Source organism: Cucumis sativus, chromosome 5 (genome assembly GCF_000004075.3).
Source record: "Cucumis sativus cultivar 9930 chromosome 5, Cucumber_9930_V3, whole genome shotgun sequence".
In the NCBI taxonomy this organism is placed as follows: domain Eukaryota; kingdom Viridiplantae; phylum Streptophyta; class Magnoliopsida; order Cucurbitales; family Cucurbitaceae; genus Cucumis; species Cucumis sativus.
Window position 1 is genome coordinate 19,131,305 of NC_026659.2, and position 60,948 is coordinate 19,192,252.

At 33.4% G+C, this 60,948-nt stretch overlaps 8 protein-coding genes across 13 annotated transcripts; 4 read left to right on the forward strand and 4 right to left on the reverse strand.

Moving 5' to 3' along the window:
- The first annotated feature begins 1,001 nt into the window (after window positions 1-1,001).
- LOC101207237 (protein TPX2) lies at window positions 1,002-8,427 on the forward strand. Its single transcript, XM_011657916.1, has 4 exons — window positions 1,002-1,085; window positions 4,140-4,199; window positions 4,313-4,407; window positions 8,331-8,427. Exons 1-4 carry the CDS (start codon window positions 1,002-1,004, stop codon window positions 8,425-8,427), a joined length of 336 nt encoding a protein of 111 aa, XP_011656218.1.
- A 2,091-nt stretch (window positions 8,428-10,518) lies between these two features.
- LOC101206997 (WAT1-related protein At3g02690, chloroplastic) lies at window positions 10,519-16,017 on the forward strand. 5 transcript variants are annotated; one of them, XM_004140306.3, is made up of 6 exons: window positions 10,533-11,342; window positions 12,746-12,868; window positions 13,741-13,890; window positions 14,355-14,526; window positions 15,387-15,447; window positions 15,543-16,015. In XM_004140306.3, the coding sequence occupies exons 1-6, from the start codon at window positions 10,677-10,679 to the stop codon at window positions 15,643-15,645; spliced, it is 1,275 nt and encodes a 424-aa protein (XP_004140354.1). In that variant the 5' UTR covers window positions 10,533-10,676; the 3' UTR covers window positions 15,646-16,015. The 5 variants fall into 5 exon arrangements, 4 of the variants coding, with proteins under 4 accessions (XP_031741328.1, XP_031741327.1, XP_031741326.1 ...); XR_004216695.1 differs by lacking the exon at window positions 15,543-16,015 and having other exon boundaries at window positions 10,519-11,342; window positions 14,315-14,526; XM_031885467.1 differs by lacking the exon at window positions 15,387-15,447 and having other exon boundaries at window positions 10,526-11,337; window positions 12,780-12,868; window positions 15,543-16,017.
- A 101-nt stretch (window positions 16,018-16,118) lies between these two features.
- On the reverse strand, window positions 16,119-19,004 carry LOC101206761 (uncharacterized protein At1g65710). The gene is made up of 2 exons (XM_004140305.3): window positions 17,334-19,004; window positions 16,119-17,237 (listed from the first exon to the last, which is right to left on the reverse strand). Exons 1-2 carry the CDS (start codon window positions 18,615-18,617, stop codon window positions 16,293-16,295), a joined length of 2,229 nt encoding a protein of 742 aa, XP_004140353.1. The 5' UTR covers window positions 18,618-19,004; the 3' UTR covers window positions 16,119-16,292.
- Window positions 19,005-29,365: 10,361 nt separating this feature from the next.
- LOC101211337 (beta-catenin-like protein 1) lies at window positions 29,366-39,254 on the reverse strand. Of its 2 annotated transcripts, XM_004140244.3 has the most exons (8): window positions 38,042-39,250; window positions 36,219-36,303; window positions 33,642-33,738; window positions 33,458-33,521; window positions 33,323-33,379; window positions 31,717-31,754; window positions 31,399-31,480; window positions 29,366-29,794 (listed from the first exon to the last, which is right to left on the reverse strand). In XM_004140244.3, the coding sequence occupies exons 1-8, from the start codon at window positions 39,107-39,109 to the stop codon at window positions 29,705-29,707; spliced, it is 1,581 nt and encodes a 526-aa protein (XP_004140292.1). In that variant the 5' UTR covers window positions 39,110-39,250; the 3' UTR covers window positions 29,366-29,704. The 2 variants fall into 2 exon arrangements, with proteins under 2 accessions (XP_004140292.1, XP_031742015.1); XM_031886155.1 differs by lacking the exons at window positions 29,366-29,794; window positions 31,399-31,480; window positions 31,717-31,754 and adding an exon at window positions 31,839-32,242 and having other exon boundaries at window positions 38,042-39,254.
- A 313-nt stretch (window positions 39,255-39,567) lies between these two features.
- LOC116403931 lies at window positions 39,568-43,498 on the forward strand (the record flags this gene model as incomplete). The annotated part of the gene is made up of 4 exons (XM_031885876.1): window positions 39,568-39,823; window positions 42,326-43,044; window positions 43,132-43,278; window positions 43,364-43,498. Coding segments are annotated over 4 exons (1,242 nt in total), but the record flags the coding sequence as incomplete, so codon positions are not given.
- Window positions 43,499-43,517: 19 nt separating this feature from the next.
- LOC116404011 (ubiquitin-like-specific protease ESD4) lies at window positions 43,518-44,601 on the forward strand. Its single transcript, XM_031886156.1, has 3 exons — window positions 43,518-43,648; window positions 43,759-43,854; window positions 43,954-44,601. The coding sequence occupies exons 1-3, from the start codon at window positions 43,622-43,624 to the stop codon at window positions 44,497-44,499; spliced, it is 669 nt and encodes a 222-aa protein (XP_031742016.1). The 5' UTR covers window positions 43,518-43,621; the 3' UTR covers window positions 44,500-44,601.
- A 931-nt stretch (window positions 44,602-45,532) lies between these two features.
- Window positions 45,533-49,146, reverse strand: LOC116404009. Its single transcript, XM_031886154.1, has 3 exons — window positions 48,831-49,146; window positions 45,918-48,377; window positions 45,533-45,828 (listed from the first exon to the last, which is right to left on the reverse strand). Exon 2 carries the CDS (start codon window positions 48,347-48,349, stop codon window positions 45,929-45,931), a length of 2,421 nt encoding a protein of 806 aa, XP_031742014.1. The 5' UTR covers window positions 48,350-48,377; window positions 48,831-49,146; the 3' UTR covers window positions 45,533-45,828; window positions 45,918-45,928.
- An 8,342-nt stretch (window positions 49,147-57,488) lies between these two features.
- On the reverse strand, window positions 57,489-60,746 carry LOC101206516 (probable inactive receptor kinase At3g02880). Its single transcript, XM_004140304.3, has 2 exons — window positions 59,128-60,746; window positions 57,489-58,462 (listed from the first exon to the last, which is right to left on the reverse strand). The coding sequence occupies exons 1-2, from the start codon at window positions 60,359-60,361 to the stop codon at window positions 57,786-57,788; spliced, it is 1,911 nt and encodes a 636-aa protein (XP_004140352.1). The 5' UTR covers window positions 60,362-60,746; the 3' UTR covers window positions 57,489-57,785.
- Between the last annotated feature and the right edge of the window lie 202 nt (window positions 60,747-60,948).

Here is a 60,948-nt window from a genome sequence, read left to right on the forward strand (position 1 = left end):
TGGATCAGATGCCTCAAGTGAAAGTAGTTCCTATTATAAAGGTTCAGTAATTTGCTTCTGTGTTCTTCCCATCAATCTTGTAGTTCTATAATTTTGTATCACAATTGTATCGTGAGAGATCTTTAGGACAAAGACGGTGTCAATTACTATTGAACTAAATTCATGTTGATTTCTCTCACAATTAAATGTAGTGATTTTTTAATATTTCTATATATAGTAATGATTTTTTTTTTATTCTAGTTACTTAAGTGAGCGTTGATGGTCTAGAAGAGCTTTTCTTTATCTCTTTGGCATAATCGTTTTTTTTTCCCATAAATATGTAGAAGTGAAGAATTTATAAATAATTTTTAAAGCTTCATACACAATGTAAATAGAAATTGTATGAAAAGAATTGTATTAGAAGTTTTCGGATATACAAGGTTTATAGATGACTTAAACCTATCTTTTTGGTTGAGTTTGGTTGATATGTGTGTTGAACATTTTGTTAAAGAAAGAAAGGATTTAAATCTTGAAGTAGTTTCTAATTATGAGTAGTTTTTAATTATTTTGATCCTATTAGACTGCTGATATCAAAGAGAGGTTTTGCAACAAACCCAAGGTAAGATATCTGTCACTGGAACAAATATCAGATAGTATGAACAGAGATTCAAGCTTTCTTGATCTAGCTTTGAACACCATCTTTCTCTTTTGATAATCATTGTATCTTTGTTTTTGGTTTTCAAAATTAAAGTTATTTCCTTCAACTATTCACATCTTTTTTTAATTAAAACAGTTAATTTTTTAGTCCAAATTTCAAAGAAAAACAAGTTTTGTTTTGGTAAAAGGTAACTAACAAAAAACTTGAGATGAAATAAATGTTTGTAAATAAAAACTAAAAATAAAACACAAAATTGGTTACCAAACGGGACATTTCATGAACATTTTAATATTTATGTATGTCTCCGAGATTCGGAGTTGACTATTTTATAACCTTGGTGAGATTTCATATATGAATAAAGGTTATGATCAAAGAAAATACAAGGCCACATGATTTCAAATTGCACACAGAACAAAGGGCCATCAAACGTGCAATGTTCAACTATTCGGTAACTATATTACTTGATGTTATCTTCGAGCCAACTATTATGGGAACCTTTATCAGGCCCTTACCTTATTTAAAGTTGAATTGATTCAAACTCGGTATAACAAATTTCTAATGGATGTACAATAATACAACTAAGGGACTGTGTTTGGATTTTAAGTCGGTTATGGTATAAATCATTTTAACTTGAATTAAAAATAATAAATAATATAATAAAGAGAGAAAGATAGAATGAGTATAAAATAATAAACACAGTTACAAAAAGATATTTAAAATAGTAATAATAAGGAGAATTTTTAAAAATAGTAGATTTTACAAAATATTTACAACCTATAGCAAATTCTATCACTGATAATCATTGATATGATATAGTGATTGAATTCAAAATTTTGCTTTTAGGTTGTAAATGTTTTAGTTTATTTTACTATTTTTAAAACTGCTCCTAAAAACAATGTATTTAATTGTAAGTTATATAATAATTAGAATTAAACGCCAAGTGCTATAATTAGAGTCCAATATGAAATAAGTAGTGGACTGCCATTTGAATGAGTTGGAGGTTTAAACGTCTCTAAATTAATTGTGAACTAGTGATTAAAAAAAAAAAAAAAGTCAAAATCCACCTTTTTTTTATTTATGAATTTTTATGAAAGTAACAATTTAACCATTGAGGGTTAGTTTATAGGAAAATTTTAAAAAATTGTAGATCTTACAAAATATTTACAACTAATAGCAAATTTTATCAGTGATAGTCATTGATATGCTACAGTGATAGAATCCAAAATTTTACTATTTTTAAAAATGTCTCCAATTTATAATGGTTTAATATCTTAATATACTTTTAATTTTGTAAAATTATCTAGCACATTTTAGTCTCTATGATATAATGTCTATAGTGAACAATTTTGTTGGTAAGATTTAATATGATTCTTTTATTCAAATAGATCGACAAACTTATTAGCTAGGATAAACTCTAGGGGCATTTTTAAATATTAAAATAGAAAAATCTATTAAATTCTGTCGAGTGCATTTAAGTCTCTCTTTTTCCATATTTATAAATAGTTTCAATTTTTTTTTCTACGAATAAGAATTCTCCTAAATTAAAATGTTTTTATAAACTATAAAAATATATATTACCACATTAGAAAGATTAAGAGTTAGGTTTGATGAAGATTTTTGGGACTAATTAAACCGCTATAGATGTTAAAGGCCCGTTTGATAATGTTTGCGTTTCTCATTTCCAAATTTTAATGAAGGTTTCTCGAAAAGTTTTTCCTCGTTCTTTTCCCACTTTATGTGATCAAATTTTCTTTATTTCTATGATTCCATGTTTGCTTATTGGTATTGAGTCATGTTTAAAATCATTTTTGTTGGTGGAAGTCTTCGGTTCAACTCCCAAGATGACTTTGTATTCTTTTTTTTCTTCTTATTTTATTACTTTTTCATATATGTTTAATATTTTTTTTCCTTTTTTCCTTTTTTTTTCATATCTATATGTTTAATTTAATTTTAAATTTTAATTTTTTTAATATTTAAATTGATGTATTATTTTATTTTCAAATTTCATATTTAATTTTAAATTTTAAATTTTCTTTTCTATTTAGCTAACTTTTCTATTTTTTTTTACATATTTAGTTTAATTTTGAATTTTAAACTCTTCAATATTTAAATTTATATATTATTTTAATCTTTCAAATTTAAATATTTCTTAAATTTTAGATTTTCAATTTTTGCAATAGGCAGGTTTATATGCTATTTTAATTTTAAATTTAAAATCAAATTTACTAATATATATATGATTAATAAAATTTACTAATATATGATTAATAAAATCTATTGTAGTTTGTTATTAATATTGCAATGGGATATATGTATATTTCATCATGTTAATGTTTTATACCTTCATGAATTCTATATACATTTTTATCTTTTACCTAATTAAATTATATTTAAACTAAAGGAAAATGTTATGAAAAATAACATAAGAAATGACTATCAAACAAGTTTATGTTTCTGTTTCAAGTTTTCAAGAAACAAAAAAATGAGAATAGTTATAAACATAGTCCCGTTTCTTGTTATCAAAAAAGAAGAAACAAGGAACAGATAACAGAAAATAGAAACATTATCAACAAACTCTAAAAGTGCAAATTTTGAAATATTTGAACTAAATTATTACAAACCAAATGTCGAGGGACTATATCTTTCCATTAATAAAATAATTTTTTTCTTTAATCATCATTTGATGGTACAAATTGTTATCACTTTAGCTACAAACAATCATAATATTTTATTTGTCACCTTTACAAATGCTTCTTCTCAATTTTCTCAAAATTAAGCTTTTATTGATAGTAACCATTAGCAATAGCAATTGATAGTTGCTATAAGTTACCATCATTGGTAGATGATAATAGTTTTTAATTTGAGAAATGTGCTATCAGCTGTCACCATCTATGAATGATAGTAACTTGTATTTTAAAATTTTTTACCAATTGCTTGATCAACATTGGCTACTTTTGCAAATATCTTATCATTCTACGTACTACACTTTAAATTTATTTTCTAAATTGTGTTATTTCCTATAACTTTTCTATTTTTATATTAAAAGAAAAATGGTTATAAAAAATGTCAAAAATGTTTCTTACGAATAATAGAAAAGAATTATAATCGTAATAAATAACAATTTAAGAACCAATACTTAAGTTTATAACAACATTTTAAAAGAATGAAAAATATAGAAAATATATCACCGATAGAATCTTATTACAATTGATTCTATCACTAGCCTATTATGAATCTAAATTTTGACATATCTACAAATTTTGTTACATTTTGTTTTATATATTGATATTTTAAATTTTGTCATAAACATTTTCTTTTATTGGATTCTTTAGGAATGTGAGAAATTCAAAGTTAATATACATCCCAAACAAAAAAAAAGCTTGCTAATTTAACTGCTGAGCTAGTAAATGATAAAATTGTATGTTTCTTAAATTAAAAAAAAAATGAAGGAAAATATAATTGTGTTGTTAATTAAATAATTGGCACATTGGGAACTTTTCAGGTAGCAACAAAATTATTTGTGATAGAACAGCAGAAGAAACAAGAAGAACAATTGCATAAGGTTTTTTTATTATTATTATTTTCCTGGAATAAAGATATTTTCAGAGCTTTTTAGAAAAAAGGAAATAAATAATTTGAAGGGCATTAAAGAGATTTTGGGTGAAAATGAAGCAGATTATAGAAGAGGAAGAGATTCGTTTGCTAAGAAAAGAAATGATTCCCAAAGCTCAGTTAATGCCTTTTTTTGACAAACCCTTTTATCCTCAAAGGTAACCCAACCAACCCTCCTTCAATTCTTCTTCTTCTTTCTTTTTTTTTTTTTTTGTCCATTCTACCCTTTAAATTTTTAATGTTATTTCATAATCTAAAATAGATATTTCAAAGTTATAATCACAGTTTAACAAACTTGAAATATTTAAGAATAATATCAAAATTGGATCAAACTTACATTTTATGCTAAAACAATAGATTCTCTCTAATTTTTTCCCTTCCAATTATTCTCTCCAAATTTATTTTGTTAATTTAAGTTTACATATACATATATATACATATATATAATCTTTTTTCAAAACTGTTATGTTGTTTAAGATCGTCTACCAAATATAAACGATCATGTATCAAATCTAAATGATCATGTACCAATTTTTTTAAAATATTAACGATCTTGTACAAAATTTAAACGATCATGTACCAAAAAGTTTTGAAAAAAAAATCGTTTAGATTTGTTTACCAAAATTTAAACGATTAAATATAAACAATCGTGTACCAAATAGTGTCAAATCTAAAAGATCATATACAAAAAAATCTTGAAAACAAATCGTTTAAACTCAAATCTAATCGATCATGTAGATTTTGACTTTAATTTTTCAAATTTTTTAGAGTTTAAACTCAAATAGTGCCAAAGCTAAACGATAATTTTTCAAATCATATTTAAGTATACAGCCGGTCAAAGTATGATTTCTAAAAGTCAAAAATCAACATTTTGACTTTTCACATCTTCGACCACTTTCATCAATTCCGAGCTTCTGAATATGATTTTGTATTTATATTTTTAATATTTAAATTACATTTAAACATAAAGATCTATCTTTAACTTATAACTGACATCTACATATATCTGTCGGTTTCTCTCTCTTTACCTAATTTGAATAATTTGAATTATTCCATCATAATGTTTTAAGTTGATTCCTATTGAGCTAGTGGGAGAACCTAATGGGCTTCAACGATTCGAGATTAACTGTCTAAACTCTTTAGACCGTAACATCAACCTTCTTAACTAACAGGTCATTCCATTAAAGTTCTATAGTTGCACTCCCCTCACTATAGATATATTTGTGTCCGTGTGATATAACCATAATAAGTAAGTTAATCCTTTTCAGGTTGTTCATAACATCGGTTGGGTCAAAGTATCGTTTTACCCCTAAGACTATATCATGCTCCTTAAATCCCACTAGTCAACTATTGAACAATTGGTTTAAGGTCCAACCTCTAAATTGAATTCCTCTGGGGCCAATGAGAGGGTGGAACCCCTTGTTCAAGACTTGGATTCAATCATTAAGGGAACAACCTATCTACTAACTTTAAATCAAGTAGGAGTGAATTTCGTCTTGCGCCTTATGTCCCCAGTTATCCACCCGATCTTATCCTTAAACTAAGAGCCTTATTGGGTCAATGCTAATGAGCTACCCTCACCTATGCAGATCTAAGGATAATCTCGTATGAATAGGAGTTCATAGTTAGCTCAAGATTAAGATTAAGTTATAAAAGATATTTATATACGAAATAGTCTTTTTATAAAGGTAACAGTGTTATAACTTAAAAGTGACTATTTTATGGTTCAAGTCTTATGTAAACTCTTTACATAGGATGTTCTCACTTTCATGTCTCTACATGAACTGTTTAAGATCACATCGTTTATACTAACTATAAATCGAGCTGCATCTATAGTGTTCCTAGAATAAGGTGTCCAACCTTTTCATATTCTATGGACTATTAAGATTATATACTTGAACTTGATCCACGTTTATGTTTCTACATAAAGTTCAAGTTTACTCAATAATAGTCTAAGAACCTTAATTTATTTGTTTTGAGATTATAGTATCAATAACGACTTTATTGAATAGAATATAATTACAAACTACGAGTTTTAGCACATACATTCCAACATTTTAGCGCTTTCTTATAATTTTTAAAAGACTCCCTTCAAAATATACTTATAGGTTTAAAGTATTTTATCTTTTTTATTTAAATGGTTGGTAAAAAAGAATTTAAATTATTTTTATTAATTTAAATAATATTTAAATTTCAAAAGTTGATAATTTTTTTACCAACAATTTAAATTAAAAAAATTATTTTAAAGTTGCAGGTATATTTTAAAGTTTTTAAATATTTTAAAATTTATATTTTAATTTACTTTTCAACTAATTCCATATAAGGCACACATCATCAAATATAATTAATGTTTAGTAAGCATTCATTAAATTAAAATTAAAGTTAACACGATAACTATTTAAAAGTATATAGAAAACTTTAGAGATGGAAATGTTTGTTTTGAAACTTTACAGACTAAATAGAAATAAACTTAAAACTTTAAAAAATGTAAAATTATTTTACTATTTTTGGAATAGACCAAATTAGGAAATATTATTAAGTAAATTGAATAGCCAAAATTTGGAAGTATTTTTGCAAAAAAACGTTGGAAGATTTATGCAAATTCAATGTGACAAAATTGTCCGTTATTTGAAATTAATTTTCAATTACATGTACGAAATAAGCCAAATTAGAAAACATTACTTAAAATAATTATTTTATTTAAAAACTATAACAAACTTACAAGTTACAATAAAAAATAATGTGTCATATCCATTAGTTCCGTGGCACAATCGGCACTAATTAGCAACATGTGGGTCAAGGTTAATTTCGTGTAATCATGTCTAACCCCTCCATTTATGCCAAATTTGAGCTTACAATTTCTCAGAGTCCTGTATGAGTTTGATTAACTCCTTTTGTTCTTATTTATTTAAATTACATTTAAAAATAGTAAATCTTACCAAATATTTACAATTTATAGTAAAATATTGTATAAGTGATAGGTCTTGATATGTTATAATGATAGAAAACTATCTCTAATAAAATCTAAAATTCTATTACATTTTAATTTATTTTGCTATTTTGAAAAATGTCAAAAAAAAAAAAAAAAAAACTTCATTATTCATATATGATAGTTTAACTTTTCATTTATTTTTAGATTTAAATATTATTCTCTTAGTTAAGGCATATTTTAGTTTGAATACTTCCAAATATAGAATCATATTGATATCATTTTCATTTTGTGAACAAAAATTGGAAAAATAAAAATTAATATTTCATTTTGTGAACAGAAATTGAAAATTTTAAAACTAATATTTAAAAGTACATGGAATGGAAAGGATGAAATAGAAATAATATTAAAATGAACTGTTTAATTTAGGGATAGTTGCAAATTTAGCAATTAGATTTAAAATAATTAAGTATATAGCAACATTTTAAAAAATTTGTAAATATAGCAAAATTTGTCAAATTCTATCAATGATATAAGTCTATCACCGATAGACCATGTTGCAAATATTGATTTATCACTGATAGAATATACAAAGTTTATCAACGATACGAGTTTATCAGCGATAAATTTGTTATATTTGCAGTTTTTTTTAAAATGTTGCTATATCCTTAATTATTATTCCTAAGATAGTCATCAATTGCAATTTTTCTAAATTTTATAAAAGTTATTAATTAATTTAAATTTTCATTTTTCCTAATTTAAAGTATATCAATAAAAACTTGGCTCAACTAACATCAACCTAAGTTGAGGACCAAAATTCAAGTCCATGAATAGAATCTCCACGTTCATCAACTTGTACTTCAAATGTATGTACAAAAAGATCTTTTCATCTATATCAATACAAGTAAATATCATGAAATTTAAACACCGTTTACGAATTTTGAAGATAAGGTGAATCTCTATTTAATTTACAAAATTTCATCCGAATACACCTAAAATTATTTATAAAATAAAGCAAAATTCATCCTTTTTTTTACTCTTTATATTTTATTTAAAAGATTGGCTATATTTTCTTAAATTGTTTTATTTTTTTTCTACCATTCGTAATAAAGACACTTCTAAAATATTCTATACGTTTTTTATTTTTTTCAGATCAAAAAGACCCTTAACAATTCCTAGAGAGCCAAGTGTCCATCTAATGAGAACCAAATCTTGGAATTGCTTTCCCAACACTGAATTTGAGGCTTAATTGTTGGATGAATCCAATGGAGAATAATAATAGTTTATGTGTGTTTTGTAATTATATTTATGTTATTTCTTTAGTTTATATCATATTTATGAATCAAATAAGAATCTATATTTAATTAGTATGGTTTCATATTTTTGTACTAAAAAAATATACGGTTAAAAAAAATTGAATTAATCATAACATAACTCAATTCATTTATACATGAGTTTATTTGAGTTTATTTGTTAGCGATATTTTATCTATGATGTGACAATTATGATAAAAAGATAGATCCATCGTATGAATGAAATAATATCTCTTGATTGTTTGGAATTAAGAGTGGAATAATAAGCTCTAAAGTTACAAAGTCTTAGGTACCCAAAGTGTAAGTTTTGTTTTTTTGAAAGGTCTTATTAAGTATAGTTTGAGATAGGAATAATCGATAGAATTTGACAAATTTGGTTATATTTGCAAATTTTTTAAAATTTTACTATATACTTAATTATTTTAAATCTAATTGCTAAATTTGCAACTATTTCAACTTTTACTTGCTACTAGATTGTCATTTCTCAATTAATGTTTTACAAAAAGATCATAACTAAGAAGGATAACGTGTAGACAACAAACTTAGAATGAGTTTATAAAGTTATTTTAATTATAAACTCATTAATTTTGAAAAAAAAAAAGACTAATATGATTAGGAAAAACATACAACAAAGAACAAAGAAAGTTCAATAGTTAGAAGTTAAGAATATAATAGGGTTTAGGGATTATGCTTCCAACTTTTGAAAGCCCCCTTAATCAATAGCTTCAAGTATCATTGCCAGATGTTTTATCTCTTCTGTTTAGTATGTTGTATCGTCACTCATTAATTTTCGAAAGTGCATGGAATATTTATCACTTCTTAGAATATATCAACCAACCAAGGCAAAAAGGTGAAGACTTCTTTATCAATCAATTCTCTAAACGAACCAACTTTCAGTAATATAAACAAAAAATAAAGATTCAAAGGGTGAAAGAAATGAAAATATCTTAACAACAAACCAAAAAGTCTCAACCACCATATTTAAATATATAATTAATAAATCAATATAATAAAGATAGTGAGACCACGTCATAACACACGATATATTAGAGATGGTAATTAAAAGAAAAGTTTTCATACACTTGACAATGTGAAGTATTTGATAGATGACTTTTGTTTGTAAAAAATTATGTTGAAATAAGATTTTATCCAGCTTTTCAAAATAATGTTGCTAGATTTTTTTTGTCTTGGTTGCTTCTTCTGATTGATTTTGATTTTTCCCCTCTTGCTCAGTGTGATCTCCACATTGGAGTATTGGAGGTTGGGTTGCATATTACCGTCATCATCATTTACTTGTTAAATTTGATAGTGGAGTTTTATCTCAAGATCAATTGGCGATGAGAGAATTAACCCACCTATGTTAGAGTTCTCTTGATTTTTCTAATGTAAGACTTTCAACTTTTTCAATATTACTAGTTATTACAAATTGTGGTGAGTCACATATACCGGCATAACACCACAATAACAAAAGAAAATCTAAGAGAAAGGGATGGTGACTAAACTTGTGAGATGGAAAGGAGGAAGAAAGGGTTTAGGGTTTATATAGTGAGAGAAATGAGAGGACAAAACAAATATAAATCCTAGAAATTAAAATAGTTATAAATGTTTTGAAAGGAAGGGAAAGAAAAATAGAGAACAATTAGATAGTATACGAGAGGATTCGAAAGTAGATAACATATGTTATTTCTCTATTGTATGGAGTTCCTCAACGCGGAATATAATCCCAAAGTACTCCAAACACCCAAATATAGTCAATCAAGAAGGTGGTCAGACTGAAGCGGAGTTCCCCAACAGCATAGAGCTTGGGAAGCTCAGACCAAGGCATCCTTAATCTTGTCTCTTTCTGACCTAGACCTCCCTAGTCTATGAATTATAAGAAAATCAAACATAAAAAAGGAAAAAGGAAGTTATAAAAATGAACAAGAGGATGAATAGATTATTAACTTACTATGAACATTTAGGCAGCTTATTAGAGTAAAACCATTGATGACTTGAGTTGAGAGCATGGAACTACTAGGGGCAGATCATAGTTCAAAACAACTATGTAAGTGGTAAAGATTTTGGGCCTTATGTGTCCTAAACCGATACGTGGATGTGACAAAACCATAACCGATAGAGGACTATGGCGCCTGATAGCTTGCTTCTTCAACCGAACCAATTCTAGTATAGCCAAAAGACAACAAGAATGGCGGGTTGTTTAGCCACTGCCACTCTTACACCCACTTCTCCATCCAACTCTCCCCCTTTTTTTCATGCACCACCCATTTCCTCCGCCGCTCCAATTCTCCGGCGACGACTCCCTTTTCAATTAGGCTTCAGAACCAGGTACGATGAGAATTCCCGGTTTCGTTTCCACTACGTTGCAATTCCAGTGGCGAATTGCACCAGGAGTGGCGGAGATACGGAATTGGACTTCACAGAGTCCATCGATTGCGTGGGGACTGCACAGGATGTGGAGTGTGTGGTTTCCCCGAACGATGAAGATCCTTCATCTTCAATTGGGGTTCCATTGAAATTAGGGATTTCTTCCGATTATAGTGGTGATGGGTCTGTGGCAGTCTTGGAGAAAGCCTGGGAGTTTGCAGTGTTGGTTTCGCCGTTTTTCTTTTGGGGTACGGCTATGGTGGCCATGAAAGAGGTGCTTCCAAGGTCTGGTCCTTTTTTTGTTTCCGCCTTTCGTCTTATTCCTGCCGGTTTCCTCTTGATTGCGTTTGCTGCTTTCCGTGGTCGTCCCTTTCCTTCTGGTTTTTCTGCCTGGATTTCCATCATTCTCTTTGCTCTAGTCGACGCTACATTCTTTCAGGGCTTTCTTGCTCAAGGCTTGCAGAGGACATCCGCAGGGTTGGGTAGTGTATGTTTTATTTTCTTCCATCTTTTGCTTCGTTACTTAGTTGTCTTTTTGCTTCATTGCTGATTTATGAAAGTGCTGTGTGCCTTGTTTGATTAGAGGATCCTTTAATATTGTAGCCCTTTTGATCTTTGAAGAAGATACAGAGATTCACATGGATATACAGTTACATAGAATTCATGTAACTTATAAATTAACCTCTGCGTAGCTTAAAGTGAATGATCCATAATATTAGAAACGTATCAAATAATTTCCTACCATCTGAGTTCAATTGTTGACGAGGCCGCCACATGTTATTTCTTTGATGTCCATGAAGTTTCACTGAAATCAGTGTAATATTTATTTATTATTATTTGACACTAAAATCAATGTTAAACAAAAATACTTTAGTAATAATCAACATGTCCTTTTCGTCCCAGCTATCGCCCTTAAAAACCTGTTATGAAGTAAAGTGGGTCGGTATGGTTGAAAAATAGAAATGAAGATTCAGCTCTTTTCCTCTATATTTTGATTGAAAGGAAGAGGAATATTTGATTTCAGAATTGACATAGGATGAAGGTTGAATTTGAATATTGAGATGGAAATGGACAGGATGAAATAGTCTGTTTCTTTCTGAATTTAACTCTAGAGATCAGGGTAGTAGGTTCTTACTTAAGGGTGTGGACTGGCAACCAATTTTGGGGGAGGAGAGACACCATTTGAAGAAGCTTGAGGTATTTGGTACTTTTTTTTCCTATATCTGTGTGTGTTCGGTTCAGCTACGTGTACCTTGACTAATCTCACGGGACAACCCGCCTGACCCTACAAAATTTGGGTGTCAAGGAAACTTGTAGAAAATTAATTCCTAGGTAGATGGACACCGTGGATTGAACACATGATCTTTAGTTATCGGGACAGTCTCCCATTTTACCACTAGACCAACCAATTGTGATTAGCTTGAGGTATTTGATACTATCTTATAGCTTAAGGTATTTGTTACTATAAAAGATTTGGATAGATTGACAACACTAGAGCTGCATGGATTGACAGAAAATTTCCTAGAATTTTAGAACATTCTCAAGATAGACTCACATATCCCCCAAGTTGTTATTTCGTTTTATGTCTGATTTCCCATCGGAAGTGTGACAAAGTTGGGAAATGTGAACAAACTGATGGAGGTTGCTTTCCATCGATATTTATAGGTGCCAGTGCCAAATAGCATCCCACCCATATTTCTCTGCATGGAGTTTTCATGATCAGAACTTTGGTTTAGCTTTTGTAGGCATTATAAATTATCTTGATTTTCAAAACACACACACACACACACATTTGGCACTTTTCTTTCTACATTTCTGCACTTATTCAAACATCATGTGGAAATTATATCTACATCATTTACATTTTCTATATCTACACCTTGATTACAGGTAATAATTGATTCTCAACCATTAACTGTGGCAGTGCTTGCAGCCTTCTTGTTTGGTGAGTCCCTTGGTTTAGTTGGAGCCGCTGGACTTGTACTTGGTGTTTTAGGACTTTTACTTCTCGAGGTATTCCTTTTTCCCCTCCCCGGTATAATTGGTGGGGCCTTTGTGTTTGTGTTAGTGACTGACAGATGCATTATATAACTGAATGATATACAGATGTGCACAACTAATGAGACTAACAAAGTGTAACTGTCAATAAACATGACTTATGTAACTTGTAGTGCGTTTAGGTAGCTTTTGGGAGGATGAGACCCAATTGTTTTTTGAAATGAAAACCTTAATTTTATAATACTCTGCTCTCATAATGCAGAGAGGTTCTGCATATAAAATTTGTACTGAATTTCAAGAAGTACTGCATACACTTCTGCATCTTTAGAACTGAGATCTGATGAAATCTTTTAGTACTTTTATTGAAAAAGAGGAAGAAGTGGAAGCACAAGTTATACGTGGAAAACCCTAGTATAGGGAGAAAGAACTACAATAGAAGCCTTTCTTTTTATTTTTTAATAATCAAAAGAGTACACGAGTGAAAAATATATATAGGCTATGATAAGCCCTAACAAAAAAAAACTAAAGGTACAATAAGTTACATAAATACTCTTGGGGCTGTAAACACTCCACTAGCCACTAATTTCCAACAATTTCAATCACGCTATCCATATTCTTTGTAAACTTTAATCTAACCGTCTTATGAATGCTCCTCTTGGCTTCTTGACCTCTTTTAAATAAAGCACTTTTGTTATCTCTTCCTGGATAGATTAATAGTCTATGTGTGTAGTGTGTATATGTCTTTATATTTTTTTCAACATTATGGTCGTACGATTCTTCAAGTATTATATTATATGAAAAGAGGTTACATTCACGAAATCCCAAGAATAATCTATCTGCATTTTATCAAAGGATAGCTTCTGTTGATATGACGGTCGATTTGACAGGTTCCTTCACTTACTTTTGATGCTAATAGCTTTTCATTGTGGGGAAGTGGAGAGTGGTGGATGTTCCTAGCTGCACAGAGCATGGCAGTAGGCACTGTCATGGTCCGCTGGGTTTCCAAGTATTCTGATCCTATTATGGCAACTGGATGGGTAGGATCAACTGTTATAGTGATCACTTATGAATTTACATCACTGTTCTTTCTTTTGCATTTTATAATACAAATTATGGTTCATCCTTATTAAAAATGTAACGATCGCATGATTGAAGAAATTTAGTTCTTAATCTACTTTCACCACACGTTCATAGTCCTCATGGGAAATTTCTGCTTCCTTCACCCAATTAAACCGTCATGCATGTTATGATTTTGATATATCACAAGATAATTCAGTCGTGTACATGGTGGCTCTGATTTGTTCCTTCCCTAGCTTCTAATTCTAAAGGAGAGTTGTCAGTGTAGCATGCAATCAATTAATTACTGAAACCATCATACTTCAATGGAATTCTTTATTGGAAGTCATGAAACTTGAAGGATGTCTTATGTAAGGCCTTACTCTATTGAATTGAAGGAAATAGAGCAAGGAACGACTTCAATGTCTTTTTCTTATGTTGCCAGCACATGGTGATTGGTGGTCTGCCGCTTTTGATGATCTGTATCCTTAATCATGATCCTGCAGTCAGTGGGAGTCTTAAGGATTTTACAACAAATGATATACTAGCACTCCTTTATGCATCCATTTTTGGAAGTGCTGTTAGCTACGGTTCATTCTTCTATAGTGCTACAAAAGGTTTCACACTTTTCCCTATTAGCGTTCTCTATTTTGTACACCGCTTTGCATTGAAGTTCAAATTTTATCTTGTTGCTTTATTATTACGATTTGTATTGCGATGGAACTCTACTTTGAATCAAGTAAGAACTGCTTTATTACTTCAGTAGGTAGTAAGAAATACAAGAATACGAATTTAGAACTCCTCAATTCGGAAAACCTTCCTCTGCTTTCCTATCTCTCAAGGAATAGCATGAAGTCAAATACAACTTTCTAACTAAATCCCCCTCTCCCTAACAACCTTTTATTTATACTAACAGAAATATGAAATAACAACTAACAATACTAAATACACTTTCCTTGGCGCGTGCGGTTGCTTCCTGCTTCTTCTTCTTTCTACTACTGATGTATAATTGGTGGTCTATCATATTGTTAAACATGACTTCATTCTTTGGTTGATAGCATAGCAATGACAGATGATTGATTCCATGTAGAACATAGTAAAAGACCGTGGAAAGGTACAACCATGGAAAATAAAATAGAAAACAAAGTAATGAACTTTTGGGAAAAATGCCATTTTGAGTAATAAAATACCATTTAGTCCCTAATATACTTACCTGCATGCAATAATAAACCTTCTGACCTATGATCTTTTGAAATCGAGTATAAGTTATGGTACAATTATAATATTTAGAGTTTTGATTATTAGACATTTTGAAGTCCATCTTCATAGTTCACTGATTTTTGATATGCTGTGTGCACCTGATCAAATGTTAATGCCCCTTGATACTTTATAGACATCCATGTTTTGTTACCTAAATCTATCTTTTTCTTTTTTTTTTCTTCTTTCTTCTTGTGCTAATTCGATTTTCTACTAATAGGTAGTTTGACAAAGCTTAGCTCTCTTACCTTTCTCACTCCAATGTTTGCCTCAGTTTTTGGGTAAGGTCTATACGCTGATTTTCAACAAGGGACAGATGCAACGATTGAAAATATCCACTTTACAGACACTTAAATGTTTCCTTTGTTTATGTCAGGTTTCTATATTTGGGAGAGACCTTTTCACCTATCCAACTGGTTGGAGCCGTTGTTACTGTGGTTGCTATATACGTGGTCAACTACGGCAGTGGTTTGGAATGAAAGCACAAAATTTGTTCACGGTTTCAAGATTCAAAACAAAGGTTACCATTCTGTTGTCGGACATGATCCTAAATTTAGAAATTTTCTTGAAAGGATATACAATTATGCCACAATCTGGATAGTGTACACTTGAGCGGCATGCTAATAGACATTAGCAATGACGCAGATAACGAACATCTACTTGTTGGGGTAGAAAAAAAGCCATCAGAAGCTGCCTGTCAGGCTGTCTCACAAGATTCGTCTTAGTTTTGATTTAAAAACTAGGGCAAAGACCCCATTCATATTTGTAGAATTGTAATTATTATAGTACTAATTAAATGTATTCAAATTATGTAATTATGGCATTCGTAATATAATTTTTTTGTAATTCTATCTTTTTCTTGCTGCATAACCTTACTTGACATAAAGTTCATTTATAATATTAACAAGATTGAAGGAGATGCACCATTTTGCTTTGCACAGCTAATAATGAGTGGAAGAATAATGAGTAAAGATAAATATAGGAATAGGAGAAGTGGTTGCAAGTTTGCAACTGAATACAAGTACACAAGTAAAACTCTGCTTTTCACAACATGAAAAGAAGAACGGAGAAAGACAACAAAAAGAAACAGGCAAATGGAAAAGTGGAGAGATCTATACAATTCTGATCAGGTGGAGCCAGTGGCTGCGACAGCAATTGTGTGAACAACTTTACCAGCATTGCCAAGTCTACCACGACCAATGCCAGTTCTTTGGGCATCGGAGTCTCTCCTTCTTTCAGCTGTTCGCCGCCTGTTATCGTCTCTGTCAAGCCCTGGTTTTGATTGCAAATGTGGATGGCCTTCCTCTTTGGTGATCTGTCTTGATGTCCTGGAGTCATTTGAATCAGCAGTGTTGGGTTCCCAAGAGGCAGTTGAAATGCCCCATTGATGCTGCTGCTGAACACTGCCCACATAACTGTTGCTGCCTGAGGATTCTTGATCATCTGTATCTCCCCCTCCAGCAGCAACCACAGGGCCCCCCCTTCTCACTGTCACATACTTATGAAAGCTCGGTTCCAGTATATCGTCATCCATTGCAACTTCTGATTCAACAAAAGGGTCTCTGAGTTCAGCCGTGCCCTTCAGACTGCCACTGTAGGGAACACTATACTCATTTCTACTGGATTGGTATGTTGGTGGATTGCTTCTATTCTCAGAGAAAGCAGAGGAGAAATTTGAACTTGTAGTTGAATTGAGATCAGCAACTGCTTCAACGATGGAACATGCCTTGGTTACACAAGCTGGAAGAGAAACAGGGTTGGTATTGGTACTCTTTTGATGGAAATTCTGAATGTCTTGAAGCAACATCTTAGTGTAAGATGGTGTTTGACTCTGATTTAATAAAGTTTCTGGATTAATATCCAGTTCTCTAGAATGCCTTGCTGATCTGCTCCTTGCCAGTCCCTGGGGTTTCTGGTGCTCTACAACAAGTACCTCTGTGTTCGACAATGGTGTTGTGGAGGTTATAATATTCACGACACCTCTTGTAGCAGTGGCAGTGCTGCTGGGTTTGCTGCCATTCACTTGGGAAACTATTACTTTATTAACACTTTTGGGATCAGCTTTTGGCCTCTGTGACAAAAGATTGTAAGGTATGAATATCAGTATTAAAAGACTTAGCTGTTTTCTAGGGATATAGACACTTGAGCAATGAAAGAAAAGGGTTACCTGGTTTACCCCATTAATGGAGTCTTTAGCAATCACTTCTTCAGTTTCTTTTTTGCTTCTGTTTTGAATCCTGTTGTGTTGTTGTGAATTAGTATCAATCTCACCCAACGGGTTTCTTCGATAAGGAGATTGCTCTGCTTTTCTTGATGAGCTGCGGCTAAGAGATGGCTGCTGCTGATTTTCGTCGGAAGCTTTAACATTTCCGTTGTTCCTTGCAGGAGACTGTGAACGAGGTGATGAAGCAACCCTTGAACCTGTCATGGCCGTGGCCTCGCCAACGTTTCTTTTAACTGATATCCTCTTAACCCCGGTCACAGTCGCTGAATCATTCCCACCACAACCAACATTGGCGGCACTGTTGTTCTTGTCCGTTTCCGCATGAGAGACCGTTGCTGGGACCGAAACCATTTTTGCTGGCCGATTGAGAACACCACCATTATTGGCATTGGCGTTGAGATTGGAAGTATTATTCGAAGCATTTGTTGCAGAGGGCTCCGCCGACCGTCGACCAGGCGACCTGCTGACACGCCTCTCTCTACTGCTGGACCGTTGATTCTGATCTCTCTCCCTACTTGGGGTCCTCCTCCTCCCTTGAGAGGAAGAGTGCCTTGGAGATTGGCGGTGGCGCTGCCTCTGATGGTGACGTTTCTCCACTGGAGTTCCATCATCATAAACCTCAACAGAATTAAGATTCCTCCCATCTTCATCTTCATCACCAAAATTGCCAGAATTAACACCATCCCTATCACATTGGTCAAAATCATAGCTTCTCTTCGAACCAGAGTACTTCCTTCCATTACCCTTAGCAGACGAACTTCGACTCAATCTCCCACACTGAATCAAAATAGCATCAACTTCCTCTTTAGTACAGCTCGAAGTTCTGACCAAACCTACCTTCAAATTTTCCCCCACAGCTCCAGATTCAAAAATTTCACAGGAGGAAGAAGACACAGTAGGAGTAGCAGCAGAGAAAACATGACCATTCCCCACTTGAGATGGAAGAAGAGAACCCCCGTTCTTATCTCTTCCATCATGGCTTTTCCTGTGCTTAATCACAAAAACCTCCTTCTTCACAGGGTACTCACTTCTTTCTTCTTTCCTTTCACCATTTTCCTCCCCTGTTATGTTGCAGGTCTTGAGTGGCACATCAGTGGTAGGAGGCTGAGAAATTGGAATGATGGGTTTGGTGCAGCCATTGGAAGAGGTGGGATCTGGAGGTGAAGGTACAGAGGAGGAAGAAATCGAAGGTAAAGTCTTCTTCTTTTTGCTCAAACAAGCACCCATTAGAGATATTGAGAAGACCCAACAATGGAAATTCTCTAAAGAAGTAGGAAGAGAGAGAGAGTGAGAGAGAGAAGAGATTGGTGGGTTTGAGATTTGAAAGTGAGATTAGTGAAGAGGAGAGAGAGAGATAAAAGAGAAAAGGAGGGTAACGGGTGGCGCACTGTTCAAGAGGCATTTTCAAAATGCTGCAACTTTTCTTATTTTATTTAAAATGAGAGAGAGAGAGAGAAAGAGAAAAAAAATTCGAAATTTGAGTTATGTTTGTAGAGAGGGAAAGGAAGAAAGAGAGCAAAAAATTCTGACAATAAGAGAGCCGTTGGATGAGTTGAATAGAGAGAAGGGTCTGTCCTTTGACTCCAACAACAACAAAAACAACCAAAGTAACAAACCCAACTTTCTCTCTCAATCTCAACTCTATAAATATATATTTTGGCTCCTACCTGTTTCAAATAAGTAAATGAAACTCTTATTTCTTTCTTTCTTTCTTTCTTTCTTTATTAAATATACCCTTTCTTTCTTTCTCTATCATTTTTTTAAAAAAATTTACTTTCCAGTTTCCACCCTCTCTTGCACGTGCTTCTCACTCTCTACTCTTTTATTATTATTCATTAAAATGTTTTAAGATTCTTTTTGTTAAGCAATTAGCATTGGCATTAACATGAATGTGGCCAATTTGTTAAAGTATTATTAATTTCAGTTGGTGGTTCTAATTGGTATTCCACCATCAAAAGAAACTATACTTCAACTCATATTACTATAAAATTTTCTTCATACTTCTGGAACAAACAATGTTTGTTTTCAAGTGATTTTCAGGATATTGATTTTACAAAAAAGAGACTAACAATAACAACCAAATTTATGTTTGGGTATTAAACTCTAAAAAAAAACAAGAAGAAAAATTTATATATTTTGAATCGAATATTTTCAAGTTAATTTAGAGTAATATATTTGTTTAAAATTTTAACTAAATAATTATGGTAAAGGTCTCCTCCTATTTATTTTATTGTTAGATTCTTATATGCATGGTTAAATTTAAAACATATATAATTGTTTGTTTTATTTATAAGTTAATGACTATCATAATGTCCCATTTTTGTTTCAACATTTAAAATTTTAAAAAAATACAAATGTCTAACTTAACAATATTTAACACAAAAACTAAATTAAATAACTATTTTTTGAGTGATCAACTAAGAATCACCAAACAAAAATTGTCTATCAATTTGAAATGATTTTATATTTTTCTAAAATCAATTTTAATTAATGTCAAATAAGAGATTTTAGGAAAAAGATTTTGGCAAGAGAAAAAGTCATTTTTGACCATCTCAAAAACATTCTCAAACACACCCTAATTCTTATATTTATGTTAGTCACATCCTTTAAAGCTAGAGTTACTTGAACTAAAATTAAAGTGAGGTTTGCTAATATTTACTTAAGACTTATTCATTTCAATTGTGATTGAGTTAACCTCAATTTAATATTTATGACATAAACTTCAAGTATTGTATTCATGCAAATACTAAAAAAAATTAATGTAAAGAGTCTCTTTTCTTAAAATTTGTACTATAAAAAAACTCGAAGTTTGAGTTATTGTATTTCATGTTATGTTAAGAAAAGTTTACACTAATAAAAAAAGTTACACCCAAAATTCACATTCAAATATAATAATCGTGTCCTTTAATTTGAAGTAATTTTAATTTATTATTCAAAGTTGTGTTTAGGTCATAAATGAATGTTTTGGTTTTGAAAAAAGATATGGAATATGTCTTTGTTGAGGAGGAATATAATAAATAAGATATGTGATCATGTGTTACCCAAAAATGTGGTAGAGATAGAATAGTGAAAATATATAATTAGGATAAGACAAATATTTGTTTATTAATAAAACTCATACATTTAAATTGGTTAATTTGTGCAAATAAAATGGAGTTAGAGAATGAATGAGAGGGAGAGAGAGAGATTTTAAATTTGGTGATGATGAGAAAGAGAGATCTTAAATTGAGTGTGACAGAATTGAATGTTAAGTATTTAAGAGAGAATATATAATTCATTCTTATTATTTTATTAGTTATCACATTACAATTACTCACTATGATTTTGGTTCTTCAGTTTTATTGTGTTTATTTTTCATTGGAAAATTTAGCTTTTCGTTGGTAAATCTCACCCTTCACTCTCACTCCTTCATTCTTCCAGTAATATCAACACTCCTTTTCAAATACTCAGAACTTCTTTCTTTCTTTCTTTCTTCTTTCTTTTTATTTAATACTTTTTCCCCTTTATTTGAGTCTATTTAATTTCACTTTTCATATATATTATTCTTTTTCTTTGTCATGTTTCTTATGAACAAGAAAGGTACTTTGTGAAAACTTACTCTTCTGTTTCTTTTATAATGGTTTACAATTGAAAATTAATTAATATAAATCAAAATATTTATATCAATACAATAATTTAATGTTTTACATTCATATACAATTTTTTAAAATAATGTAAAAAAAATAGAGTTCACATCAAAAAATAGTATAAAAAATAGTGTTCATAAGTCGTGTACTCGATCCACGAAGTCATGGATCTAGTACACATTTACAATCCAAAATTGCAGACTCAATCCATGACACGGGATTGGAGTCGTGTAGGGGGTAAACAACTTTGCTCACATGTTTGTCTTATGTGGCAATCAATGTCGCCATGTTATATGGCATGCAGGGCATCGTGGACCGAGCACACGACTTCATAGAGAAGTCGCTCTCCCTTCCCACAAGGTATGTTTATGTTTATTTTCTTTCATTGTATTTATGTTTATATAATATGAATACATTTGTATGGTTTTATTGTACTATATTTTTGTTTACATAGTAAGACTTAGGCATGGACCGATACACAATTTCATGAATAATGCCTAAATTGTAATTCTTGAAATTATTTGATTTTAGGTAAGTTATTTCGATTTTATAACACTTAATTTTCTATCAAAACCAAATAAAAAAATTTATTTGAAAATAATTATAACATTTAGAATTGAAATTCACCCCGTAGAAGTTAGTAAAACTTGTGAACGTAAGTTTTGAGAATTAGGGATATTTGGTACTTACAAAAATAGCAAAAATATTTATGATAATAGAGTGTATGTCGATCTTTCTGACTCTTATTAGTAGTAAAGAGAAAAAAACGATAATAGAGTACATGAAATTATATTTTTTAAATGGCAAAGGTTGCAAAATTAAAAGTTGATAATCATTTGAGACAATATGTAAAACAGAGGTGTCATTCACAAATTTTTTTCTAAATTTTTTAAATCTTTTTATTTTAAATATTAATATACATGAGATGTTGGTTTAATAGGGAGGGTTCATGAATAAAGAGAATTACTTTTAGAATTAGTATGTAATGAAATTTATTCTATTTTATGTTTGTAAAATTAGTAAAATTATATTTTATGTGTAATAGTCATTAGTGTGTTATATATGTTGTTTACTTTAATTTTTTTCTAGTGAATTTACACAATGGATTCTAGGCCTGTTAATCCTATTAAATTATATCAACAATCATCACATCGCTTACAATTTGTATGGGATACTTCTTCTATAATCGTATTGTATAGTTAGAGGAGAGAGACAACATCTCAGTGCACTATCCCTTTTGATCATCGTATCACCCATATTAGAGGTTGTTGGATTTCTTAGAGTTTCTCATATATGATTCATGAAATTGGATCGGTACCTAATTACTGCTTTGATGGAGTGTTAGAACATAAAACTCACAGATTTCATATACCTTGTGAGGAATGCACCATCACGTTGCAATTCAGTTAGGGCTACAGTGGATGGAGAGTCTGCTGTGGAATCTCTAATGTATAACTAGAAACAAGTATGTGATGATTTCTTAAGAGTTCTACGACCACCTAACATGAAAGGTCAAAGGTTGAGCCTTCCATGATTTGTCAAACAGTTAGCAGAATTGACACACGATGCCGATACTGGAAGCATCCAGAGATATGCTCGTGTGTATGTTATACAACTCTTTAAAGGGTTTTTTATTCGTGGACAAGTCAAATATATTCTAGTATATTGTATGTTTCTTTCGTTGTTAGGTGATTTCGATCATGCTGGTACGTACCTTGAGGTGTTATAGGGAATTGTGTCTAGCTAGCAATGCACAATCTTTGAAAATAGTTAGAGCATTAATGCCATTGCAAGTATCTAGACAATAACTTGTAGAAACACAAGTTATTGTGGCTTCTTAAGTAAAATAATGAGGTTTCATCACATGAAAATAGAGATATACAGAAGAAGAAAAAAAGTAGGTGATTTAATTACTATGCGAAAGGTTTAACGCAAAAGAACTTCACCCATGTTTTACGATGTTTCATGCTTTTATCGTAGGATTTTAGCCAAATAAGAGCGAGGCTTGGTGAGCAAGCACATTGCATACACATGCTTGGTAGAATGTCAGAAAAGGACAATTGGGACAGGTTGCACAGTAGAGCGACAACTTTTCAGAAGTCTTAATGGCACACTGGTATGTCAACACCACTTCGTGTATATAAACAAAAATTTTCTCCTCAAAAAGGTGTGCACAAATTGGTCGGAAAAACAAGTTTCTTACCACCTTCATCTGCTCTCAACCATCTTGAGTTTATGTGAGAGCCTAAAGCAAAAGAGAAGGAGAGATCCACCAACTCTGTTACTCCCCCTCCAATCTAGGTAGAACTCAAGCCAAAGAGAATGAGATATCAAACTATGAGGCGTAACACTTCTATTGTGTTTCCATTTTCTTATTTTTATATTGTATTATTTTGTAACTAGAATGTTAAGGCTGAAAAATCCTAAAATGTTATGTATGAAAGCAATGCATTTCTTCTTCTACTCTCTCATATTTCTTTTCTCTTCCATATACACATATGATTGAGTAACTAGGTAGTAATGAGTGATGTATTCGATACCTAGAAAATTATAGTGCATGTAGTAAGAGTAGTAAGAGTTTTGTTTAGTTAATGGTGAGCATCTTAACCTTGTTCATTCGAAAGAAGAGCAAAAGTAGAGATCGTACTCACTAAATATGTGAGCACAACTTTTAACTAAACAAGTAGCAAAGAGAATGCAGTAATGTATTCTCATCGCTAAGTTCATCCCTTGCTTACATTATAATTGAGAGGTTAATGTGTGTGGCAAAGCGCACTGAGAGGCATGTACCTTAATTAAAAATTAACTACTATTATTATATGCACTATGAATAGTGATAGAATGTCAATGACCCCGTGTATTTGCATCCTAAAAGGCGAGCAAGTATGGTAAAGTACTGAGAAGTGCCCGTCTCAATTCGTGGTTAATACATTTATGTCGCCTCGAAGTATTGAAGCATCAGTTAATCTACTTGGTAGTTTCATTTTCCTTCCTCGCCTTATCTACGATGAGATTATCTTTAACCACACCATAAATCCATGTTCACCTTGCACTGCCAAGCACCATAGTGTAAATAGTTAAGGTCATTTATATATTGTTCATACATTTCACTATATAGACTATACCACGTGATTTTACACACATTTAGATAAGTTGGGAGCTTGAAATTCACTGTGTTCAACCTTGGACTTACCAGAAAACTCCTCTTCGTTTCTACTTGGGCGAAAGAGGGAAAAACTTGCACGACACTATTTTTATCATGAATAGCAACCCGTGATTAGAACTGCAAATTTTATTACATAATCTTAATCTTCATGTAGCATTCTGTACTTTTAGACCCAAAAATGATAATTTCTGAAAGAGTACTTAAGAAAATCTAAGCATGAATTGACAACAAAAACGAACAAGCAGTGGGCATATATGATAGATTTTCTATTGCAGCATCCTAAGTTGCATTACAGACTCTACTCGCTCGACCACTCAAGCATTATTATTTTTTGGTCATGTTTGTTTTCTTTTTTATAATATCAAGTAATATTTGTGCATTATTTACAACTTATTGCTATAGTTTTTTTTTAGATTAGATGGAGTAATGTCCTATCTGCATTTGAACAATCAGCATGATCATATTACTAACTTAAGGTAAAAAATAATCCTTAACGCTTAAAAAAATTCACCTAAAGATACACAAACTTCTTTTTTTCAAAATTTGTTCAACTCAAATAGCTTAAAATGTTACAACAAAATGTTTTAAGAAATTAGTTTTGTTTTAAAGAAGTTGTGTACCTTGTCACAAATAGAAGTAATAAGCACTTTTGCACATTTCTCGACCATTTATAACAATGTCACTGATATTTACAATAAAAGTTAGTTTTATTTAAAATAAATATTTACAATACATATTTAGAATAATATGTCACAAAAATTAACATTTTTTTTTTTTGTTTGAAGGAAGTCGTCTTTATCCCAATGAAAGTTGTGTACCTAGTACACGACTTTCTTCAAACACAAAAACAACCCTAATTTTTACAATAGTTTGTGCTATAACCCCTGTTTATACAATTTATTTTCATTATACCCTAATTTTGTCATTGTTTAAAAAAAAAAGATTCAGACGCAGAAGCTAGCCATTGAGTTTGTGGGTGGTTACTTTTAATATAAAAAAATTCTAAACTTCGTTGAATGAATCCTCAAACGTGCATCTTTGAAGAAATTGTTTATATGTTTTTTTCTTAAATTTTCCAATACCAAAATATATTGATTTATGCATGAGTTAGAACGAGATGATCATACCACACATTAGAGCTGGCGATAGCATGATTTAAAGGATTCATGTGGTGAGTTGCCTTATAAGTAAAAGAGCGTTGTAAATGATTTTCTTAAGGAAAATGTACTTCAAAATATTCCTTCAAAACTTTATGGATCTGCATAATACATGTGTAAATCTAACCATGTTAGAGTGTTTTATTGTTATTTGGAAAGAATACATGAAACTTGTTCAAAATTGAACTAAGATGACTCTTGTACCCTATGCGATATGATACTCTATTTCTGCTGATAAGGAATGGAATGCCCTATTCATGTTGCGTGATCTTAGATAGGATGCCACATACTTGCTGACATTGGAAGATTCGTTACAAGTAGTAAAATTTACAACACTTGCTAATGATGTTGAGTTTACTTCGCATGATTGCAACTTGACAAAAGAGTGTGGTAAACGCTTGAGCCAAAGTGAGGATATAAATACTTAATTAATTTCATGGAATATTCTATGAACTAACACCTTGTGATACGAGATGACTCATAATAATGGATAGAAAAAGTATCATGATCTAAAACACATGATTTTACGTTGTCTCAATTTGATTATTGTCTATCTTGAATGATTTATGTTTGTTGGATAAAAAATCTCACTCACTAGACCTTTTCGTCTAATATTTTTCTTTCGTGACCATTTTATGCCCCCTAAGGTAGTGAAGGACATCCAACGTTGAACTTGCTATCTTGATCGCTTATCATGCCTCCTTGATCGCATCATTTTAGTATTGGCCACTGTCATCTCGCATATAGTATAGAAGCTAGGCCATAAAAGTGTAAATTTCATTAAATTGTATTTTGTTCTCTCGGGATAAGCTTTGTACTAAATACTAAATGTAGTCACTTGGTTTTTAAAATCAATTAAGTTGTCTTATTTCAATCATGTTCGCATTCCGCTTTTAAATTTTTTTGTTGTATTTATCTCCACTTACTAAACATTCAACGTTTATTCATGGAAGCTACGCATTATTGGGGGTTTAGGCAGCATGTCTCTCCTTAATCGTATAGAGTGACTTAGGGGCGAGGTGTGACATACATCATACCTTTCATATTCTTACTACATATATTACGAACCTGTTATAGATCATTCGCAATATATAGAAGTCTACTATTGTTTGATCTCATTGAATTGTAAAAGAAATAGAAAACATTTAAAATAAATACAAATTAAAAAAATAATTAGACAATAGTTAAATTTGTATTAGAAGACCAACAGTTGTTCATGTTCAAGTGATGTAAAGTCTTGTAATATTATTATATATAAATAAATGTATTCTCGAGTTACATCTTTCTATTGAAGCCCTCATTGCAGTTAATCTTCTAGTTCCATTACACTATCAAACGTGAAATCTTTTTAAACCAATTTGTAGTTATCAGGTTAATGTTATGCAAAAAAGGTTAAGTAATGCATTTTGATGAGAATATCTTGTTTGAAACCAAACTATTTAGTCACTCTATTAGAAATATGTCTCACACTAATGTGAAAACATATGAGAGAACTCATCGTTCGCCATTATTCTTGGTCGTTCTTATAGAAATTTAGTAAAGTGTCCATCAATTTTGTAAGACTCCCAAATAATCTAAAACATAACATATTATATTAAAATAATATTAACTATGAGTGCATAAACCATAAAAGAAATTCAGGATTCAATATCCACGTACTTGAGACCACGTTCGAAAAGGTCAAACATGTATCTATGTAGCTAGCTTGGTCACACAAAATTGATCTCTCCACCTATATTTAAAACCATGATCTACACACAAAAACAATATTTATTTTTCAAGTAACAGTATTACAAATATATTAGAAAAAAATTGTTAATTACTAAAAACAATTATTAATTTTTGTATTTATCTCGACGCTCCAAAGCAACTCTTATTTCTTTTCTTCTTCTTTTAAAATAATTGACACATTTGTAAAATATTGTTTAAGCGAGAGCATTTAATGACAACATTTGAGCTCCTCTAAAGACTCTATTCATACACTTTGATAGATTTGTTGTCATCCACCTCATACCTAAATCCTTCCTCATGTGGTGGAGTCCATTCCTCAATACCAATGTTGTAAATAAACCATACAACTTTTTTTAGTCTTTTGATGTTCTTTCGGTCAAACTTTTCTTTACTAAATTTTTACATTTAGAATTGCACTCGATACGATATTTATGTTGTGATAAACTCATATAATAGTCTATCGTGGTTTATCTACCGATAGATTAATAATTTTCAACAATTTTGTTATTACAAAATTATCTATTAACGAGTAAAAATGCATAGATGCTTTTATACATATCCTCAATTTTAAATTGTGAAAATCGGTAAAAAGTTCAATCCAACGAAACTACAATATTTTTCTTAACAAGTTTCGCATCTATATAGTTATTATACGTGTTTCAAAAGAATATTAAAAAAATTTCCAAGAAAAAACACCATGTAGTGATTCAGATATATTTTTAAACTTTATAAACAAAATATTAATATAAACTAAAATATATTTTAAACTAAATTAAAATAAATTAATAATATAGACTAAATTTAAGATGTATTGAGATGAGACAATCTAAATTTAAAATATTAGAAAATTTTCCATATTACACATGTTATTCAACGTTTGGCGTTGTTAAACATTTTTCTAAAAATACTTTGTTTAAAGCTACGTTTGGTAACCATTTCTTTTTAAATTAAGTAAATTTTTTTTTATTTCTTATAATATTTTACATCTTTCTTAAATACAATGATTGAGTTCTTAACTACGTTTCAAAAACTTGAAAATAATTTTTTTAGTTTTTAAAACTTGACTTTGTTTTTTAAAATTATTGGTGAAAAAAAGACAATGAAAGAAGAAATTTAGAAATGAATGTGATGTCAATTGTGGTCATTAAAAGAAAACAAACAAAAGCTAAGATCTTCTTTTATAACTATTTTTTTAAAATTAAGTCTATAAATAAGTCAATTTTTTGAAAACTATATAAAAAAAAAAAGACAACTTTTAAATTTTTTATTTTTATTTTTGAAATTTGAAAAACATTTAACTATTTTACCTAAGAAATAGTCACATGAAAGTAAGAAATGGAAAGAAATAAGCTTATAATGAGAAACTTAAAAATTTTGTTTAAAAAATGTAAAATTTACATTAAAAAGATAAGTGTACACAGAGGGCAAAAATTAAAGGTTTGGATAGTAAACCCATCCCCTGTTGTTAAAGGCATAGGGACGTGTCATACACGACACATTAAATATTTTCAATCATGCTTCCATTTAGTTTTCCAACCTTCATCATTTATTGTTTTATTTTCTTCATCTCCAACCTCACCAATTCAAAGTTCAAATTAAAAGTGAGCTTCCAACAATTAATATGACCTTTTATTCTAAGGTGGTAGGTTTAGTTTTTTTTTTTTTTCTTTTACAGTCGGATCCAAAAATTCTATGTAAGAGTCATCGGACACACTAACAAATATTTAAAAAATATCTTCAATAACATTCACTACATCTATAGTAATAAAGAAAGACAAAAAAAGTTTCAAATATGTAAACTTAAAGTTTGCATCAAGAAACAAAAGAAACAAAAAGAATAATGTATTTTAAGGAAAAATTTCTAATTTGTTACATTGTTTTTAAAATTTTTGTTAGATAACCAATGAAAGGTTATAAAATAAGTTAGGATTTTATTTTAGATGATTTTTTAAAAAAAAATATCTTCTTTTAAAAAAATTATTGAAATTAAAGAAGAAATTTGATATTTGAAGAAAAAAAATATTAATATTTGAGAAAAGAAAATTATTGATTTGAGAAAATAAGATTATTGATGTTTTGAATAAATTTTTTTTGAAAGTTATTGATATTTGAGAAAAGAAAATGGTTGATGTTTGAAATAAAATCTATTTTGTGAAAATTTAAGAAAAAATTTGATATTTGAGAAAAGAAAATTATTGATATTTGAAATAAAAGTTATTTTGTAAAAATAATTGTAGTAGACAAGATTTAAACTCACAAACAAACGAGAGTACAGCCAGTACAAGAGAAGCAAAATTTAGGCAAAATGAAGCTAAATTTAGTATATATCGTAATCTAACACTACAAAATCAGTATTAAAGTACAAAAACCGAAACCGATAATGTGAGGAGGCCACATGCTCCCAGCCCCTTACAATATCCACCATTGCCCACAGTTAAAAGTTGATATAGAGTAAAAGAAGAAAAAGGAAAATTAGCATACAGTGAACCTAATTTCATATGCAGGAAAATGTGTTGTTGACGACAACAGTTTAGTGCATACAAACCAACAATGGCTTAAGGAAGTTGTATGCAAATAGAATACTGTGATAGAAAAGAAAAAAGAGCTAAACCACAAAAGAAGGTAAGTTAAGAATCAAAGAGCTGAGATGAACTTCTGAATTTTCCCTTGTGTTTTTTCCTTCTCCTCTGGTCCATCCAGATCTCCAATATTGTCATGATACTCCTTTCATTCACAAAAATAATTTATTACTTCACATCATTTAAAACAAAACAAAAAACAAAAAAAACAAAAAAAAACATTTTCTTGTTTGAATTCTCTCTCACCACACATGATGAAGTAACAATTAATAATTAAGTAATAAACAAGTTCTTTTTCGTTTATATATATAGGAAGTTCAACTGCCACAATTTGACATAACTTTCTAGTAGAGAGGGAACTGACACTGACTTTGAAGCTCCAGAATCCTTGTTTTGTTTTTTGAAACACAAACGAGCCTCTTTATTAATGATAATAAATGGAACTAATGGTCAAAGTACAAGAGTAATATACTAAAAGCAATAAGGAGAAAAATGACTAAAAGGACAATCAAAATAACGGACGATACAAACATCCTCTATAACTCAAACCAAAAAAGATAGAATAACCCAGCAGAACAATGCTCTTTCAATAAGAAGCCAATTTCTATGGAAGAATTGCACACTAATAGCTTCGAAAAGAAAGTAGATGGAACACCAATCGGAGACAAAAACTATCTCGAGCCCGAGAAAACTTGCTAACAATTTTCAAAACAACAAACTGCAAAGTAAAATTAAATTCTTTGACAAGAGGAAACCATTCTTGCGCCCAATGAGAGAAGATGAAACGAAGAAGCCAAATGCAACTGAAATGCCAAAAACTAAATTATGATGCCCACAATAAGATTTGAGATGAGTGGAGGGAACGCTAAGAGAACAACCATCCTTGCTGAATCTTTGCTAAGATGAAAACAAGCGGGAACTGCTAAAAGTATTAATTGTTCAATCAGTAGGATCATGGGGGCAATCTTGTAATTTGGAGAAGTACGAAGCAAAGAGTTGTAGCCAAAAGCAGTGTTGAGGCTGAGTACAGGGTTATGAGTTTGGGAATATGTGAGGAAATTTGGCTCCATAGAGTTGTCTGATTTTCATTAGAATTGTGGTGTTGATAAAACTATTTTGTGGTAACAAGGCAGCTATTAGCATTGCCAACAATCCAGTTCAACATGATAGAAGTAAAGTGTAGAGATTGATCGACACTTCAGTAAAGAAAGCATGGGCAATGGTAGCATATGCCCTCAACCAACAAGTTGCTGATGTTCTCACCAAGGAGCTTCTCAGACAGAATGACTTTTGTGTTAGCAAGTTGGGTCTAATTGATATCTACATTCCAACTTGAGGGGAGTGTTAGAATTAGTGGGCTTGGCCCAAGGAAATATGCAGTCTAATATCCTTTCCTTTTCTTACCATAAGTTGTAACCTATTTATCTTCCCTCTTGTATCTTTTGTTAATATGATAAATTAATAAGAAAGTCAATCGCGGTTTTTCTCTTGGTACTCAGATTTCCACATAACTCAGTGTCTACTTTACTTTACCGCTCTTAACAAATGGAAGATGCTAAGGGAGTGTCAACCTGGTTGAGATGTCCAAGTGCTACTAATTCTTAGGTTCTTTAGCTCATTGTATAATTCTCTTGTACTATGAGCTCTTGTCTCATTTTTATTAATAAAAGAGAAGTGTTCCCCTCTCAAGAAAAAAATATATAAAATATATAATTGGAGATTTAAGAAAAGGCCAAGTGAGAGGCATACCTGAAGAATGTTCTTGATGTCCTGCCTAGTGAGTTTTTGTTGCTTGAGTAATAATTCAATTCTTGCTCTCATTTGAGAGTGTCTGCAAGAGAAACAAGCAAATCAAGACAATCAAATAAGGCATAATCTCAAAAAGAGACCTTTAGGTTATGTTCTCATTTCTTTTTTCCCCGTTTTTTTTTTATTATTCACATAAAAAAGAAGGAATTGAAAACAAGAAACCACTGTTCAAGACATTTCAATTTTTTTCTCAAGGGAAAGAAATATAAAAAAACATCAAATGAGAGCATCATCAATGTAGTTGGATGAAACACTTACTCAGAGCACCATAGATGTCCCAAAATAACAGCAATTAACTGCAAGAACAAGGATTGATGTTATACCCCTATTGAGTGCTGAAAATGATTAATAATGTAAAGAACTTTAAATTTTTTTAAATATTCTATTAGACCATATTTATCTTCTAAACTACTCACATCTCCCACCTTTAAATGAATTTCAAATTTCCCTCCAACTTTCAACTTGAATTTTGCTTAGCTAATGGACATGAAATTTATGCTAGACTACTTTTCTTTTCTTTTTTTATCAATAAAAACTTTATTAGATAATGAACATTATCATTTTTTTTAATGAATCAAACAGGTTTCATTGAGAAAGAAGGAAGAATACAAGGGCATAAAAAAAAACCAGCCCACCAAAACACCCCAACTAACAGAAGGGGGACCAACTAAGACTATATACTTTAATTAATGCTGAAATATGAATGATATACCTCCATAGACTTTGCTTCATCTCCACAAAGTACTTAAATGTTTTCGGTCTTTTCTTTTTTTGGTCAATAGAACTTTGATAACAAAGATAAAAACTACAATCAGAAAGAACAAAATGCTTTGAAGCCTAAAACAAAATCATAAAACTTGCATGTGATATTTGGCCAATAAAAGATTTCAATGCCAAAGGAAGAAACGCTAAAATTTTTAAACTCTAGGTAGTCAAATAAAACAAACATTAGCCTCCAAGGGGCATCCTGTTAGCAAGGGCTTGAGGCCTCTTTGTCATACAAGCTTAGAGGACCCAAATTCAAATCAAGTGGGCTTAATATAGAAAACCCTTGATACCTACCAGTTCAGGCCTTGGGCGGACCGGGGTATAGGAGAGCAAAGCTCCAATTCCCGGTTATCAATAAAGAAAAATAATCACAAAATAAAGTTTAATAAATAGATGTTATGAAATATTGGGCCCAAGGATAATGCTGGTGTAAACTTCAGATTATAGAGCAGTCTGGAAGTTCTTAAAAACTGTATCATGGAGAAGATATCATACAGTTGATCTGTATTATCTACGAAAACATGGTTGGCTTTATCCTTACTTTCTCTTGCATTATTTTCAAGGGTAGCTTGTTTCTAATGAAATAGCTCCCTAACAATCATAGATCCATAAATAGTTGCACAACAATCTTAATATTACAAGCTACTTATGCGATCATGGATTGACCTAGTGGTAAAAAAGGAGACACAATCTCAATAACTAACTAAGAGATCATGTATTTTAATCTATGGTGGTCACCTACCTAGTAATTAATTTCCTACAAGTTTCTTTGACACCCAAATGTTGTATGGTCAGGCGACAACAACCCGAAACGAAAGAAAGAATTACAAGCTACCTGATCAAAATTCTTAAAAATTGTTGTTATATGCTACTTAACAAACAAGCTGTCATAATATTTGATGAATATAAAAGCTTTCTGAAGGAGACAATACCCTGCTTATACAGCAAAATATCAAGTGAAACAACTCATAACAATGACCACAGGCACTGAGACATTCCCCATCTCTTGTTACAATAACCAATCATTAATGTGTGCACCGACCATCAAAGTCCATCAAGTAAGAAGCTCTCATAGTAACGAAACATGAAGACAAACCTGAAGGGTGTAAAGTCCAGATTCTAATTTACGGTTGTACTTTTCTTCTTCATCCATCTGCAATTTTAGGTCATCTTAGCACACAAACTAATTTCTAAACTGCAAGAGACTAAAAAAATATATATCATAAGAAACCTCTAAATCTTCGAGTTCAATCTGGTTTAGCCGCTCCATCTCCACTTTGACTCTATCAGAATATCTATAAAAATAAAACAATAACTTAATCATTCCAGAATCTCACTCGTCAAAGGAAATAAATAAAGGACTTCATCTCTGAACAGTAGGAATACCAACAGAATAGAAGTGAAGGTGAACCCACCTTAAGAAGAGTTCCATCAGCCGGTCAATCTTTTCACACTCATTTTCAACAAATTTACTCAATAACCTTTCCTTCCTGGTGCCCCTCAAAATACCACCTGAAAAGGTCGGGAACATTAGTTGAAACTAAGAATAGGAGAACACCTAGATGAAACAGGAAATAAAGCAGGGTATTTCCATGCTTGTGACCAACAATTGAAAAAAAAAATGTAAACTAGAATACAACCAGCACTTGTAAGAGAAACATATTATCGTGCTAAGTGATGAGCACCTACAAGTAAAGAGCTTAAAAGTATAACCGCACTTTGAGAACATTAAAAAAAATAAAATAAATAGAACAAAAGAAACAATGCCAACCATATTTTGGGCTATTGTTCACCATACAACCACTTTGTGCATTGGTGGTGCACAAATCACACCGACTCTTTCTTGTTATAGCCTTCTTATGATCATTAACAATTGGAGGCTCTTGTTTAGTTTTGTAAGGTTCCTCAATTTCCTACCCTGGGCTGTTCTTGTGGTTTTTTTTTTTTTTTTTTGATAAAATAAACAGCTTTCATTGAGGAAAAAATGAAATAATACACAGGCAAACAAAAAAACCGGCCCACCGAAACACCCCAACTAGTAGAAGGGGGACCTTAAGTAAGATGTCACCTATAGAATAATTATAAAAAAGCTTTGAAGTTGAAGCCCAAAGGGAAACATGAAATCTACCCAAAGACCAAATCTCACTATGCTCCCTCTCCTTAGTCCTCACCCCTAAAAATCTGCTCATTCATCTCGCCCATATGTCCCAACTAATAGCACACACCCTAGCCACCCAAAGAAAGCTCCCTTTATCATTAAAGGGCAGATGGAGGAGAAACTCCTCGATCATCGCTCTAACACTCCTAGAGCCAGCAATATTAACACCCAACTCCTACAGGAAAGAGCTCCACAGAGCCCTCGCATACTAGCAGTTCCAAAAAAGATGATCAAGATCTTCCTCTACCTTCTAGCAAGGCATACAGGAAAAAAGGCTGACAAGTAAAGTCTTCTTCCTAACAAGCCCTATCCACAGTGTTAACACACTCAAGTACGACTTGCCAAATAAAGAACCTAGCTTTCTTGGGAACCTTCGTCCTCTAGACCACATCAAAAACTGACACAAATTAAGGAGACGAATCTAACAAAACACAAAAAAAGGACTTACTCGTGAAACCTCTACTAGGATTAGGGTTCCAAACACAGGCATCCCTTCTCCCCTCCCTAAAAATACACCCCTCAAGCAAGGAAAGAAAAGAGGTCACCTTCGGCGCTTCCCTATTGGTCAAATTACGACAGAACCCAAAGGAAAAGGACCAGGATTCTCCAAACTAACCAGGCAATCTAAAACCACCTGTTTCTGAACGAAGATAAATGATAGAGATCAACAAAATAAAGAACAAAGAGAACTCTCCCCCACCCAGTGATCCTCCCAAAAATATGTATCCTTACCATCCCCCACAAAACAACGAGTGAACCGAGAGAAAGTGAAAAGCTCAAAGGAAATATCCTTCTAGGGACAAGTGTGTGCCTTTTAACCCCTTTCGAAGGCCATTCAAAGGGATGGGTGCCATGTTTACTCACAATCATCCTATTCCATAAAGAATCAGTTTCAAGAGAGAAACGCTAGAGCCACCTAGCCAGCAACGCTCTATTATGAATTCTAAGAATGGCAATCTCTAGCCCCTGTTGATTAATAGAACACCCCACCACCTCCCAACTCACCAAATGGGACCCATGACCTTTGTCGACCCCCTCCCACAGAAAATCTCTCATGTACTTCTCAATACCTTTACAAACCGAACTAGGAATCCTAAAGAACGAATAATATATAGGAATTCCACTCAAAACAGGTCTAAAGATAATCTCCCCGCTTTAGAGAAAAACCCTTTCTTCCAGACCACCAACCTCTTCTGAATCTTCTCACAAACGAGATCCCAAAAAGATAAAGCCCTCAAATTGTCCCCCAAAGAGATAAAGCCCTGTATTGTGGTTTTTTTAGATGAATATACAATGTGCTAATTGTTTCTCGAGCACTAAATACATGATTGAGCAGTACTAAAAAAACTTGTGCTTTATTGCTCTTCTACTGCCCTTCCACCAGGAAATATTTCTTTTCCATTTACCCCGTCAGTTTTAGTATCAGTATTTTTATTAGAAGGCAGGTTTACCAAGCCGGCCAAGCACTTTGCAAGACAAAGGAACAAAAGGCAGCAATCACTGTTTTTCTTTTGCCCCAAGTAAATTGCATCCTATGTATGCAGAAAGCCAAGTTGTTAAATTATTGTCATTGTAAATCTGTTTAAGTTGTACAGTCCTAACTGACCATTTCTCCCTCTTTCATACAATAATAATTTACAAACTCAATGCTAAGGATTAAGGAACAACCGACCTTTTCAACCCCAAACTCAATAGTGTTCAAATACAATACTAGAAGTTTGAACGAATATCATATAACTTGAACGAGTATCTTGGTGACATCCAGAAAGGTGCAACATTTTGTTAAATAAACAGAATGTAAAGAATATATATACAATTTCACTTGCCTGCTTACCAAATAACGATGCAATAAGAGACACGATACGTTCTTCCAACTCCTCTTGATAACGTTCTTTCTTGTTTTTCTTATTCAAAGGGATCTACAAAGTTATCATGTAAAGTAAACATCATCAAAGAAGTGATTGGAAATTCAAATTTGGGAACAATATCACAGCAAAATATATTAATAAAAGATTTATATGCCAAGTGCACATTTTGCATCAAAACCTATTTCCATAGTAAGACAGCTAGATTGAGAATGGGAACAATGCATTGTTCTCTTTTTTTAATAAGAAATGGAGCTTTCATCAAGAGAAATGAAAGATCGTGCACGAGCATAGAACCTGATTGATAATTACAAAAAGCCTTGGACACTAAGGTGCATAAGAGACAACACTGAACCTAATAACCTCCCACAACTCCCCCTATACCTCTCTACACCTCTAAAATGTACATTTCATTCATGCAAAATCCCCCAAATAATCGTGAAGAAGCAAGTCTTCCCCATTGAATAATCATCCTTCTCCTTGAAGGGAAGAAAAGCAAAACCTCCTCCAGTATGCTTACAAATCCCTTCTCCAGATTAGAGAAGCTTCAAAGAAGGAAGAATTGGAAGAAAATGTGAGATGAGAATCCCTCCTTCCATGAACAACAAAAAGTTACACAAAAGCGAGAGTAGAGAGACAACATCCAATCATTCCCAGTCAGTGAGAAGGTAACAGAATCCCAAAACTATAGACAAAGGAGAATTCAGCCCACTCAAAGGCAGAAAAAATAAGTGTCACAAGTTTTAGCAAAATTTCCAAAAGATAACACATAGGTTGTCTCCTCCACCTAAAAGAACACATCACTTTTGACCCTGAGGTTCTTTTCCCCCCGACTTTCATTCACAACCAATACAAAGTATCTCTACATCTTTATGCCTGAGTCTACATCCTCTTGAACTTTTCAACTCTTGCCTTACCATCACTTGCGTCGCGTTGCTAGGGCAAAAGTTTCCTAAGCATTTATCAAACATTCCCTAAAAGACAGTTACAAGCTAACTTTACTCTAAAAGGATCTGCTAGACTTCTTTAACTTCTCCGTCCACAAGACAAGGTAGAAACTTAAACAAACCATCCATATTTGTTTTGAATTTTCTTTAGCCAATAAGTTCCCCATTAAAACCTGCTTTTTCTTGAAAAACTTATGATTCAAGAGGATTAGCAGGAGCTCGACCAATTCTGTCCCAATCAATGAATATGATCCCATTGTAGTGGAATAAGAGGGTTTAAAAGATTTTAAAGTAAAGAAAAGGGATAGGAACAAACGGCTTCGTTTTCCTTCAATTTAATCACACTGCAGCCTGAACTGCTAAATAAACTAATAAAAAAGGACTTATTTTCCAATTTCCAGATCACAACCAACCAAAAATAGCAGCCTCACTAAAAACCTGATAAATTCAGGACCTTCTCTAGTTCATTCACATATCATATGCCATTTCCAATTATATTTTAACAGATAAGATTCCATCAAAGAGAAAATTCAAATCTCTTTTTGATAAGAACGGAGTGATTGATCTGTCTTTCTCTCCTTTCAGAAGTACGAAAGCTACTAGCAAAGGAATAGATAAATAAACAACCTAAATATCATATTGCACCATGGACCTGCTTTCCAATCAGACTTATGCTTCCATATTATCCCAGAACCATAATTGATTGTCACACATTCAAGTTTTTACTTTAAATCACTCTGTTACTCTTTGACAATCAGAATTCAACTCTAAACTACATTCAATACTGCAGAATGAGAAAAACAATAAAATACAAGGAGTAGAGAAAGTTATGAAATTTGCCCTACCTTACCCATAAAGGCAGCAAAGGCGGTCTTTAACCCCAAAACATCAACAAAGCGTTCACAAGCAGGCGGGTAATTTGTCATGGCAAAATCAAGAGCCCTTATAGCTGACCCATAGGCGGATTTCTTCTGTTTCATAATAATTATCATCAATTCCACGCCCTCAGCTTTCACAAATCTTTCCTTGTTCTCCAGTGGCATCAACAAACAACACAAAGAATCAAACAAATTCTCCACCATTTCAGCTTCATCAGGGCTCTTGGGGTCCTTGGACTTGTACATTGCAACCGCTTGAAGAACAACATCAACCCCATTCATCTGTCCAAGCCTCCTCTGATTCACCGTACTATTCTGTAAAAGTATCGCCAGTATCTCCGAAGCATATTGCTTATTGCTATCAAAATCCCTTACCTTAATCTTCCCCAGCAACCATTTCAGTAGCTTCGTGCGTTCACAGACCAACTCCGCAACTAACGGTTTCACTTCAATCAAATTCTCAATAGTCGCTAGGGTATTGTAAACGGCAGCCATTTCATCCGGGTCCGTCTCCGACAATCGATGCAAGTTCTGCACCAGCAAATCAAGAACATTGTTCTCAATCAGCGCATCAACTAATACGCGAGCAGGCTCATCGTTGTCCTCAAGAACGTCCTCGTCAGTCAAATCCTGGATCAACTGGACTGCGTCAATAGCAATATCAGTATTACTATGCGAGAGTAGGTCAACAACAGACGAAATGACACCAAGTTTGACGATGTCAGGGTAAAGATCGGGACCGGCGGCGAGCACTTTAAGCTTCTGAATCTCTTCGTGGAGTTCGACTTCAGAATCGGCAAAGCGGTCGGGTTGGTCGGGATACTTGAGGCGAGCTTCGGTGTTGTCCCTGAGTCGGCGTTCGAAGGCGAGAGAGAGCTTCTTCACTGTTCGAAGGTCCAATACCTCGACTGCCTTTTGGGACTTCTCGACGGCTTCGAGGAGAGCTAAGTCGATATTGTCAGTTCCATTGGTTGCTACCTCGTCGCGCTTCCGCTTTGGATAAGAAGTGTGGTTGCGGGCGCCGGCGGTTTCCATCAAACACACATATGAGAAAAGAATCCGGCCGGTGCTACGGTTCCGGGCTCCGGTTGAAACTAGACGATAAATATAAGCTTCAAGTTAATTTGGAGGTGAGGGGTTAGAACTTAGAACTTCCAATGCTCCACTCAAACATTTTATTTTTCTTTTCTTGGCTAATCATATAGCTCCAATAAAGTGTAGACTCTCCCATGATTTCAATTGGGGAATTGACAAAAATAGGCCAAAAATGGGGTAGAAATAGAGTTTTAGGATTGATTGTAGAAAAGTTGAGATTTAGGATAAATTGGAGGTGAAATGACGAAAATACCCTCTTTTATTTTCCTTCCTCTTTTCTTCTTTTTCCTTTTCTTCAACCCGAAGACAGAAGGCCGTTCAAAAGAAAAACGTAAACTCGCATTTGAACTCTCCCGCGTCTGCAGTTACCCTCTTCAACTCTCTCCCGCCTCCGGTGAACGTTTTTCTCTTCCGTCCATTTCTTCTCCACTTCCATCCATTTCTTCTTCACGACTCTCCGCTATATTTTCCGATTTCAACTTGTTCACCGAACGTCTCCATTTCTTCTGCACGGGTCTCCATTTCGACTTCATCTCCGGCGGACGCTTCTCCACTTCCATCCATTTCGATTTCAGGTTTGTTTTCACCGGACCTCTCCATTTCTTATCCACTCCTCTACATTGGCAGTGCCGTATCCATCATCTTTGAAGTCAAGTGAGTAATAAAATCTCAGTTTTTTTTTTAGAGTTAGTCTGTTGTAGCTTATTTATTATTACAGTATTCCATCTTGTTTGTTTAAGTTGTCTGTTAAGATGTGAGTTTTTTGTTTTTGGCACATTTTGGAGAAGAAATGCATGTCATATGCACACAGACATAGAGAACCGTGGGAGCCATTCTGTTTTTAGGAAGAAAAACCATTTCCTTTGCAATGTACTGTAATAATAGAAAAACCATACCTTGGAGTTTAGAACTTGAATTCGAACATATATTTGGTATCCCATATAAACTCTGCAAAGTTACCAGTACAATAGATATGTGCTAAACATGCATTCTAAATATTGTATTCTAAAGACATTATCATAAGCTGCATTGTTGAAAGACCATTTCCTTTGCCTTGAAGTTTTCCATCATCTCTCACCTATCAGCACCTATCTCTCACCTTCCAAAATTTTGAGTAGAAGTCCCAATATAAGAGTGTAAACTTCCTAAACCGTTTAGAATGCATGTTTAGCTAGTCTACTAGGTGTTAAGGCTATAGGGTTAGCAATTGTATTAGACTTAGCAACTTTGCCTTGAAGTTTTCCATCATCTCTCACCTATCAGCACCTATCTCTCACCTTCCAAAATTTTGAGTAGAAGTCCCAATATAAGAGTGTAAACTTCCTAAACGGTTTAGAATGCATGTTTAGCTAGTCTACTAGGTGTTAAGGCTATAGGGTTAGCAATTGTATTAGACTTAGCAACTTTGCCTTGAAGTTTTCCATCATCTCTCACCTATCAGCACCTATCTCTCACCTTCCAAAATTTTGAGTAGAAGTCCCAATATAAGAGTGTTAACTTCCTAAACCGTTTAGAATGCATGTTTAGCTAGTCTACTAGGTGTTAAGGCTATAGGGTTAGCAATTGTATTAGACTTAGCAACTTTGCCTTGAAGTTTTCCATCATCTCTCACCTATCAGCACCTATCTCTCACCTTCCAAAATTTTGAGTAGAAGTCCCAATATAAGAGTGTAAACTTCCTAAACGGTTTAGAATGCATGTTTAGCTAGTCTACTAGGTGTTAAGGCTATAGGGTTAGCAATTGTATTAGACTTAGCAACTTTGCCTTGAAGTTTTCCATCATCTCTCACCTATCAGCACCTATCTCTCACCTTCCAAAATTTTGAGTAGAAGTCCCAATATAAGAGTGTAAACTTCCTAAACGGTTTAGAATGCATGTTTAGCTAGTCTACTAGGTGTTAAGGCTATAGGGTTAGCAATTGTATTAGACTTAGCAACTTTGCCTTGAAGTTTTCCATCATCTCTCACCTATCAGCACCTATCTCTCACCTTCCAAAATTTTGAGTAGAAGTCCCAATATAAGAGTGTTAACTTCCTAAACCGTTTAGAATGCATGTTTAGCTAGTCTACTAGGTGTTAAGGCTATAGGGTTAGCAATTGTATTAGACTTAGCAACTTTGCCTTGAAGTTTTCCATCATCTCTCACCTATCAGCACCTATCTCTCACCTTCCAAAATTTTGAGTAGAAGTCCCAATATAAGAGTGTAAACTTCCTAAACGGTTTAGAATGCATGTTTAGCTAGTCTACTAGGTGTTAAGGCTATAGGGTTAGCAATTGTATTAGACTTAGCAACTTTGCCTTGAAGTTTTCCATCATCTCTCACCTATCAGCACCTATCTCTCACCTTCCAAAATTTTGAGTAGAAGTCCCAATATAAGAGTGTAAACTTCCTAAACGGTTTAGAATGCATGTTTAGCTAGTCTACTAGGTGTTAAGGCTATAGGGTTAGCAATTGTATTAGACTTAGCAACTTTGCCTTGAAGTTTTCCATCATCTCTCACCTATCAGCACCTATCTCTCACCTTCCAAAATTTTGAGTAGAAGTCCCAATATAAGAGTGTTAACTTCCTAAACCGTTTAGAATGCATGTTTAGCTAGTCTTCTAGGTGTTAAGGCTATAGGGTTAGCAATTGTATTAGACTTAGCAACTTTGCCTTGAAGTTTTCCATCATCTCTCACCTATCAGCACCTATCTCTCACCTTCCAAAATTTTGAGTAGAAGTCCCAATATAAGAGTGTAAACTTCCTAAACGGTTTAGAATGCATGTTTAGCTAGTCTACTAGGTGTTAAGGCTATAGGGTTAGCAATTGTATTAGACTTAGCAACTTTGCCTTGAAGTTTTCCATCATCTCTCACCTATCAGCACCTATCTCTCACCTTCCAAAATTTTGAGTAGAAGTCCCAATATAAGAGTGTAAACTTCCTAAACGGTTTAGAATGCATGTTTAGCTAGTCTACTAGGTGTTAAGGCTATAGGGTTAGCAATTCTATTAGACTTAGCAACTTTGCCTTGAAGTTTTTCATCATCTCTCACCTATCAGCACCTATCTCTCACCTTCCAAAATTTTGAGTAGAAGTCCCAAGATGCTAGTGCATCCATGTTAAGTAAGTCTCTTATGCAATTATATTTAATTAGTTTTTTTTTTTTATGCAGGTCTCAGTATGGCTTCGACATCAACTAACGGTCCCATGTACAAGATTGACCCTGCTCATCATTTTCAGTCTATAGTAAGTAGTTTAGCACATTTAGAAAACAGTACACGTACAATAAAGGCTAAATTGAAACCGGATCAATTAACCTTATTTAGAAATACAAAGTTCGGCCACTTTTTGGATCTGAATATAATCTTTAATGGGCCGCTCATCCACTACTTATTGTTAAGAGAGGTGGAAGATGAAAGGGTTGATCACATAAGTTTCAAGATAGGAGAAGTCGTGTGCAGTTTTGGAAGGAGAGAATTTAATATGATGACGGGTCTATGGAGTTCTCAACCAGAGCCTATTGATTTGGTTGGGAATAGTAGGTTGTTGGAGAAGTTCTTCGAACAAAAAAAGTGTATTTATATAAGTGACTTAGAGGACACATTTGTGGAATACGAGGGGGATGACGATGACGATGACATAGTTAAATTAGCTCTAGTTTACTTTATAGAGATGTCATTGTTAGGAAAAGATAGGCGGACGAAAGTGGACCGAACTTTATTTAGGATTGCAGATGATTGGACCACATTTAACAATTACGATTGGGGAGGGTTGGTTTTTGGACGTACACTTTCTGCCTTAAAACGAGCCTTGGACATGCAACATGCCAAGGGAAAGAATAAATCAACTAAGACAAAATATACTGTCATGGGATTTCCGCAGGCGTTACAGGTATGTTACTTTACTTCCTATGCACATATTTATATATACATATATCTTGGGACACTTGCTAAACTTGTTTTGTTGAACATGGAATAGGTTTGGGCATATGAGTCTATACCAACCATCACTGAATGTGGTGTACATAAAGTAAGCAACGATGCAATACCACGAATGCTGAGGTGGGTGTGCGAACTATCGCCGAAGTCTCATGTCCTACAGAGGCAGGTGTTTGACTCACCAATGGTAAGTATCAACAAACAGTAACTTACCGAATGCATGACTTTGTTCCTTTATGTTTTGACTAACTAACTACATTTCCACTTTGTAGTTCTTAATTAACGTGGTAATTGAGATGATGCCTGAAGAGGAGGAGCATCTAAGAATGTCTTCAGGGGAACTTGTTGAGAAAACTCATCCATATAACACCGTTTCTGAGAAAGAATGGTGATTCAAAACGACCAGGAGAAGCTAGTAATGATGACAATGACTGCAAAAAGAGTAAGAAAAAGAAGAAGTGGAAGTCTAAGATGAGGTGCGTGAAACTTTTCACGGGAAAAAATCGAAGGAGTTTTTCAGAGACTTGTTCATGTGTCGTCGGTGGTTGGCGGATGAGGTTAGAACTTTTCTCATTATTTCTTATTTACAGTTTTAGAGCACTTAGTACCTTCAAGAAGTTGGTTTGATCGCATAACCGAATTAAATGCTTTATTTTGTTTCTATTAGCATTTGGATGCACTGTTTCTTCTCATTCGCTTCAACATTAAGACAGCCATGATACCTACTGCTCAAAACTTCACAACTGTAGACACACTATTCATGGTTTGTACTCGCAACCATACTTTATGTACTGAGTTTGCTTTTGATATTTGTCTTATTGTCTCATTGTATACATGCATGTGTGTTTTTTTTTCCTTCCAGCGACTATTAGTTGCGAAGTGGCCTGAATACCAAGAATGTATTAAAGAGAATCGACCATTTCACTGGAAGGAGGAGTATCGGTTGGTTGACTATGTTGTCGGATCAAAACAAGACTGTCAAGATCCTTGGGTGAATGTTGATTACATTTACTCTCCATTCAATATCCATGGCAATCATTGGATTCTATTATGCTTGGACTTGGTACGTTGTCAAGTTAAGGTATGGGATTCGCTTCCGTCGCTGACGAGTGCCGAAGATATGAGAAGCATATTAGAGCCAATTCAAGAGATGGTGCCAAATTTGCTCGATGCTACTGGATTCTTTGTTAGGAGAGGCGGATCATCAACACACAAGGAACCTTGGCCACTTGTCATTGTCGACTCCATTCCACTTCAACGCAACAATAGTGATTGTGGTGTATTTACAATTAAGTATTTCGAATATGAAGCTTCTGGTTTAGATGTAGCTACATTATGTCAAGAAAACATGTCATATTTTAGAAAACAATTGGCATTTCAATTATGGACCAACAATCCCATGTATTGACTTTCAGTTTCAACTTTTGAAGGAATTGTATATGTTCCAAACTATGTACATAAATAGTTTTATATAATGGAATGAAGACCATTTTTGTTTTTTGGTATGCAATTTTTATTTCATTATCTTGGAAAATTGTAAAGTGTGCAGAACTTTTATATAATGTACAACAATGCAGGTGAAAAATTGTAAAGTGTGCAGAACTTTTATATAGACATTCTTGATGTGTTACCGGTGGTGGAGCAGAGGTTTATGGTGGCTGCGGAACTGATTTATATATAGCCTCACGTAGCAGGTTTTCATTATAAAAACATCTTATGTACGAACAATTGATCCTCATTACCAATAGCAGCATTTTGATCTGTGTCTTGTTCTGTACCTTTGCTGTTAACCAGCCGGCTTTATACATTACTTAAAATTAGCTCAGTCTTGCTACTACCTGAACTTTCAGAGTCAACTCATTACTACTGCATTGAGATTACTATGCTTGAGATTACTATGCTTGAAGAGGTGGTTCATATGCTTGAAGATTTGAATCATTACTACTGCAGTAGCAAAAGGAGAGCAGTTATTGAGTTCTAAAGCACACAATATTATTTACTTCTCATGGATTGTTCAAACATTATTCTTTGCAGCTTTGGAGTTGTTCTAATGGAAGTACCAACATAAAAGAAGCCCATTTTCTAAGACAACTGCCAGGAAAACAACAGGAAAGCAGAATGAGATATCTAAAAGGTAATCTGAAAGAGATGGTAGATCCCAGCATATCAAAGTGGAGAACGCAGTCAAAGTGGTAAGGATCGCACTTCGCTGCACGACTAAGATTCCATCTACAAGGCCCTTCATGCAAATGGTGGTTCATATGCTTGAAGAGGCTGAACCTTGTAAAAACTAAAAGTAGCAAAAGCTTTGCATTTATTACTACTGCACACTTTAAGTAATCAGCAAGAGGCTTCAAATGCAGCAAGGGCTGAACCTTTAAGTAATCAGCAAGGGCTGAACCTTGTAAAAACTAACAGAGGCTGAACCTTGAAGATGAATGTAAAAACTAAAAGTAATCAGCAAGATTTGCATCATTAATACTGCAGTAGCAAAAGGAGAGCATTTATTGAGTTCTAAAGCACACAATATTGTCATAATAGGATTTCAAGTCTTTCTCAAAAAGCTTGAAATGCCAAAGGAGTAAATATTCTATAAACAGTTCACTGTAGGATAAAAAAAAAAGAGAAGGAAAGTCTTGAAGTTGCAGAAGAAAAGTCTTCAACTTAGAATTGTCAGTGAGATGACTTTAGTGATCTTGCAAACAACACAGGACACAATTTTATAAGCATCTTCCACCTGCATTAAAAAAATGAACCTTTTTTACATCGTGATCATGCAAACAACGCAAGCACAAACCAAGCAAGTATAAAACTATTACTACGTACCAAGACGGGTACTAATCTTGTATGCTCGACTTCTGGATGTATGAAATTGGATTGGTACACGTTAATCTATTGTGGCCTGTTTCTTTACATCGACCACATTTATGCAATTTTGGTGCTTCACCGACACTTGGAATCCTCTTTTTCTTCGGTCGACCAACTCTTTTGACTACTTTCGGAGGTAAGACAGTCATATGTACATATTCTTCGGTTGTCTTCCATTCCGACTGATTCCCAACTGGGTAGACGGCCTCCGAATATGCTGCCAACAAACATTCATTAGTGTAATAGTTAGCACATAAGCTATAAACATTTATATTGCGATCCCGTGCAACAGCAATGGCATGTGCGCATGGTAGTTGCTCAGCTTGAAACTCCTTACAAGTGCACTCTTGAGTATGAAGATTTATGACCTCCTCTTTATCTAAATCTTTAACATGGAATTGGTAACAATCAATTGGGTTGACTTTCATTGTCAAAGCTCGTTCTTGTTTCTTTTGTAGAACTAACTCTGCCCATTTAGTCAATGTAGACGTCACTTTAATGCCTTCTTCTCGACGCTCCCAAAACCAACGTTGTAGCAAAGCTCGAACATGTTCAAGGAATGAAGCAATAGGCAAATCTCTAGGTTCTTTCAGTATAGAATTCATGGACTCTGCTATATTTGTTGTCATCATATTATATCGTCTTCCTGGACAGTGAAAACGAGACCAACGTGTTATTCCAACATCGTTTAAATATTTTCCTGAATCATTAGGAAATGCAAGAATACTTCTCCACGCTTCTGAGAACGTTGATTCACGGTATGTTCTAGATGCATTGTAAAACAAAGTAGCTATAGTGTCATTCTTGTATTTATCATTCAAATTTTGAGTCAAGTGTTGGACACAAAGTCCATGGAATGCGGAGGGAAAAACCGATGCAATACACTTAGAAAAACATGTTTTTCGATCTGTCACGAAGCCTAGATTAGGCACCTCTCCTATTGCACCTTTCAATTTCTCTAAGAACCACTGTATTGAAGCATCTGTTTCTCTGTCCACCACTCCAAAGGCAAGAGGATAAATTTGATTGTTACCATCCAAGCAAACAGCAACTATCAACTGACCCCGATATTTGTTCTTAAGGAATGTTCCATCCATGACTATAACCGGTCTAATGCAGTTTAAGAATCCTCGAACACATGGACCAACAGCCATAAAAAGATATTTGAAGAAACGATTATCTTCAAGTTCCATGTGAAATATTGTACCTACATTTGCAAGTTTGAGAGCTTCACCATATCTAAGCAATAGATTATATGACTCTTCAGGACACCCGCGCACTCGTTCATACGCATTTTCTCTAGCGCGCCATGCTTTTTCATAACTCATATTTATGCCATAGTCTTGCCTCATGTCTTCTATGATATCACGCGGTTTGTATAGACGACCGACTCCCTTGAACTTTGACTTTATTAATTCTCCAACAACCCAAGATTTTGCTTGCCTATGGTCACGATTCAAAACGTCAAGAGAACACGAATGAACTTTGACATACTTTTTAATCTTAAATATATTTGAATCCTTCAATCTCATCGCTCGCAGTCTCCAACCACACTTGTTGTCAATGCATCTAACAAAGAGAACCTCTTTTGTAGACTTTTTTACTACAAACTGAAAATTTTTTTTCATTGCCAAGACACTTAATCTCATTGACAAATCTTTTTTGGAAAAAAATATTTGTCCTACATCAAACTCCTCACTTGTAGAGCTTTCTTCGGACCAATCATTCATGTCTGTCTTCAACTTTTGGCTAGAAGAGCTGTAACGAACTTTAGATTTTCCTTTGCAATCTTTTGTAGGACCATCTCTATGTTGTGGGATGTCAAATGATTCACTATTCATCTCTACTGGCTCCCATGTAAAAGTCTCATCTTTCGAATCATATGACTCATATGATTCCCATATAGCCGAAGTGGTCCCTATCACGTTATCACACAAGCCAACTTCAACTTCACGAACATGGACTTCATTCTCATTTAATGTATCCATTACAATTGGAGGATGAGGGTTTAAGTTATGAGCTTGGTTGCTGCCAGATACTGAATTGTAATCTTTGCTTAACACTTTTTTGCTTTGATTACTTTTAGGCTCAAATGAGACGTATAAAGGGACCTTTAATGGATTTTCACTAAGAAGATAAAACTTCAAATCACGGTCATTGCTTAACTCAAATGTAGGAGCTTCGTGTTCCACTTTTATCTCATATATGCATCTTATCATTACGTCGAACTTTGAAGGGTCAACTTCTGCAAGGTCATATAATTCTGCCTGTAAATCTTTATGTGTTATTTCTTTACTGACAACGATGCCTTTTAACATGCCTCCTTCGTATTTTCTTCGCCTCTCATCCCACATACCACCGTAACGCACTAACATGGGAATATGTGACATCCTTAAACCACCTTATACTTTTCAATTGCTGCAAAAAATGATTTGAAGTTAGCATTTGACATATCACATAAACAAAGTTTATTAAAAAACAGTAGGTAAATACTAAATAAAACGTGCATAGTCACACCCTACATGTTTACGATCTTGACAGCTACAAAATGTTTAGGATATTGCGAGATACAAAAAACAATAGCTAAAAGTCACCCTAAATCAATTCATTTCAGATTAAACATTTCAATTTAAGAACCTGCAAGATGTCTGCGAGATGTTTGCGAGATGTCTACCAGATGTTTGCGAGATAAAATAATAATAATGATAAATTGCTAACATCATTTGAAACATCTATAAAGCAACCTTAAATCAACCCTAAATCAACTTGAAACAATAAAAAATAATATTTGATTTATACATTTAAGATGCAAAAATATATATACATATAACACAACACAATTCAGATTCGGATTTAAAAATTAAAACAAACCACAATGCGTGAGATGTTCGCCGGAGTAGATGATGAACGACACCGGAGTAAAGCGGAAAGTTGACAAACTTTTGAGAGAGGAGAAGAATCGCAAATGAGTTTTTCTTTTTTCTTTTTCCTTTACATAATCTATGAGAAGGAGGAGAAATGCTTCTTTTTTCTTTACGTAATCTATGAGACTGCAAGAGAAGGATTCTTCTTTTTTTTTCCCTTTACGTAATCTATGAGGAGAGGAGAAGAAGGCTGCGTTCGCAATTCTGTTTTTTTTCTTCAGGTGAATGACATTGAAGAGAGAGAGAGAGGGGTTGGAAAAGAAGAGAAGAGCAAATGTGAATTAAAATTAAAAGAGGGTATTTTCGTCATTTCACCTCCAATTTATCCTAAATCTCAACTTTTCTACAATCAATCCTAAAACTCTATTTATACCCCATTTTTGGCCTATTTTTGTCAATTTCCCATTTCAATTTACCACTCCAAATTGCTTTACATACTTAGTTATTTCATTTCAATAATTTTGGCCCAACTCATAGTTGGAAAGTCTAAAACTTTTGTATAGAGATAACAAAAAATAGTTAGATTTTTTGAAAATATCAATATATATCTAAATATTCGTTAACATATCCACTGACATGGTGTAAGAACTAAAGATATTTCAATCTTTGGCCTAAGTATCATAATTCTTCCATCTTTGACTACCTCAACATGGTGTAAGAGCTAAAGAAATAATTAGTTTTTAGATGGTACAAAGAAGGATGGGTCCTTTTAGCTTAGACACCAAACCTTAAGTTGGAACGATGATCATAATAACCTTACATATTGAACAAACCTACCAAAATAACATACGATATTAAGTCGATTTTATGAAGAGTTTGATAAGTGTTGATTTTGTTAAACCAGTTGGTCGCTTCGTTGAACTAGCCAAGAGAAGATCCTTTTGACAATTAACTAATCAACTTTTTCTTTATGGCATCTTTTTCTATTATATTTTTTCTTCTCCATTTGTTTATTTCTCAACTTTTTAACTAAGTCAAAATGCACTTTTGGTTGCTAAAGTTTAGTGTTGATAGACATATAGTCCATGAAGTTTCAAACACATACATTTTAGCGACTCAAGTTTGGAAAATGTTTTTAAATGATTTCTAATGATGTCATCTCATCGACATCAATACCTAATTGTCCATTCTATATATATGAAATTATACATGTCATATGTATCGAATGAACATAGTAAGTGCATACAACAGACGTGTTATCAATTGCATTACACCATTAAGTACAACATGAATGGTACAAACGAAACAGATTGGAAAATAATGGTAGCAAATGTTTAGAAATTGTTTTTTCACGTGCTTGTCCTATAGCTAACTTTGACGTACTAGTCATTTCGGGACTTCCATTTGGTGAACATCGCATGTGCGAGACCATCCCTCCATTGAGTCCATTTGTTTGACGCCTCAATGTAGTTGATGTCGTCACATCTAGTTGTTGCGTAGTTCGAGGCACCCTCATCATCGTAGTCTAGCATTTCGGCATTTGCCATCTCCCGATTGATTAAATTGTGGAGTAGACAACAAGTCATAATAGTGCGACATTGAACCTAAACGGGGTAGTACGACTTTCTGTGAAGTATTACCCAACAACCTTTCAGAAGACCAAACGCTCGTTCGATAACGTTACGTGTAGATGAGTGTTTCATGTTGAAGAACTCTTTTGCTATAGTTGAAGCATTTCCGGTGTCATGTCACTCTTGTAGGTGGTATCATTGGCGTCTACACGAAGCCAGAATTCCCTCTGCATTTGGGTACCCTGTGTCACATAGGTAGTAGAACCCTTAATGGTTTCTTTTGTGCTTGCTTAGCCATTAGAGACAGATTAGGTACTAGAGATAGGCTACGTCGGTGGGATAGGTCGATTCCTTTGTCTTGCATTCTTTGTGGGGGAGGGGGTTGTGAGTCTCGTGATCATTTATTTTTTCATGTCCTTTTGGATGTGAAATTTTGTTTAGGGTTCTTCATGTTATGGCTTCCTCTCACAGGATTGGGTATTTGAGGGTTGAGTTGTCTTGGATTTGCCATCAGGGTATTGGAAAGAATGTGAGGAGGAAGTTGTGGCGTGTTCTCTGGTGTTCTACAATTTACTTTATTTGGAAAAAGCGTAATTATCGTCTTCATGGTGGCTAGGCTTGTGATCCCATTATATTGTTTCAGCTCATTCGTTCTTGTATATGTGCTCGTGTTGCTTCTTGGTGTGAGAATACTCATGATCTTATTCATCTTTCCTTTATTTGCTTGTCCCCAGGCTGTGGGGTTGTTATTCCTTCTGTTTCGTTCCTTTCTCTGTTTTATGGGATTGTTTTGTGTTTTTTTTTCTTCTTTATTTTGTTGCTTTTGTTGTTGTTCTTTCTTTTGATTCTATGGTTTCTTCCCGTGTGTGTGAGCGTTCTCCGCTCTTATGCCATGGCCTCAGGCTATGAGGTCCTTCTGGTTGTTGTATAATAATATTACATTTTTAAAAAATAATAATAATAAAATAAAAAATAATTTTAAATGGGTCACACTACAGTTTTAAGTATTTCAAGTTTAAAGACTTTCGCTGTTGAATATTTCACGGTTTTAGGTCATGTGTCAGTTGCGGGTTTCGAAGGTGAATGGCTTAGACTGACATCACGCCATGTCTCGGGACGAGCAAGCAAGTGCCCGTGGTGGGGTGTGACAATTACTTTGAGACTTGTTATTTACCTCATGGAGTTAATGCTACTGCAATTACACTCATTCCTAAACGATGAGGGGCTGAGCGTATGGAAGATTTCAGGCTATTTTTTGTTGTAATGTGATCTACAAATGCATTTCCAAGATTCTAGCCGATAGGCTTCGTGTGTGGCTTCCTTCTTTTATCAGTGGTAATCAGTCTGCCTTTATTCCTGAAAGGAGTATTATTAATAAAATTTTGCTTTGTCAAGAGCAAGTTAGGGTCTATCATAGTAACTTTGGTAAGCCTTGGTGTACTATGAAAATTGATCTTCAAAAAGCATATGACTTTGTTAACATGGACTTTCTTTTTGGCCTGTTGATTGCTATTAGCACCCTATTGAGGTTTGTGAGTTGGCTTAGGACCTATGTTGCCTCCTCGATGTTCTCCATTATGATTAATGGCTCTTTGGTGGAGTTTTCCATGGTAGGAAAGGTTTGCGGCAAGGTGATCCTTTATCTCCTTTCCTTTTTGTTATGGTGATGGAGGTGCTTTCTCGTATGCTAAATCAACCTCTTTGGAGTTTCTAGTTTCATCAGCATTATGAGAAGGTTAGTTTAACTCATCTGACCTTTACTGACGACCTTATGATATTTTGTGTTGCTAATGATTCCTTTCTAAGTTTTTTTTAGTGGGTCTCTTCAAAAATCTTGGAAAAAGCTCTATGTTTGTTGCGAGGTGAATAGTGAGGTTGCCTCTCGTCTGGCTGCCAATTTGGTTTTTGTTCTTGGGCATCTCCTTGTTCGCTATCTTGGGCTTGTTCGCTATCTTGGGCTACCTTTACTTTCTTGTAGGTTACAACTTAATGATTGTGCTCCTTTTATTTATCGTATTACTAGTCAAATTCGCTCTTGGTTTGCTAAAGTTTTGTCATTTGCTGGTAGATTACAGCTTGTTCGTTTTGTGCTTCACAGTCTTTAGGTTTACAAGATTAGTGTGTTTATGTAAAGAAAATCTAGAAACAAAGAAAATAAATTGAAACAAGTAAAGATAAATTTACCTTAAGAGTCGGCCGATGATGATAACCAAATGCTCTAATACCAAATGATAAGCGCCCACTATGTTTGTTAGATGCAAAGCTTATCACACCCTACCCCGAAGACCTGCTTGCTTGTCTCGCGAAATGCGGTGTGACTTGAGCATCCTTGACACGGTCAGACACCAAAGACACTTGTCTTAACTTCCTTAACTTAGCTTAATCGCCAAAACACTTAACTTCATGAATATCCTTTAGGCGATAAAGAACTTAACACAGAAAGATAAAGCAAACTTTAAAATTTGATTCCTTAACAAGGCGCTTAGTACATGGGCATTATGATACAACACTTAACCTTAAACGTCTAACAGCTTCTCACCTAGCAAGCCCAAACTTCCTCTCATTTTTTGCCTCAATGCCTAAGCTCTGAGAGGAAAAATTTTAAAACGTAAATCTAAAGAATTAATGAGGTTTTATGAAAGCCTTTTTGCAATACCTTTTCACAAACAACATCAAATCATTTCATTTTGCATAAACCTTTATTTATGCTTAACAAACACAGTTCTAACATAACAATTTCACATAAACACAAGTCATTCCTTTCGCCAAGGATCTTGAATCTTTCTCTACGTTTGGTCACATTACGTCATGTTTGACTACAATTTCAACAGTATTCGAGAACATACATATTCATCCTTGTTGCTCAGGCCACTAAGCTTTATACGCTCCTTTCAACGCATAAGTTAGCTTCTTATCTCCATGTAGTCAGTACACCCCATGGTGGCCTTGACTCTTTAAGTGCATATAAAAGTTAGCATCAACCCAAAGAAACAACTAATGGTTTGAAAATCATTTCTAATATGAAAACCATAATCATCAAATGAAGTCTTAATATTATAAATCATGCTTGAAGACATACAACTTTTCATAGAAATTCCTTTTGAAATACTTTTTTATTTGAAATCATCTTTCAAAATAGTAAAGAGGGATCACAAGAAAGATTTTGACATGAAAGCATTTAAGAAAAAATAACTCACAGATCGTAGATCAAACTCTTGGCTGCTATGCTTGTATGATTTCTTCTTGTCCAAAATCTCTTTGCTCCAACACGTCACGCTCAACAACCTCAATTGCCCAAAAACTCATTTTCTGCCAGAACCTTTCTTACACTTTAGAACTTAATAACCTAAAATTCAGAACTCAAATGAAAATATTTTCTTCTACAAAGTCATTGAAAAATGTCTTGATATTATTACCTCAAAATTTCAACAAAGGATTCTACCAATTGCATCCTGAAACCTCCTTAGAGTAAAGATTGTCCAGTTTTTACTTGAGAATGATCTTCCTCTCTTCTTTTAGCTCAAACTCAGCTTTCCCTCTCTCAAATCAAACCAGCAGCCCCAATGTAGAAAAGACATTCAAAATGGAAACTTTTGGAAGTAATATGACTCAAGACTCATGAGTGAATTGTGAGAAATTCAATACTGAAGTTGACCAATTTATAGAGTTCCTTGCATGAGTACAAATTAACACTTCATCCTTGCTTAAATCCACCTTAAACTTTAATAAGACACCTCCTTCTTACTTTACACCTTAAAATACATGCTAACAAGGCTTTGGTAGTTCACTAAATCCTTAAACCAATTTTCTTAATCATGCCACATAGTTGTCCAAAATGCATACCCAGCTTTCATGATCATCTCGCCTAATTCATCGCATAGACTACACCTACATAACCTGACTTAGAAAATTTATAACTTAAAATCCATAACTCTTTTGACAAAACTTCCTTCTACAAATTTGCTCAACTTTCTTACCCCAAAATTTCATACCAAAACACCAAACTATGCATTTTGTAGCCTTCTGGGAGTGCACCTTACTCAGATTCACTCGCGAACTGACCTTCTCGCCTTCTCTTATCCAAAACGCCAACTTTCACATATTCAAAATGTCCAGCAACCTTCCTCAATAAACTAGACTCAATTTTTGAACTTTCAAAACTAATTTGATTGAAAATGCCCAAGTGAGTTGTGAAAAACTTCTTTATGAAGTTAGCTAAAATGTTCAACCTCTAGGACCTTCTTTCTCGCCAAGCTTAAACACTCAAAAATCCTTTCTAACCTCTATAACTATTTTGTCAAGTCAACCCAAAATGCTTAAAGTGCTATTCTTTGATACTTAACCAAAAATTTCCCCTCTTTCTAACTTCTTAAACTCTTAAACTTCAACAACATGACCTTCCTTTTCACCCATCACAACACACTTACCAAAACACTTCTCAAGTCTACTTTCTTGTCCTAAATTTTCTCAAAACTAATTCTTTCAATCTCTTTGAAAAAATCTAAAATACCTAAAGTTCGGGTCTTACAAAGCTAGAGGTCCTTTTAGGATCCTTGCAAACACTAAAAAAAAAAAGCTACTTAGATCAAACCTAAAATCTATATACACTCTTAGATCCTAAGACCACTAACTTCAGAAATAGTTTGATCAAGACTAATCCAATGAATTGATTTTTAACATCAAATCTAAAACAAGATTTGAAAACAAAATAACATAAAAAGGATTGAATAAGCACAAACCTTTAATATTGATATTCTACTTTTTCAAGAGCATTACAAGCCATTTTATAGACTAAATGATCATGCATTTGGTAGAACCCCAATAGTCACACTTAAATGCTAATTAAAAAAAATACATGCATTGGGTGGAAGCCACCCATCTAAATACAGTTAAATGTCTTTTGAAGAAAACAAAACCTCTTAAAACAAAATTACATAATAAATTAAAGGCCAAAATAAAAGAAACTAAAAATGTAGAAAGTCTTCACAATTCCTTGAATAACTCTTCTTCTAGAACCTTTTCCATGTCATCTTTAACCAATCCTCACTTTCACTCATTGAATTAACATTGTATTTATTTTTTGCTCAAAACTCTTTGTCACTTTATGTGAATTTGCTTGTTTTTTAAGATGTAGTGTAAATATCTCTTGAATCTTTTTTGTCTTGCTTCTGGTAATTGGTCCTTCGGGCACATCCAAAAGTTCAATCATTGAATGCACATCAATAAAAATAACCAAATTTGTTCATGAATTTTTATAAAGAAATCATAGTTGAGATTTGTATTATTGTTGTATATATTGATTACTTATGAATGTAACTATCCTAAAGAGCTCTTAGAAGCAATATAATATTTCAAGAAAAAATTTGAGATGAAATATTACAACTTCTTTTTTTTATCGACTATAAATTTAATATTTAGCATATGAGATATTTATTCATTAGTCAAGTTGTACCTTAAAGATTTTACAAAGCACACAAATCATTTTAATGTAGACAAATCATTTTATTGTGGTAGTTTGATCACCTGATGTGAAAACTAAAATACATTTTGACCTTGAGAAGAGAATGGAAGGACTACCTTGATGGATGGAGGGTGGAGCTACCTATTTTGGCATGTTCTTATTTAAAATAAATTTAATTATTAACTTATAGGAGAATTTTAAAAAATTGTAGGCTTACCATCTATAACAAATTCTATCATAGTTATTGATATTCTAGAGTGATAGAAGACTATTAATAATAGAATCTAAAATTTTGTTATAACTTATAAATATTTTAATTTATTTTGTTATTTTTAAAATTGGTTCAAATTTTATATTTTTTTAGAAAAATTATAAAAAAAATTGAAACATTTTACAAAATATTTATATTTTATATAAAAATAAATTTGGTCTATTTTTGTCTGTACGGCATAAATCATAAGTCAAACTTTTTTATTTTTTTTTAGAAAAGAAAAGAACCCTTAATTTTATCCTAATTTTGCTAATTTTAATCCTGATGATTTTCCACCTTCATTATTAATTTTTTAAAAACAAATGTTTGTTAAACTATTTTTTTCAGGCAATTTATTAAAGTAACTAAATTGGTTAGTTAGCAAAATAGAAAGAAAAAAAAGCTAAAATTTTGAATTAGGTTTAATTTTCAAATTTTTATTCTTCTTTAGCCAATTTTTGGTGTAGTTTCAAATTGAAAAAAAAAATGTAGGAAGTAGAAAAGTTTGGTTTTGAAGAAATGTTTTGTCGATTGATTTACCAAAATTTCTGAGTTACTTTTGAGCAACAGATCGATGATTAAGCTAAAAAAAATGTAAACATATATATATATATATATATATATATATATATATAAATGCATCTCTTTCAAGAAACCCACTTCTATAATATAATTAATTCAAATTAAGCATTTAAACTTTATTTAATAGCAACATTTCTATAATTCTCTCTTGAAATCTGGCCTCATTTATAAACAAAATATTTTAATATTATCTACTTAAATCAAACAACAATTAATGATCAAAATAAATTAATTAGCTAAATTGTTTTAAATTATTATTCCAAAAATTTATCTGAAACAATTGTGGACTATTGATTTGTGACATAGATAGTGTTAGCCATGTCGTTAACAAAATCTTTGTACTGTAACCAGCTCATAATTTTGGTCTTCAATCACTTTTTTGGATATTACTTATTAAATTGTTGTCTTTTTCTTATTTTTATATTTGGAAATTCCCCAATTTAATTAATATTTCTTTCCAAATATTCTAACAAATCACAACTCATTGGAAACCTTCCATCAATGGACAAAAATAAACATTTTTTCAAATCTTTTACTGAATTCATTTCATCTTTATTACATTTCCTTTTTGCATACAAAGAAGTTATTAAAAAATTATATCAATTTACACCTATATTTTTAATTTATCAATTAAAATAGCAAACAAACACCAAATTGGATTTTAGCTTTGCCATTTTTAATTTTTAATTTTTTTGCTACGTAATTGATTATTATAACTAGTTTTACTTTTTCTGCAAGAGTTCCAATGCAAAAATAGTTGTATTAAAAACTAAGAGAACCTTGACTTAAATTCCCAAAAACTGAAATGAAAGAGGGTTATTAAAATTTAGGCCAATGAATAATCTTAGACACAAACAAAAGTCAATAACAACAATACACCAACAATGACGGGTGAATCTTTGAAACACAACCAACTACATGGTTTTAAATTACAAAGAAACAAAGAATACTCGTAATCCACAATCCAATGAAATTTAAAAAGATGGATGTAAAGCCAAGGTAATTTATAACAGAGATATAAATTCAATGAATCAACAATTTTATGTTCAACTAGTTCTATAATATATAATCTTTCAGCATTCCTTCTTGATAAACTTGCTAGATTGAAGGTGGAAGAGGAACCATGATTGAATCAGCCGAGTAAAACTGCTGAGAAACAGTACTCTCAACATCATAAAACTTGTCATTGCTCATCTCTTGTTCTTTAAGTAAAATCAAATGATATATTTCGTCAATCCGACTTGTCACTTTTGCCATTGAAGGTCGACTATCCGGGTGTGGCGCTGTACATAACATGGCAAGATGCAGAAGTTGAACCATTTCATCCAAGCCATTCTTGTATTCTAACAGCTCCTCGTCAAACACTTCAGCAGTCTTCTTCTCCTTGACTTTCGAATGCACCCATCGTGGTAGGTCTACGGCATCGTCGTTGAACATTGCCGAGTTTGGAGCCTTCCCTGTTAAGAGCTCTAGAACTACTACACCAAAACTGTAAACATCTGCTTTAAGGGACACTTTTCGAGGATCAGTGACTTCGGGGGCACGGTAGGTTGCAACATGGTTTGGTGTGGATGCAGGACTTGCAATCTGAATGAGACCGAAGTCAGAGACACAAGCTGTATGGGACCTGTTGAGGAGAATGTTTGAAGACTTTATATTGCCATGAGAGATTGGAGGTCGTCGAGAATGTAGATACGTGATCCCCTGAGCGGCAGCAAGCGCAATGCCAGCCCTTGCTTCCCATTTTAATGAAGTCCTACTAGGATCTTTGTTGCCTGTACCCATACGACGTTATAAACAAGTTATTAACGAAAAGCACTAAGTTGCATGAAAAAGAAGGCGAGCAAAAGATAATCAGCAGACATACCAAAAAAAAACATCTTAAACTATATACAATCACACTCTTCAACTTCACAAAAGTAACAATTTAAGAAAGAAATTATCTCAATCTTATGAAATTGTCTCTAAACTACCACAAAAAAGTAACAATTTAATCCCTAAATTTTACTTGGTAAGAATTAGTTTCTATACTTCCAAATTTATAACAAACAAGGCAAAGTTAGTCCTAAATTTTAACAAGTAATGATTTAGTCCTCATTGTTTACAATTCGTAACGGTTTAATCCCTATCATGAAAAGTACTAGGTGATTTAATAAAAACTTTTACCATCTAAACCTATTTGGAATCAACCTTATCTTTATAAAAGGACAATGAACACTTAATTTTGATATAAAAAAAAGTTTATTGTCAAATTGTAAAGTATAAAAAATAAATTATTCTTATGAAAGTTTAGAAATTAAATTATTTTGGAGTAGTAGCACCAAAAAGTGGTTTTTTAACCAAACTGCTGAAAAGTAAAACAATAGTTAATGTGTCAATGCCCAAATGGAAGCCTAATGTTTGTAATTTCCTAGAGATAAAGAAAAGAAAAGAAACGGACCATGTAAATGTACAGATAAGCTTCCCATGGACGAGATATGATCAGAAAGCAGAAGCTTCTCATCTCTGCCATAATAGAAACCCTTAATAGGAACTAAGTTTGGATGATTCATCATCCCCAAGCTTTCAATCTTCTCCTTGAACTCCTCTTCTGAAACTTTGACATCTCTCAACCTCTTAACCACCACAGTTATCCCCACATCCAAAGCTGCCGTATAAGTTGACCCAAAACTCCCTTTCCCCAACACCTCTGCAGAAGCTTTCAACAGTTCTTCCAAGTCAAACACCACTTCTCCTTTCCTACAGAATACCAAAGCCCTCTCATTCCCACCTCCTCTATTTTCCCCCACCACAGTCTCGACCTCCGACGACAATCTCCCTGAGGTTGTCACCGTCGTCTGAGCATCATTCGGCTGATTAATCCTAATCGCCCTTCGACACAAATAGAACAAAATCAGAATAATGATCAAGAATGCAATCAAACTTCCAATGACAATACCGGCGATAACTCCAGCAGATAATTTTTTCTTCCCGCCACCATCGCAAGGGCTCAGCGGCTTCTCGCAGAGGGAGTTGCCGTTGAAGGCACTGGCTGGTTGATTGGAAAATTGAGAAGGGATTGAGCCGTTGAGACGATTGAAAGAAACATTGAGAGCGTTGAGTGAGGGAATGTTCAAATCAGGAATAAATCCCTCGAGTTGATTCTCTTCCAAATTGAGAACCTGTAAGTTCGTGAGATTATTGAAACCTAATGGAATCGACTCAACAAACTTGTTGTGGGCCAAATTCAGACGAACAATACTACGAATACTGAACAGAATCGGAGGAATCTCGCCGGAAAATGAGTTCCATTGCAAGTACAAATTCCGGAGGGAGCGGAGGTTTGCAAAATCAGAGGGAATAGAACCTGAAAGCATGTTAGAACGAAGAGATAGCGTTTGAAGTTGAGTCAAATTTCCAAGCCCTAACGGAAGTTGCCCGACAAGACCAACGCCAGGAAGCCGCAGTTCAGTAACCCTCCCGCCGCTGCAAGTAACACCAAGCCATAAACATGGATTATTATCAGAGAGGTTCCAATAGCGAGTCCGGCTCAAAACACCCATGGCCTTCTGAAGCGCCACAAGCGCCGCCATGTCGAAGGCAAGATCAAGCTCTGCTTCTGCTACAGAACAAATGATCAAAACAAGAAACAGCACGGATGAAAAATAGTGCCGGTGGATATTCCGGCGGGCCATTGACGGCGAAGAAGAAGAAAATAGAGGGTAATCCGTGGAAATTGAAGATGAGAAGAAAATAGGAAGACGGGTTTTGTGAAATGAAGATAATGAAGAGGAATATGGAAGTCAACAGGGAAATCGGAGGGAAGAAGGGTGACCACCATTGTACAAAAACGTGTTGGAGTTGAAGTTGAAGGGTACAAAGACATTGGTTGACTGAGTAAAAATGGGAATTCAGAGAGAAAGATGATATGAAGAAGATTCTCGGGCATTTATGGAAACATGGAAGATTTCTTCCAAAAGTGGGCCTCTCCGATCAAACAACATTGTCGTCCAATATATAACCTACGCTTTAGGGCCTTTAAGTTTGAGTATTCTTGGGAAATTGAAAAAAATAAACTAAGGATGGAGTGGAAATGAATTTTATGATTTTGAAAGAGCAGACTTTTATAGGACATTTTCGAGGTGAAATGTCTAAACTATCCTTATTTAATTTTACTTTCTTTTCCTTTTATCTTCATCCTCCCTTTCTCTCTTCACCCTTTTTTCAATGTAAATCACAAACAATAAAGAAGAAGAAAAAACCCATTTGTAGTTCTTTTCTA

Coding starts and splice junctions, on each gene's coding strand:
- LOC101211337 (XM_004140244.3), bottom strand. CDS start 39,109: ATGGAAACCGCCGGCGCCCGCAACCACACTTCTTATCCAAAGCGGAAG. Junction 33,380..33,457: donor TTGAACTCGAAGATTTAGAG/GTTTCTTATGAT, acceptor CTAAAATTGCAG/ATGGATGAAGAAGAAAAGTA. Junction 31,481..31,716: donor GGACATCTATGGTGCTCTGA/GTAAGTGTTTCA, acceptor TTTCTCTTGCAG/ACACTCTCAAATGAGAGCAA.
- LOC101206761 (XM_004140305.3), bottom strand. CDS start 18,617: ATGGGTGCTTGTTTGAGCAAAAAGAAGAAGACTTTACCTTCGATTTCT. Junction 17,238..17,333: donor CCATTAATGGGGTAAACCAG/GTAACCCTTTTC, acceptor CTTTTGTCACAG/AGGCCAAAAGCTGATCCCAA.
- LOC116404011 (XM_031886156.1), top strand. CDS start 43,622: ATGTGTCGTCGGTGGTTGGCGGATGAG. Junction 43,649..43,758: donor GTCGGTGGTTGGCGGATGAG/GTTAGAACTTTT, acceptor TGTTTCTATTAG/CATTTGGATGCACTGTTTCT. Junction 43,855..43,953: donor CTGTAGACACACTATTCATG/GTTTGTACTCGC, acceptor TTTTCCTTCCAG/CGACTATTAGTTGCGAAGTG.
- LOC101207237 (XM_011657916.1), top strand. CDS start 1,002: ATGATCAAAGAAAATACAAGGCCACATGATTTCAAATTGCACACAGAA. Junction 1,086..4,139: donor GTGCAATGTTCAACTATTCG/GTAACTATATTA, acceptor GGAACTTTTCAG/GTAGCAACAAAATTATTTGT. Junction 4,200..4,312: donor AAGAAGAACAATTGCATAAG/GTTTTTTTATTA, acceptor AAAATGAAGCAG/ATTATAGAAGAGGAAGAGAT.
- LOC101206516 (XM_004140304.3), bottom strand. CDS start 60,361: ATGGCCCGCCGGAATATCCACCGGCACTATTTTTCATCCGTGCTGTTT. Junction 58,463..59,127: donor CTTATCTGTACATTTACATG/GTCCGTTTCTTT, acceptor GTATGGGTACAG/GCAACAAAGATCCTAGTAGG.
- LOC116404009 (XM_031886154.1), bottom strand. CDS start 48,349: ATGTCACATATTCCCATGTTAGTGCGTTACGGTGGTATGTGGGATGAG.
- LOC101206997 (XM_031885466.1), top strand. CDS start 10,677: ATGGCGGGTTGTTTAGCCACTGCCACTCTTACACCCACTTCTCCATCC. Junction 11,343..12,745: donor CATCCGCAGGGTTGGGTAGT/GTATGTTTTATT, acceptor CCTTGATTACAG/GTAATAATTGATTCTCAACC. Junction 14,527..15,542: donor CTTCTATAGTGCTACAAAAG/GTTTCACACTTT, acceptor TGTTTATGTCAG/GTTTCTATATTTGGGAGAGA.